This window comes from Hetaerina americana, unplaced genomic scaffold (genome assembly GCF_022747635.1).
Source record: "Hetaerina americana unplaced genomic scaffold, ioHetAmer1.1.p SCAF_9, whole genome shotgun sequence".
Taxonomy (NCBI): domain Eukaryota; kingdom Metazoa; phylum Arthropoda; class Insecta; order Odonata; family Calopterygidae; genus Hetaerina; species Hetaerina americana.
In genome coordinates, this window is record NW_027287538.1 from 52,410,671 (window position 1) to 52,482,759 (window position 72,089).

Consider the following 72,089-nt stretch of genomic DNA (forward strand, 5'->3'; position numbering starts at 1 on the left):
TACGTCAATGAGAAGACAAAATTAGAAATATGGCCACACAGAATGGACTGAACGGGGAACCGTTAGAAAGAGAAGTACACCCAGAGATATAAGGGGAACTGGGAGGAATACCTTAACAAGATGGAAGACACACTCCTGCCAAAAATCTTAGATGACTACAAGCCCATAGAAGTGGGACGACTATTGAATTGGTGAGTGGAAAATGCACAGTGACCTTGACCGATAAAAGATGCGATGATGTATTATTGTTTAGTTGGAGGAATAGTACCTAACACTTAGCGAACCGTTCTCTCCAGTTGCCCGTTTTTTTAAGTACGCAAACCAAGATCGCGATAACCGAAAATATCACAAGCATTTATTGCCGTCTTTTCCGGCGTATATCTTGAACGGCTACATAACTTTCTCCCAAATTTTGACGGCATATTTTAGAATAAACCAATAAAACCCTTTCGATCGCAATCATTGTAGTCAAAACGAACTCTAAAACGTTTAGCCGTCACGAAGATTTCATCGATATCAACACTAGATTCATAGACATTTATAATAAATGTAATTTTTTATCCTACTCAAATCTGAAAAGATGACTGATAACACACCAGCCAAGTATGGTAGGGTTACTAATGTGACGCAAATTTCCATTGTAAATCCGAGAAAAATATTATTATAATGATTCAGATTATTTCACTTACACAATTTTCTAAATTAGATATAAAGCTTCATTGCCATACTATGTTGCCCTCGGGAGTACTCTCCAAAAACCATAACTTCTTATGACCCATAGGAAAAATCAGACGCTGAGATTGGATACACTAGATCCATGGTAATTTTCTTTGAACTTCAGGGGAAACCGCGCCTTACACGCCAGGAAATACGGTAACTTAAACCATTGTATGCAATCTGTTCGGAAGCTAACATTCCTACCGTGGATATAAGAGTCATAATTATGGTTTACAATACATTCAAATATAATTACCGACTTTGTCTCCTGATGATCCACATACTCTATCGGTACACCACAGACCCATTTATATAATTTGCAAATAACTTTGTCCGGAGATTTTAGATGCGATGTTTTTTATGCGGATCGAAGTTTTCTCCTGTATTCCATTGGGGCTAAATGCATTAGGACTTCATTTTTGCGTTCAATATTATTACTAGGGATCAAAAACAAATTACGAGTACATAACCATGAGGGGAAACAGAAAAAGATGAATGCTGAGAGATAAAATCGAAGTCCCGGCACACACTCCTGTACGCCTGGTCAAGCGACAATCAACCGCTCCCCGATAGGTCCGCCCTCACCCTCTCTTTGACTCCACCGATATTCAACCCCTCTTCCTCCCTCGAACTGCCAACTCTTTCCGGCACCTTTCCCTCGCCACTTTCGCCCATGGGACTTGGCAACGTCGCCTCTCTCTCCGGCCTTGCTTCCGCACTTCTTTCACCCTGAGACGCGGTAAAGCTTCCTACTGCCGTCCCTTCCCAACACCCTCCCCGCGCCCACACCTGATATCCCTCTTCTTCAGAATCACTCCTCATAATCGCCCCACGCCCCCGTGGCGGCTCCGCCCGCTGTTGGGGCAGGTCCCGGCGCATCTTGCCGCCATTGTGAGGTCGTGGACTACTGGCGCGGGGGCGGGGCGGGTTGGCGGAGGGCGAAGGCGTGGCCTCATCCCACTTTTATGCCAACAACCGCGGTACGTGTCCATGTGTATGCACATAACTATATTTATTTCTATGAATTTCTTCAGTAATCACAAAATGTAAGGCAAAATTACTTTCTAGTAGCATTTATATTCGCCCAGGAAATATGACTTGATCGATGGCTCATACGATTTTTTTTACTGAATCAGAGAAAATACCATAACAAGCAGACCAAAGAAATCAACATGAAGGTTGATTTGATAGGCGAAGGTAGATAACCAAATAAACACATCGCCATGTGAAATTTACACATCATGTCAAATACTCGTAGGTCAGTTCCTTTCCCCCCGCTGCCTGTGGTTTTCTAGGAATATCTATCTGGTACACAAAAAGTCGTACAACTTGACGCATGTGATGGTGCTCAGAGGTGTTAACCGGAATCGACCCGGGACATTAGGACACTGCCCCAGCGATCTACATACTAGACTAACTCAGCACATTGGTATGTGTGTATATATATACACACACACACATACATATATATATATATATATATATATATATATATATATATGCACATACATATTAATATATATATAAATAGGTAAAAAGACACTAACATTTCAGAAAGTTTGAGCTTTCGGCCATGTCTGAGGCCTTCTTTAGATCAAACTCTTGAAGAAGGCCTCAGCAGAGACCGAAAGGTAAAACTCTCTGAGCGTAGGTATCATTTTGACATGTTTTTATTCATATTGTTTTGTTCTATTGTGCCATCCAAATGTTATATTACTCTCGCAAGTGCTCCAAATCATATATAATATATGGGTCGCGGTAGTCCGGGGATAGAGTGTAGGACTACTAACAGGAGGGCGCGGGTTCGATTCCTGGGCAAGCCTCTCTGGGTACCCTCAGCTCCACCCTGTGTGATTTTTCGGCTACCAGATCTTCATGGGAAACCATAGCCGGCAAAGGGAAAGGCACTGGCCCACCTACCCTGATGTGTGGCCTACCAACCCGACCTTCGGGTTGATACTGTGTTTATGGTTTTATATATATATACTTATCAAGGAATGGTAAAAAATACATTGCTATTCTACAATTCAAGTAAATTGTGGGATTGAAGAGGTTTTTCCACAATTTCCTGGAATATGGATGAATTTCACATAGTTACGCCTAAGATTTCCTAAATCTCGGGTCAGTCAATCACGCTCTGCTTCCCTTCGTTCGACACCAAATGACAGCGGTTTCCGAGGTATGGTAAGCCCACCAATTGATCAGGAACAAAGTGGAGTGAGGATTGAAAACCTTTCCCATCCAGTCCAATTGGAATATGTATCACTAAGAAATTTCGTTACAAATTTAAACTTGGCTGACTAAGCTGAGGTAAGTTATAAAAATGAGAATAATATAATATAGCTTAAATAATTAAAAGTGACTCTTCATTTCCAACTCCACCAATTGGTAATGGGTATAAAGTAGATTACGTCCTTTTGGAGATTCATTTCTCCAATGCATTGAGACTTCGACGACGACACAAGCAGAGAAGAAGCGGCTGGAAGCTTTTGACATAAGGTGCTGCAGAAAGTTTTCCAGGATAAGATGGACAGAGCGACTGACGAATCCGAAAGTGGGAAAAAGGCGGAGCTTTCGTGAAAGGCACTAAGAAGAGGAGAGGTAACGGATATTTTCGGCATACGCTGTGGCATAAAGTGTTGACGAACACGATACTGGAAGGGATGTAAGAAGGCAAAGACATTATAAAGCACCTAGGACATGTGAAGCAGATAGCGTGCTATGCCATTGAGTCGATTTTCGCCACCAATTCATGACAGAAGATAAATAGGTATGGACGACTGACACCTATCAATCCCGATGGATTGGTAATCGGAGACAACGCATTGGCGATCATCCCAAGCTTAGACACATACCACATATGTCAGCTAGAGGGACATAAATCGTAATAGGGGGGTCGTAAAGAAGTACACTGTGCGTATGACGAATGTGCATGAGTATACAGGTCTATATTATTAGTGCAGGATCCCTTTTGTGCGTTCCGATTTTACACTAGAAAAACTAGAGAACTTACCGTAAGAAATATATGGCTCGAAAGTGTCATTCAGGGGCTTTTAGGAAAACTAATCTTTGTTTCATACAACCGCTGTTGAATTTATAATCAACAATTTAACATTAAAATAACTGAAAATGAGGAAACTTAAATGGTAGGGTTTAATAGGGAAACTAATTCAAATCTGTCAGGATAAATATATGCATTTTTTTTAATTCTAAATTTTCCCAAGCATTAAAAATCTACTATCTAACTCTAATACCATCAACCTCGCTTTCGATCAATGAATTTTTCGACAATGCTCCAGAGAATATTCGTGAAAGCTTTTTGGTTGAGATAGCAAAAACAATGGATATGCACGGTGGCACCGCATGAGCAGGACATAATTTGTCTACAATAATTGAATAATTATTAAGGAAAACCTAAAATACAATTAGCATCAAATGTCGCGCGATTGCAATGGCACGGGTCAGCTAGGTTTGCTAATGCGAAAGTGGAGAGATCGTCATGGATTGCCCCATCGCACGCACACTCCCCCGGGGAGGAAAACACTAGATTCGCCCCATTCGTCCGCCGAAGACATGGACGTCGCAGAAGGAGCGCGATACGAGCACGGCAGAGTTCGAGCAGTCGATAAACAGAGAGGGGAGAGCTTCGGTCACACGGGTGGGGGAGGAGATACCAGGAAAGGGGGGCGAGAAGGGGAGGGAGAGATAGGTGTGCGAGTGAGGAATGCAATCGCTCAACGGGCGGAGGGAAGGTGAATGACGGGGAGGGGGTAAGGAATCGCGGGTTGGGGGAGAGGAGGAGGAACGTGTCTCCGGAAGGGAAAACCAGATTCCAGCCCTGCGTGCATTGGCTTCCACGCCTACAGCCGCCTCCCCGTCCCTGTCCCTCCCTACGCAGGGGGCAGTTGTTGAGGCGCTATTCCGCCCCCTCGTCTTTCCCAAATGGAGCGGCGTTCGTCCTCGCACCGAATAAGATATATGCTTGCTCGCAATTGTCAAGAACCCCGCGCCACACCTCTGGGTGTGGGGATCCGTTCGCACTGGAAATGAAATCGAAACCACCAGGGCGCGAAGTCGGATGGCACAGATTCCGATCGGGCGGGAAGAAATCCCCAAATCCGCCTCTATGCCTCCAGAGAATTTTCTGCCTTCGAGGCTCTCTTCTCGCCCAGGAGGGTTTCCACGAACTTAGGTGTTCCTGGAGCCAGTCCTATGAGGCGCGTCCTGTCTAAACGGCCACATCCGAGCAGCACCTTGGTTGCTATGAGTGCGGCAACTATGTCTAGAATTTTTGCTACGAATATAGATAGATATAGTATAGTGTATGGAGTGTAGCATTCAAGCATTCATATAAAAATATCCCATTAGCAGAAGACCTAGGAAGTTTGACACAATGTTAGGTTTTAAGTCGATTTCGGGGTAAAAATTTCAGGATCTCACGTAGAATAATTTAGACATCCTGAGGTGAACAAAAACATCTCTCGAGGGATATGCTACAGAGAAGTCGTAAATGACATGCAAACCCCATTGATTTGCACATTAAAGTAACAAAATATCGACTTGTAATTATGGAAAATGCCACAGAAATTTTAAGAGTGAAATACTGGCAATTTCCACTCTGCTGACTTTTTTGTTCGCATTTTTTACACGTATACTCGAAAAATGGACCTTACGTGGAATATTTATTTGTGTTCCCATCCGGTCACAAGGTAAAATTATCATTCGTTCATCCACTTTCAAGCAATATAATAATGATAATGCAAGAGGGAAGATAAAATATTATCAAGAACAAAAATAGAATTTCATGATCAATATGCCTTGTGAAATAATTTAATCGCCTTTTTTAAAACTGCGTATTAATGTTAATGTGAGTAATAGAAATAGTATTGCACATTACAATGAAAAGAAATTTCAGTTTCGGTAATTGATCCAGCCCAGTCAACTCGAAGGTTGGCTTGCTTTGTGAAGGTAGAGCTTGCCTAACACTAAGCCCGACGGCGTGTGAAATTCACATTTCAGGGTAGGGGGGCCAATTTTTTTCCCTGTGCCGGCTGTGGTTTCGCAGGGATATCTGGTGCACGTAAAATCACAGTTTGGGCGAAGCTGTGGATGCCCAGGTGCGTCATCCAGAATCGAACTCGGGCACTCCGGTCCAGAGTTCCGAGAGTTCTACCCACCGCCTTATCACGTCATTTTTGGTAATATACATAGGGGGGATAATGTCAATAATATCTTGTCATAGCCCGTGCAAAGAACGGGTAATATCAAGAGGTAGAGATACTGCAGGATGATTTACGCTTCTAGGTAGAGAGTGTGGTAAGATATGACTAGTTGGCTGTGGTCACAGGCTTCTTTATGAAGAACTTTGCGAGACACTACGGACACGTGATACTCAATGGAAATTAGTGTATGAATCCCGAAGAAATACTATATAAAAGCAAACCTAAATTGCATACCTAAAAATTATCCTCTATGTCCGCGAACTTTCTATCTCCAATCATGCCGTTTGCAATGCCTCTTCATTTCCTCCCTTAGATGAAGGTAAAGAAAGCTACTTCCACACAAAGACAGAGATAAAATTCCCCAAGACTTCAACGTCTCATTTGTTCTCATCACTCACTTTTCTCTCCACTCTCCGATATTCCACGAACAGGTACCCCTTGTTACCAGTCCACGCATAAAAAGTTTTCGCTTGTCTTTCAATTGTAATTTTTGCACTCCACTCGTATAAACCGGCATCTCAAAATCCTCCAATCTGCCATCAAAAACTCTTCCCAACGATCAAATTGGAAAAAAATACAACGCTACAATCCATATTAAGGTTTCAATAATTTTTCTTCACGACTTAATTTATGTAACCGTCATCAACACTTCAAAGAAAACTGTGAGAGATGCCGTAACAGGAACTTAAACGGAGTCATCAGCTAGCTGATGATCATCGCAATAAAAGAATTTTAAAGTGTACACGAACTCGGAAGCTTTGCGTAAGCGGACGCCTTGGTAGCTTAACTGGCTTAAGGACTCAGTCGGGATCCGGTTTTGAATCCAGATCAAGCCGAATAATTATCCACTAGGAAATTCTTGCATTGTCATCGACTCTCTCTTTTATTTGAGGATTGTAAATCACTCAAGGGAATCCTTCTACTGCAATTCTCATTCCCAAAATAATTCTCAAATAAGAGAAGTTTTCCATTTATACCCTCCTAATTCGACGTTGAGCCCAACACTTCTAACTCCTTTAGATTGCCTTCAATCTCGTTTGTTTACGATATATCTTTATACAACACCACTCACATTGATTCTTCAATGCGCTCATAAATTAATTATTTCATTCCTACTGCCTGCCTATCTCTTCCTTCGTATTCACGTTATTGAGCGCGGATTTTATTAGACAACCTTGTGGTACTCTCCCTGCCTATCACTCCCCACCCCAAATCTTAATCCGACACTCTGAGTCTGTGGTCTGAATCATACATAGATTTCTAATATATTTCCTATTATTTCAATGCGCATTACTTCTCCTGTGTATTAACACGCTTCTACTTGTGTCAAATTTGTTGAATCTACTCTGTCAAATATCTTCTCAAAAATCATGAAACTGGAAAAAAATCTAGGTGCTTTGTTCTGAAAATAAATTATGCTCAGAAATTTTTTATGATAAGAATCATAAGGCTTGCTGGGGCCGAAACTCGGTCCCGGGCCTCTCCATTTCCGCTCGGGACCATCCATCAACTTCTACGCATCGTCCTTCACCGATCCGCTCCGCTTCGTTCACCTGAACAAAGTCGCCCCAATGCATGACGCACGGCCACGGCGCTAGTCACCTTAGGTGTTAGTTGATTTGAGTTCCGAAGGCGCGTTCGGCACTACGCAAACAAGCGCATCAATACAATTGTGAAGTAGAAGTGCCTTAAAAATGGAATTACATTTAAACTTTAAACGGGTACCAGTGAGTCATATTACTTTATCGCAGGCAACGGGTAGGCATTGCACCACGGGAAGCGGACTGTGTTGAAGTGTTTCGGGGAGAGTTAGTTGGTCCAATAGTTCTAACCTTGGCACATAGATGAATGCCAAAATGCCCAAATGGTAGCCATGCCAATTCACTTACGATTTTCACACACGCTAATTGAAGCAATTAATATCTCGTGCGTCCTTCGCTAGATTCTGACTAGCAAGTGCTCTTTAGAGAGATCTAACAATGCCTAATAAATGGAATCTTTCAAGTTTGCTATGACAGGAAAAATCTTACTGAAAATATTTCGTAAAATTTTATCTCATAAGTTGACGACGATATGACCAACGCCGCACAAAAGAAAGAAAACTACCAAAACTAACGGAAGGAGACAGTGTAATGATCAAAGATAGTGAACAACGTTCGAAAAAAACTACAGTGGAGTGTCAATGGAAGGGTTGAACATTCATCTTGCCGTTTTATTAAAAATTTTCTGTTACGTCTCTGAAACTACTTGAATTTTTTAACCTTTAGTAATGTACACATGCTTTTATAATTTAGAAAATATATACACTCGTGATTTTTCAATTAATTAGCCAATAGCGAATATTTTCCAGGGCCAATTCATATCCCCACACCTCACATGGACACCAAATAACACAATTTGGAGCTACGAGCGTCGTGTACATATTTACAGGCGTATCCTTGGCGAGTAGGCCACAAGAGATACATGAAACACCGAATTTGCATCCACCTACATGCATCCCGGACATTTTTCCCCGTTCAGTCCCATCTTTTGGACGAATAAGATTTCTTAACTTCGGAAACACTCCTTCTCATAAAAATATAGGAATAGACTTGCCCAAAGTGATTTCCATACTTTAATCATGGAACCCCTGATAAACCTGTGGAATGTACCAAAGGCCTCTCAGCCCAAAAATAATTACAAAGACTAAGAATAATGCATAATATAGCCATATAAATATTCTTCTACATTTGTGTGCATTTAATTATTTTTAAATTCTTTTTCCCTTTTATCATTGATATGGACTCTTCGAATGTTATTTTCAAGCACCTGGGGAAATATTTATGGACGAAATGTTCAGAACCACATTAGTCAATCCTAATATTAGTTTTATAATTGAGAATAGAGATCACCGTGCACTAAACCCAATATTGTGAACTTCACACATTAACAAGGTAGGTAATAGGGGTAGTCAGTTCTCTTCCTCTGCCATCTGCGATTAATCAACAAGGTTTCTCAGGAAGATCTAATACCGGAAAAATCACGAAGTGTGGGCGAACCAGGAGGTGCTCAGAGAAAGTGTCCTGCACCCCCGTAAAGTTGGCAAAGCGATCTACTCTAAGCCGATCCGCAAATTTAAATTCTCTCAAAATTATTTTATCTTGCGTTGCAACTGAAGCCATTTCTGTAAATATTGGAAAATTACTGAAGAAGTTACATGTGTCCTCCATAGTGAAATTCATTACTTACCGCAAGATTAAAAGTTACAATTACGTTAACATTTTCAGAATAGTTTATTACATTCGAGAAGAAAACACTCCTTGCCAAAAATTGAGTCCCATCACGTCAAGTTTACCCTCGCTTAGGTAGCGAAGTAAGTCTGCATCGCAGATATACTGATGTCCGTCGAAGAACGCGAGCGGTTTGTGAAAACATCGCACCTGGAGAAACTAGGCTAAGACGCCGAGCGAAGATTTAGAGCCGGGCACTGTTTGCCACCGCCATTTGTAGCGAAAGGGCTGTGAAGCCGTGTTGTTTACAGCGCTCGAGTTTCGGACAATCTTGGGGCAGAGTTTGTTCCTAGGCAAAATCGGAGTAAAGCACACATGTAGGTTGAAGCGAAACTTTTGATAGATGCCCTTCTTACCATCCCAGCGAAGGTAAAGACGTCCTCGCGCGAAAACAATATTTAGCTAGCTGCAAGGGTGTGCACCAAGAAAGACTGATCACCCATACGGTGCTTGTCACATTAATCTTCACGACAATTCAGTGTAAGACGCTAATATCCGCTCTTCAGCTATACTTAACGAATTTTCCTCGTATCTTTTGATATAAAAGGACATGAAATGACTGTCAAATGTGCCAACTACATAAATGCTCGATTATCATGTACCTGTACACATCTCACTTAGACAGGAGAAACGTAAACGCTGAGCATGTAAAATATCGCAATAATTCAAATCTGAAATTGTTAACATTTCTTTTTATTTTAATTCACATTAACTTATATTTAAATTTTATGGGGATGGAATGCTTCTACTCCTACCTACTTACTCCCTCGTGGTGGCTCAAAACCTATAACCGGTACGGCATAGAAGTCGAATTCTTTTTGACGCATCCTCTGCTTGATGCATAATTTTAAATTTCATTGGTGAAGAATCGGTTCAATGGATCTCTAGCAATGCTTCTTAAGTTGTTTTGAATCAAAGCCTTAAAAACTCTGATCCCCCCTCCACATAACAGCCAAATTATTTTGGAAAAACATGATCTAGTTAACGGCTTCAAATACAAATCGTACATTGCTTTTAATTTCACCAACTTCAATAAATATTAAACTTACGCGCAGAGGTTATTTTAAAGTAAACCGATAACCGGGCAAGGAAGGCAACGGCATTTTAAAATTTTCCCTCTGTGGGGTGCACACCCCACCTCTCATGTCCCACGTCCAATGCTCCACTTCATAAGACACTGAAGCAAACCTAAAAGCAACGGACTCCTAAACCAGGATTCTGGAGTAAGGGGTTTTCATCATGGCTAGATTACGGATTTAAACCAAAAGATACTTCGGCCGGCTAAATTTCTAATTTAATTCTTACCCGCGCCTCCATGTAATTTAAAATTTTAACCATTACTAGATATTTTCGATCACATCCTCTCAAAAAGAATTGCCTGGCGGTAAATGATCTGGCCAATAATATTTTTCATCGCTACCAGAAGGACTGCTATGACAAAGTCATGCTTTCAATGACAGAACCGAAGGAGGCACATTTATTAAAGCCCAAACTCTTTAAGTTTCCAGCATCTCAAGCTCGGCAAGTTCGCAAATGATTGCGAATGTGAGGAGAACCTGAACGAGTAACGAACAAAAACGTAAGCGACTGGTAATTTGCACACTTTCCACAGTCGAGTGAAAGAATTCAGGAAATGGCGCATTCTGACTTTCGTCAGCGGAAGTGTCGCCACCGGTCGTCTCTCTCCCCACAGCAATACACTTCGGCGGATGGTGAATTTTTGCCTTCCAATGATGGGCGTAAGTTCTGCCATTGACGTCACTTTCCTTCTCGTAGAAAAGAGAGAATTGCACCGGCCATCCCAGTTATTCCGGCGAGCAACGACTGAGTATTGAATTGGAAAATATTTTTAAACATGCGCGAATTGAGATAAATTCGATATTGTGAACTTCTATCATATAACTAAGTAAGCGTGAAATGCAGATGTCTAGAAATTTATCGTATTCCCCCCGCATTGAATCTGGGTAGACGAGGTTTTACCTCCTTTCTGGTTCTTCAGCTTTGGACGTGAAGATCCCGACTGGAATTGAGGTGGAACAGCCGCCAATTAAAAAGAATTACCGTGGGAGAAACGCAAAACCTTGTATTTCAACATTCTACAACGTTTTAAAACGCCTGAAATAGCTGAATGCCAAGTCAAACAAATTTTTTCAAAATAAATTCAGATCTGAATGATGCTGAGATGATGTGAGAACTGATATAATGAATGTGAACGATAAGGTATGTTTCAAATGATTTTAGATGTACGAGGGCGATTCGAAAAGTAAGGTCCCCAATTTTTTTTTTCGTAAAAAATCAAATTTATTCTCAACTTCGCGTACATCGTTGGAAAAATTGAGCATTTAGCTATTTTTCTACATAGTCGCCTTGACGATCAATCACTTTTTGTATGCTTGCAAGCAGCTTTTTAATACCGGCGTCGTACCTTTGTCCCGCCGCGTCGCGAAGCCAACGGAGGATTTCACTTATGGGAGTAGGAAATATCCCGCTGGTGCCAATTCGGGAGAGTTAGGGGTTGGGGAATCGTCGTGATGCCATTTTTCGTCAGGTAGTCCGTCACCTTAGAGCTTCTGCTTTTGGCTATCCATCAAGACCGTTCAGCGCAGGTATTTCGCATCGCTAAATTTTAAGTGATAATGGTGTGCACTGCTATCTTGTCCAATACGATCTGCGATCATGCGCACACTTGACGGTCAGAATTCAGCGCTTATTGAACACGTAAAGAAAAAATTGTTCAACGATACTTTTTATACAAGCCTTGCATAGATGGGTTGGCGATATAGAGACAAAAAAAATCGCAGAAAATGGCAGGTCGGACAGAATGAAGGGAGACAGCAAGTATATAAAGTGGAAGAATGGTTCAACGTGACGTAGGGTTTTAGAGCATTCATCGTACTTTTGGGACGGTCATAGAAGATTAGCAGTCCACCAAACACATGCCTTCAAGTTCTTTTAATAATAATACTTTTAGGATTTGGTTGTATGGCTACGCGTCTTATAGGAGGGAGAAATTGACAACTTTCCACGAAGTGTTTTTCCAAAATACATCCGAGAAATATTAGCGGAAACTGTGGTGGATTGTCGGAACGAGTGACATTCACGACTGGAAGAACTAAGGGAGCATGTGTATGCAGAAATTGCTCGTCCAACAAAATCCACAAGAGCCCCTTCCCCCCGCAAATGAATGGCCGGAGCGCGAAGACATTCAGACGCCATCCACTCCCCCACTCTACCGCCCTCCGCCCCACAACCACGCTTCTACCGCTTCCTCCACTTGTTTCCGCTTCCTCTTACGCGATAGGGAATCCATGAATGAGTTAGCGACTTAGCTCCCCTTCGCATCGTGGGCCGTTAATGGGGGCACGGGGAGCATAAAGACGCCCCAAAGGACGTCCATTCATGAATGCACGGCCCTTGGTCCGAGGAGGTCGATAAGGTGGCTGGGAGATGACTGCGTGCCCGGGGAGGCCCAATGTCGGTCCTCTCCGCAACCGGGGACGACCTGTCTACTCTACATTTGGCGACACCGTGGCCTTTCCATTTTTGACTGAGCTACATAACTGCTGTCAGTTAGCTCAATGATCAAAATTAAACGGGAGGTATGAATTAAAAGTAAAATGGGTTGTACAGAAGTAGGTTACGAAAGAATAAATAAATCCTTGGCGGTTTCTTTCGGCATCCGAATAATGTATTATTCAACATCTATACGTGAATTTCGATATTACGGGCATTGGCAGATATGAATCAAAATGAAAAAATGGGAATCTTGAGGGCATTAGATAATGAAATGGATTTAATGTTAGTTAAAGTATCTAAAAAAATCAACGTATTGAATTACATCTACATATTGTCCAGGAAAAGCTATGGTAAGAATTACCGGGAATGGTTTGATCATGATCGAAATGGTTTCCGGGCCGTGTATAAAAATATGAATAACTGCAGTTAAACTCAACTGCATCAGACATTACTTCGTAGAAGATTTCAAATTTTATATTACAACAAAGAAACACAAAAACTTTTCCAGCGATGATTAAAGGTGCGACGTGTTTATTAATCGCCGCGCTGTGTTTCGCGTTGCCTAATGATTCCGCAACAGAGTGAACACTTCGTGCCAATAAACATCTGTTAAAATGTGCAATTATTGCATCTTTATTTTAATATAAATAACTCGTAACATCTAAAAACCAAAAATGAAACATAGAAGAGAAAGGTGTGTTAGCTTATCAAATCGGAAGGAAAGTTCAAGTTCAATGGTATTAATTCCAAGAGCTTGTTCTGCTTAGTTCCTTCCTTCATTCATTGCGTCCAACATGCCTATCATATTCCTACCCTTTCCTCGCTTGCCTACCATTCTCCCCTCCATCGCAGTCTTCAACTTGGTAATGCCAATCAATATGCTTTTTATCCATTTTTCTTGTCTCCTTATGATTTATCCCGTAAATCCCCTCTCCTCCGCCACCCTACCATGTACTTCCACATTTGTTTTCCTTTCTGTCCACTTCACCTTCTTCATCCGTCTTCACACCCACATTTTAAAAACCTCCAATCTATGCCTATCATCTTGCTTCAATAACAATGCTTCCGCACCATACAGAACCACGGTTCATGTCAAAGTTTTTACGAGCCTTTTCTTATCATCGTTACTCAACATCCATGTGATCAGCTTCTTCCTTCCTCCTTGCGAATGCTTCTTTGCCAAATCAATTCTTAGTGTGCATGCGTATGTGTATAAATATTAATATATATATATATATATATATATATATATATATATATATATATATATTTTCATATATATATATATTCATATATACATATATATTCATATAAACACACAATAGCTATATTATGGACTATATGACAAAAACAATGATCGAGAATCCCCGTTTTTAGATATGGTTCCTCTTCGGGGCCGGCAGGTAAACATAAATTCTACAAAGGTTTGTAGTTTTACTCTTCAGATTTGTTCAATCCACGCTCAAGGACAAAGGAGAATGGATGCTAATGAGTGATCCATCTCGAACAAAACGGTGCACATAAAGAATTTAATTTTCCAAACCCAGTTCACGAATCTATTTTTATTGCTGAGCATTTTGTGTGCCTTATCTCTGCTTCCTTTAGAAAATATTTTGAGTCTTCGTTCCTGTTTAATGAGACGAAAATGTCTCTTCGAGAAGACCATGTAAATTATAGGGTAACTTTATTCAATAACTTTAAGTTTTCTGAGGAAAAATGAGTTTACCCGACTCGCTGTATGGAGAGTGGCTACAATTAAATAGCTTAGTTTGGAGACTGAAAACAAGATTATTGCATGGAAGATTAGATGTGCATAAATCAATCGAATTCAGCTCTGACGTGGACGGAATAATTCTTAATGTATTACGCTGACAGCCGAGATCACAAAGAGAATATATGGGAGATTGACTGCAGAAGAGAAAGAGGAAAGGAATCCTTTTTCCCTCGCACGATGCGTGATTACAACCGTAGGGAGCATTAAGTGCAAAGATTCAAACTCTCCAAAAAATAAAGTGATACCGTATAACACAAGTTACCGGCTACCTTAATGACTGGGAGCCATTGCCTTGTGACAGGCTTGACAGGAATAGTGGTAGATTTACCTTAATCATCATTCTGTCTACTTATACTCCTAACCTTACTTCTTTCCATTGTTCTCACGAGCTTTTTTTAGAAGTTTACAAGATGGTACACTTGAATCCACCCTGCTTGTAATTCCCAATGCTGACCCAACTATTTAATGTTGTGATTATCCTCAAAGACCTCGTTAATTTACGCCTTCTGTGGATCAGTTGCTGTATTTCACTTTAGTTCTTAGTTTCACTCTTTCTTTAATAACCATTTAATATCTAACACTTCGTCCCATCAAGAAGTAAAAGAATTTTCAGCCATTTTATTCTATTCCGTTAAATGACTTTTCACCAAGCCCAATTCATCTATTAAGCCTATTGGGTGGACATTTTAGTTCAAAGTTGTCAGATTTCGATCTATTGACAATCGATTTAGACGCAGCAGATTTCATTTACTGACAAGGAACATTCCTGAAAGCTAGTAGCACACTTAACTATCAAAATGTGTTTTGATATTTTACATGTACAATTTTACCAATACCTTCAGAATATAGTGTTTTTTAAAGGGTACGACATCCTTTGCCATAAAAGTCACAAGGGACATGTGAGTAAACACAAGTTAATATATGAGTCACAAATTAAAATACATTCTAGGACGCTAAGTCTGCGTTCCACTGCAAATATTCCTTACCCTTCAATATGTACTCAAAATCATTCAACGGTCCATGTGTTAGTTTCTTTTGGTCGTGAATAGCGAGAATAATCATACATGATCCAAGGAGGGAAGCAATGCCCCGATGAATAATGTAGAAAATGGCCACGGGAAGAAAATCGGATGCAGGAATCAAAATAATTTCACCTGTGACAAATCAGAAACTGTATTCATCGCCCGTTGAGGATTCACACAGAGGGCACCCTCAATTCATATCTTAGTGAAGATGATTCCATTTGGAAGAGAACCTTATACATACGTATCACATTCCTAACACATTTCCACCGTCAAAACTGTCCCCGTTTCGAATTGACGATCTCAGGTATACGAGTATGCCCAGATTTCAAGCAGCAATTCATAAAACTGATCTCATGAACCAAAACTGTCCAGATATATTGCTGTTCCTGGCTACTTCGGCCTCCATCCATTCCCATGCCACCTTTACTATTTCCTTCGCGTACATATTGAAAAGAACAGATGATCATAGGCAGCCTTATCTTACTCCCCTGTCTAGTAAAGACAAAATGGTTATATAAAAGTTATTTTTCCATAGACTGATAAACTTATTCCCTAAAAGTTTCTCAATTTCATAATTAACCTTAGATATAATAGCATATGAAACAGTAATAATCTTAAAAAGCACTTAAGTACAATTGGCTCTGATGAGAAACCACATTGACCATTTTATCAACAATTGGTCGACATTAAACGATTTATAAGAAGCACTTATTCCGGGGAAACGTTTCTCAAAACTACGCGTCCATTTAAAGGTCATATGAACGAAATCATTAAATAATAAAAAAATCATATCTTAACTGCCACATTTTGGCAATCAACAAGTGTTAATACATCTATTCGTTGCCATAACCTCACTCACGCGGAAGGGTTTCTTAACTGACTTTTAGCTTTTATAAAACAGGGCGAAGGTCATTATATGCAGTTTCGCTGGATTCAGGATATAAACTTAATGAATTAGGAATACAATTAAGATCTAAAAAAATTAAAACGTAGCAGGGGTGAGGAATCTAGATGAAGGAGTTTTTTTGAGGAAAAAGGTAGGAATATCAGGGAGCAGGTATTAACATTCTCAATGGAGAAAAGGTTCATGCAGAGGAAAGGCCTTCAAAAATGGCTGACTAGATCCGTAGAAACAACAAAAGTAGCCAAAAAGTACGGAAAGGAAGCTACGGATTACAGAAGAGATTATAAAGATGGGAAAGAACATGTATAAAGAATGCGGAGAATCAAACTACAAACTAAGTAGAAAAATAGCAACCAATACAATCAAGGAGAGGGAGAGGAGAGACATTTCAATGACTAAGAAAAGTGAAAGCGCTAAATGAGACAATACGAGACTTTTTAGGAACAGACAAAGGAAAAATTATACCGATATAAGACAGAGAATCGAAAATAAAAATGAAAGGCATTCAGAAAATCTGGAAAGGATACGTAGAAAATATTTATAGCAAAAAGATTTGGCCATTTACTTTAGCTATAGAAAGGAAATGCTTATTACACGAGAAAAGCTAGAAAGAAAAGGAGTCCAGGAATGTGATAATGGAAATTACGAAGGGAAATAGAAGAGAATGAAGCAGTATGGCAAAGGATTAAAATATTAAGGTAACATAACACATAGGTTTAGTAAAAATGGAAGGAAGAGATTTATAGCACTAATGAGGACGGAGTGCTGCGGAAAACTTCATTAGGGCATCCCAAACTTCATTCCCATTCCAAAATAGAGCAAATAAGTGCGATGAGGGCATATGCTTAAATAGGTGTGCATCCAAAGTTGCACAATAGCCATCAATACTCCTGTATTTGAATGATAAACATAACGAATATTCCCTTAAATGCGAACAAATATTTTGAGCTCTTTTAAGTCATGAAGCATATACATGAAGTCACTCCTGAAACAATTTCCTTTATCTGAGGAGTAGTTTGAGAAAATTGGCTGTTGTTTTTGTGAAATTAGGAGAAATATTGCAATTAATGAAGGCGCATTTTCAAAGAGGAGGAAATCGATGACAAGCACTGTACGCAAAGAAGCTGCGAAATAATAATTGAGGAGTTTAATATGAATCATGGTTCAGATGGTTCAGAAACCTGGATATTGAGAATAGGAATAGGATGGCTTCCAGACTTTTGGGATGTGGGAATGGTAAAGAATGAAGAAAAAGACAAATGATTGAAGTGAATAACAGTGGTATAACTTAAGGAATAATTTTTTAAGGCAAAACAAAGAAATTATTTCAAAGTTAAAATTAGAGAATTAGTCAATATAGGAGGAAACTTAACCTCAGGAGGGGAGGAAGCACTTCGAAGTCCACGAGAATAAATAATTAGTTTTAAAGACCGTCCAAAACATACCCTACTAGATAAATTACTTATAAAATACTTGTGATGACGAAGCAAATAAAATTAAAAATGCATACTAGATTAAGCATAAATTCCTGTTACACTCTCGATTTACTTCCTATTGAATTAATCATTACTTATTAATGTTTAAGGTAGAATACTACAAACGCAAGGCGCTAAAAAATTGTCTCAATTTTTTGTTGCTTGGGGTTAAGCAAAATGGTATGTGTACCAAGTTTATTATTCAAGTGGGTACATTTCACTATTGCCATTATATTACCTGTCCCTTAAGTGATTCTCAAAAATTTTGTACTAATCAAATGAAAACTGCATTTGTTGCGGATTTGACAGGTTTAGCCATTAGAAGTAAACGAAGGCATGCTGGTATCAACGAAGAATCCGTAAGGAAAGCGTACGTAATTCTATCGAGAAAATGATGTACCTGCTGAAGATCTGCTTGCTTGATTTGTCGCAAAATGAACGTCGGAGGGAGGCGGGCGCCAGGCTAACGAGGAAGGCGAGAGGAGAGGAGGGAGCGACCGTCCGTCGTCCGGCCTGCGATGCCCCCCGGAAGCATTCTTTCCGGTGGAGACACAACAGCGTCGCGTCCAAACTCCACCGAGATTGCCGCTGTTTGCACTCTCTCGACCGACAACCCCCCCCCCCACCGACGGAGAGTTATCGCCGTCATATGTTTCGCAGTCCTTGGTCCGCACCAAATGGCTTCATTCCTTATTCACGCTCTTGAGAAAGTGAGGCTTGAATTATTGAGGTCATCCATTTTGCGAGTGTACTTTTCATTCTCCTCCACCTCTTCCCTCCCCGCATCCCACGGTGTTAAGACTTTTAAAAAATATTCCCCTATCCTCCCTCTCCCTCCCCCCCACAATTCCCCCGTCTCTCCTCTTCCCCCTTCTTCTGTGTCTTCGCCCTCCCAAAAAGAATACATGGCGAAATTCAGCCGGCCGGATGAGCGTTGAACAAAAATACCTCAATGTTTGTTCCTTGGGTTCGAAGGTTGATTTGCAGGGACCCGGGAGGGGTTGGTGTGTCCCCCCGAACGCTTTTGTCGGCTAATGACGCAGGTCTGATTTACCTCGAGTGGATGACATTAAGACGCTCGTGCGCCGCCAAACGATGTTCGGAAGTCACGTGTTACGACGGCGCGATATTTTTTCTTTAATATCGAGTCGGGCAGAAGATACGTCAGGGTGGTGGGGGACCATTGCCGAGGTGATAATTACTGGGTATGCCGTAAAACATCGTTTATGCTGAGCGAAATCGACCTACAATCGAGCCACATCATCAAGGTTAATGTTTCATTCATATCGACCTTATGTCAACACAGTAGCGATACAATTATACTGACAGGCATATCGCTATGGTGTCGATATATCGTCAGTCATAAATGTTCAGCAGGCACAAAGTTAGATGACCCTAGTAGCACGAATATTAGCCGATTCCTGTGTCGACGAAAATCGCAAAAGGAAAGTTCTTCAGAAATGTTGCTCCAAAGAGATCGCGTAAGGGTCAGGAAGGCCGGCATGGATTTTGTTTTGTTTGGTAATATAACCGAAACGGCAACTCGCTCGAAAACAAAGTCAACTGGTAATTATATTTCCCAGACAGTTCGATGCCACGACGTAACGACTAAAATACTAATATGATATCAGATGGTTATAGTAATAAGCCAAGAACACAGCCTGAATACGATTTTTAGATACAAATTTACATTCAACAAATTACCGATTCCAGCATCAGTCCTCAAAATAAAATGTACCGTAATAATAATGAGTTTTTTAGAACAGCATTTTCAAAATTTTTAACCTCCATATATCTGCATCTCATCTACATCTACATGATACCCCTAAAGCCGCTACTGGGGCGTGTGGCGGGGGGTGTTAGGTCACCACCCATAAAAGAGGATAAAACCATATGCGACACTAATAAATTCATGCAAACCTACATCCACAGAGGCGTATATATAGGTTATAAGTAAAGACCTTTCTAACTTATACACATGCTAATACATATTCTATTAACTAACATACATATGCCAATGAGCCTATAAATTTAGTAAAGTTCTATCCAATAAGGTGGTAAATTAGAATTGAAAAGTAAGAAGGGGAAATTCTCCTAGCACATGCATATACAACTCATGGTCTCCACCCATGAGCTGCATATCCATGCGGAAGGGATTTGACAGCAAAACAAACGAGATTAGTGTAAGTGCATGCATTTGAGTAAGACTAATTATTCCCCAGAAGCTGTGGGTGACAAGAGGGATTTTTGCTATCTATAACCCTGCTGTTGCTATCCTGTATTGTCCGTGGGAAGGAGTCCTTGAGTCTGCTAGTGCCGTTGTCTATTCCCTGAATTTTATATTCTTGATCCAACCGATTAATGCATGTTGGATTGTGAATAATTTGTTAGACCTCGGCACTGAAACATTCGGCTCTGAATTTATTTAGTAAGTTTAACCTAGAATTGGATCATCTCTGTTCTTATGATTCCCAAGCCAACTCCAGAAGCATTTCTGGGACGCTTTTCGTTTTATCGCAACAACTTTTAACAAAACGGGTTGCCCTGCGTTGAACCTTCTTGATTTCCCGAATAAGGCCTTTTTCAGTTGAATCCCATATACTACATGCATATTATAAATGAGGCCTTAAAAGAGCGTGGTAACAACGTTCTTTGATTTTGTAGTCACTCCTGCCAACAATTCGTCGAATTAACCCAATTTTTTATATGCTTGACCGTAGAGTTTACTCATGTGGGTGCCCCAAGTTAAGTCTTTAGTGATTGTAACACCTAGTTATTTAACCGTATCAATTACTTCATGGTCAACTCAAGCTAGTCTGCAACAAATCCCGCTGATCTTTTTAAAGAAATTTACCACCGAACATTTGTTATGGTTTAATGACAATCCCCATTTTTTACACCATTTCGATATGAAATCTAGATCCTTTGCTGGAATTAAACGATCCTTATCCCCAGATTTCACCCGATGAATCACCGTGTCATCCGCGAGCATCTTAATCTTACTTTTCACTTCTCGGTTCGAATTTTTAGCAAAAATCAAGAAAAGCATCGTTTCATAAGTCGCCACGTAATTTTCTTTTGACGCCACGTAATTTACTTGTCCAATAAATGTTTATTCAACGAGGAAGACATGTTCTCGCCTTCTTCCTTTACTCCTAACATTAACATTCTCCGCTTTCGAAGGGCTTTCCCATCGCCATTATTGTACCACCTGGGGTGGCGTTTTGTTTTAACGTATTTTATAGGGATGAAGCCTGTGATGTCTCTTTGCATAATATTGGCAGATGTTGTCCAAATTTCTTCCACGTTGGAATGGCTTAAGAGCGTTGTGAACTCGGGTAGTGATGATCTTAATTGATTGGCAAAATTTTCAGTCTGCTTTATGGTAATTATAAATTTTTCTTTAGGGTTTAATACTCTTTTTTATTTCTACGTCGGAGTTGAATAAACGGATTTATGGTCACTCAAGCCCTCGTCATAAGCTACACTCAAAATACGCTCTGGTGTTTTCGTAAGAAGTAGGTCTAATATGTTATTTCCAAGGGATGGTATGTGTACTGCTTGATGAAGGAAGTTTCTCTGCACTAATTTTAATAATGAATTACAGGAATCGCGGTCACGGGTCCGAGTTTTAATGCTATTGCTGATCCAATCTATTCCAGGGAGGTTACAGTCACCACCAATTCTCTTGGTACTGTCATAATTTTTACGTGTAAATTGACATAGTTGCTCATCGAGTGCATGAAGTGTTTTCAATTCTGGTGTGGAGGCCTATTGAGGGAGCATAAATTAACGTTGGGTTGATTAGACAGTAGTGAGGTGCACCAAACACTTTCTATGCTATTATTATTAAATACGCGTTTTCCAAAATACTTTTCGCTGCCACGAAAACTCATCCTCCAGGTCTATTACCTCTATCAGGTCGGTAAACTGTGAAATCTATTGGGAAAATTTCTCAGTCACTAATATCATCACACAGCCGACTCTCTATGCCTAAAACTATATCTAAGCAATAAGTTTGGATTATATGCTCGAGGTCTGCTGTCCTATTTTTGAGACTTCTGTAGTTGAATACAAGTATAGATAGATTGTTTTAATTCAGAAAGACATCCGTATTCATATCTGACTGTAATTTAGTATGCGTTTGAGGAGAAGTGCGTTTCAAAAGCCTTTCGGTATTAATGCCAATGTAGCACTTTTCCTTTGCATGGTTATTAATAATTTTATCTGCACTAGCCGCACCATCAGTGGATGTCCTCGATGTGCGTGTATATACCCTTTGATTCACCAGTGATGGAGAAGTGAATGGTTCAACATTGCGATTTCTAAACTTTAAATTGAATTCTCCATATTTTTGTCTACAAATTTAATTTATATTGGCATAAATAACTGTGAAGCAGTTTAACTCATGTTATACTGTCACCTTAATGTGGACTTCATATATGGTAAAATATTTACTGGTTTTACGCCAGTATTGCGTTTGCGGCAGCCGTTGCAAGTTGAAAGATGTTCGGTTCGGATATGCTTGCTTCTGATAATGAAAAACTCTCACCAAAATGTTTCTACATATTAGAGAAGAGGAAAACGTCACTTGAGACTAGGTTGGGAATATGGGGAGGAAGAGAATAACTGTTCACATTGATTTTCTCGCGATATTTAGTTGCAGCGGTGTTGATATTTATTTTAATTAGAACGATGACTGGAACTTCAAGTCCACCTTTCTTTCACACTGACCGTTTCCCCTTTTTAAGCATTTAAAACCTCTGTGTGTTATATGTAGGAACAAACTCTTATTAGACTTTTGTAGCATTGCATAGGCCTCGATTGAAGATTTGTTTGGGCAAAAGCCAGATTTAAGCGTAGCGTACTTATTGTCACATGTTAACTCTATCCTCGCCGGAGGCGAACTAAGAATGATGCAATTTACAAGTGCATACTGCGCCAGGAATACAAAAGTCAAATAAATCGAAAGTTGCACCACAAATTCATTTCACATTAAGCTACCGATATAATATTTAATGAGAAATACGTACATTTTATTATGCGAATAAAGGCTTATGAAATTTCTTTTCAGCTACCTTCGTAAACCGGAGGCTAAATGTGTCACATTAATCAGGTTTCCGGGAAATGCATCTCAAAGGAACAGGGAGTAAAATAAAAATTTCCTGATTTGATATACTAGCATTGCTTTGAGGATTCCAGGAGAGCTTAGCCTGCAAATCTTGGTGAATATATTTATCGCAGTTCAAAGATAACAGCCCTTACATGGCTAACGCCCCATAACGCTGTCAACTGCATTTCAGTGAATTCATGCTGTGAAGCTCACTAGCATCTTATGCCCCAGGTATACGTGCATTGCAGTAAAAACCGAGGCACTTCACATTTAATGGAGAATAAACTACGAATCATCGCGGCATTTTTGACATGGCAGCCTTAAATGGTAGATATTTGTTTCAAGCCAATTCGATTTCTTATCAAAGTAGCATTATTTGCTTCCAAGGGTTATGCTAAACAAATAACGTATTGGCGATTTTCAAAATTTTTAACAGCTATATCATTATGTCTCTTGCTTGAATATTCACGCCATAAATCTCTTTATAAAAAATCTTTTCGAGCCCCTGCTGCCGGTCGAGTCCCCTAATACAAGTACTAGTTCTAATGAGTCGAAAATCACTTCATAAGATAGCATAAGATAGCATAAGATATGCAATTGAAATGTAAATTTGTAATGTAAAACCCCTTTAATTTATAAATATTAATATCTGAAGTGATTTACGGTAGATAGATATCCAAGGTACATTAGCCTAGGTCCCAGGATTTGCCAAATGAATTTTAAAAATAGAAGAATACTGAGTTCCCTTTTCTGTTGACTCCATTAATTGGGATTCGAACAGCTGTGTCTTCCACAAATAGGTCAGATTGAAACTGCATTATCTCATGGTTCTATCTAAGGGAATCACTTCGACAAATAGTATGACCAGTGTTAACGTTTATATGCCATTTTATTCATCTATTCTTGCGCATTCTGATTCCAATATTCCGGTTTGGTGATAAGTACACCAAATTGCGTGCAATCCAGATTGCAATAATTGCAAATAATTCTCTCAGGAGTTCATTGTGCCAAGCATTAGATAAGATTTATTCATCATACGCATTAAGACTCCATGTATACATGGAATTATTTTACTCGCGGTCCAAATAAAAATAAACAAAGAGGGTAATGATTTAAGTACATATATCCATTAGTGTTATTTAACTAAAATTAGTGACACACGCGGAAGGAGAGGCATGAAAGAAGCAACATCCTAGTTAATGAAAGCAGAAGAGCTTCAATAGAGATTTGGAATGTGGAAAAATTCAAGGTGGAAAAATAAAAAAGAATATTTATCGTCGCTATAATTTTGAAGAATTACAGGTAATAAAAAAAACGTGTTTAGGACTTGAGATATTTTAAAAACCAAATTGCATGAAGATTAGGTGATATTAATACGCATACGCCTCAACATAGCGACCATCAGTGTCTCAACAGGTCTCAAAGCGATAAATCTCCTCTTTGCTGCGCACCATCTAATTCTGAAATCGAGCTGACCTCGAGAGGACCTCATGTGCCATCAAAATATTTCAAATGAAGGCTAAATAAGATAGCTCTCAAAACCTTCTGGCCACATTTTCCCGATACGATACTAATCTCAGAAATATTTTTTTTACTATTTCGTTTACATAAGAGTAACATTATTACATACATGTATACAGTTTGAGGTCAGTATTGAACCGAATAACTATACAACAGCACATTTATTTTCCTGTCTTTAGAAAACAACTAGGGAACCGAAACTTCAGTAAAAATCGCCTCAAATATTAGAATACCAATTATATTACTATTTGTGTAAATAAACGGAATTATGAGAAAATTTCACGGGAGAATCCTGGTACGAGTACATCCGGGGTCAGATACAGGATTTTCTATGAATACTTATTAAACCTTTGTGTTTGCCCGTGCAAGTAACCTTCCGTTTTTTTCTTTACCTCATTAAGTTTCAAAACTGCCTAGTGCGTCTCTGGATAATTTGTACCTATATCTATATTATATGTAAATTATTCTTCGTATACAACCTCCCCTCCAGTAAAAACAGCCGGCAGGATTTTGTGCAAGGAGAAATTAAATTTGAGTAATTATTTGGGAAAAAAATCTAAATACTCGGTATGTAGACTAAAATAAAAACATTAGCGCACCCTGGTAGGAGAAAGACTTCGGGGAAAATGACTATAAACCGCGCCAAAACCTATAAAAGGAGAACCGTCAGTATGACGTGATGTCCAGCAGTGTTGATAAATAAACACTCCACAATTATGTAACGAAAGCATAACTTCCACTAATACGCTTAACACTTTCTTATATGCCATTTATATGTGCATAAATTTCATTATTTTGTACAAAGATGGTTGCAGGAATGCCCTTGCGGTGACTTACGAATTCGTAAGAAGGGTAAACCCAGCGTATTTCATTAAGCTTGCCCGCCGAAGAGGGTTGGAAGAGACCAAAATTTGCCTACTTAAATCGTGTCTAAGAGTGGTACTCTAGTAATAACTCACCTGTATTGTATACTGCATTTCATATCGTTCTTATACAAAATTATGTAGATGACCCTTCGTACTTTCGTAACAGCTTGATACGATCCCATCTTCCGTTAACCCCAGGTTCATTGCCAATAAATATAAACAATCTACAATTTCGATCAGTAAAATAAAAGAAACTTCTGGCTTTAATATTTGTTGCCAAATTATAGGCAAACAATGTCCGGGGGAAAAATATTTTTCCATTCGAAATAGGCCAAAGGACACTTCACACCGGATTATTTTTCCTCTTTCCAAACCAGTTGAAAAAAATATATATGTATACACACACATACATATATATATATATACATATATATACATATATACATATATATACATATATATACATATATATACATATATATACATATATATACATTTATATACATATATATACATATATATACATATATATACATATATATACATATATATACATATATATACATATATATACATATATATACATATATATACATATATACATATATATACATACATACATACATACATACATTTACATATAAAAAACCCAGATGCGTTCTTTTTCCCAAGGAGGTCGAAAAATCCGGCTCAGAAAACAAGTTGTGTTTTTCTGGCCCGAAGGAAGGATAATAGCGAAAGGGTTATTATCCGCAGGGGGTGAAGGAGACAAAAATAAAAAGAGGCACTGACCGAGGGATGAAGAGAGAAGGGGGAATTGTTGGACTTGCGAAAAAAAATAGATAAGCATAAAAAATTATCTTCTGGAAGGAAATAGACCCGTTCTCATTTGCACCAAATTGAATATTAGGATTTCTGTCACACAAGGGGTTGAAAAGTTCGTGAGCACAGAAAAAAAGGATCGTAGGATGAAGGAAATGGGAGGTGTGTGTGGTAGTAGGGAGGAGATTCGGGTGGAGGGAGGGGGGAGCGGAGTTAAAGGGGGCGTGGTAACCCAGGGCGACCGCATAGGTCCGCGCGCCCTGAAATGAGAGAAAATCAAAGCGAAAATATTATTGATCGGAGGAGTTTTCGCGGCGTACGCTATAGCGGGGATTCCCTGCTCTTGCGAGCCAGCCAGCCCACACAGCGGTCGCAGCTCGCGAGAGCGGCAACATCTAGGCCTCCGAGGAAACCCTGCTGCGCGCCACCGCGAAAGGAGACTTCCCCATGGTCAAATTCGAAGAACCTAAAGGAGATCGATTATGCGGGGTGTAAGATATTACCCATGTATTGAATCAAGAAAACCAGGACGCTTGCCATAATCTGAGTTATGAAAACGGGGCCCTTACTATAACGCCTATTGTGGGAACAAATATTTCTCTTAAAACATACCAATGTAACAACAGTTATCAACCTGGTTTGATAGGTGAGGATAGTACTCAATAATTACTAAGCCCAGCGGCGGGTGAAATTTACGCATTAGAGTAGTTCCTTTCCTTCTGCCACCTATAGTTTCCCAGAAACATCTGGTGCCCGAAAAATCACACAGTTTGGTCAAAGCTGAAGTAGCCTAAAGGCAATCGGTGGGCCCGGGAATCGAACCCGGGCCTACGGGTCAGTAGTCTTATACTACCCACTGGGCTACCATGTGCACCCCGTACTAGCATAAAATAATTTTATTCACGATTTTTCTCAATGGCTAACAGAGGGACCACCGGAAAAATGAAGTACATTTGGAAACCACAATCGATAGCCGCGAGCATATTGTTGATAGAATATGAGCGCACAAATAAACTGGAAGATGTTACCACTCTCGAGCACAGCTAATCTAAATGAGCACGGTATTTTGAATGCAACAATTAAATTACAGGATTCTCTACGGTGTTCAAAATCATCTAAAATTATGATAAATTTTATCTTTTTATTTATTATTTTACTCTTCTGGTAATCCGACCGACACATTACTTTCCATGAAAACCAATAATAATCAAGGATGTAAAATCAGACTAACTAGCACAAACTAGGGATGACAAATTTTATTGACATTTTACTAATACAAATTACATGAACGCTTGACTTTGTAACTTCAGCTTTAACTCCACCGATTAGTTTCCCATAAATTGAGAATAAAGCGGGAACTTGAGAGCAGGAGTATACGTACAAGTAGAGCCGTCAATTTTTAAGATGCAATTTTTCTTACGGCCAATTGACCTTACCGTTAAGGTATCGTAACTGACTGGAGAACACGGGTTCGATTATAGGGAAAGCCTCTCTGGGCACCCTCAGCTCCACGCAAGCTGTGTGATTTTTCGGGTACCAGATCTTCCTGGGAAAACATAACCGGCACAGGGAAAGCAACTGATCTACCCCACCCTGATCCAGCTATGATATTGTTTCTAGAAAAATAGCCTACCTAGAACAATCAGGCCTTAGTCCCCTTTGAAGTACTCCCCTTGGGACCTTACACCCTTATTACAGCGTCTCTTCCACTTTCAAAAACAATTGGCTAAGTCCTTTTTCGGAATGATCATCAGCTGTCTCTGGTGCCATATACGAGGGTCATCCGGAAAGTAGTACCCGTTCGTGAAATAAAGACACAAAAGTAAATATTAACAAACATAAAAAATTTTATTTGAAAGAGGATACTTTAAACTACTTCTCAACATAATCTCCAAGCAAATTAAGGCATTTGTCATAACGTGTGACAAGTTTCTGTATTCCTGCTGCATAGTCCTTCGCCGCCAGCTCATTGAGATACGCGAGGGACCCATCTTGCACAAATTTTTGCATAATGCAGATGGTGTTTAACAATTTCATGAACAATTGTTCGAGAAACATTGGGAAAATGCTCACAGATGTCATCAATTGTGACGCGCCGATCGTTCCTCACGAATTCGTCAACTGAGCTCACCAGTTGGTCTGTAATGACAGACGGTCTCTCCGAACGCTCATCGTCGTGTGTGTTCCCCCTCCCCATGTTGAAGTTGCGACACCACCGCCGAACAGACGACTCGTCCATTACATTGTCTCCATACACCTCCTTTAATTGGCGATGAATATCACATGGGCGAACGTTTCTTGCATTGAGGAATTTAATCACTGCCCTCACTTCACAACTGGCGGCGTTCTCAATTTTTTTAAACATTGTAAACAATCACAGAAACAACACAGGCAATGCTAGCGTCACGCAACTTGGCTCAGAGAAGGCAGACAAGCCACTGAAGCTATCTGACCTCGTCCAGCGGCTATTCGCGTCGTCAGCACTTCATGCGGCACGAACGGGTACTACTTTCCGGATGACCCTCGTATATATAACAAGTACGTCCGGTTCTGCCCCAGCGTCACGCCTGTGACAATACTTTTATTCACTCTCGTGAACATTTTTACGATTGTAAAATGTGTGAATATAACTCCTTTTAATAATTTCATCCATTGAATTATGAATATTAAATGACTACAGACAGTCTTAGGAATGGGAGTGAATGATTAAGCCCATCGTCAAGTAAAGAATTATCCGCATTGAAGACTAGGGGGTACAGTTTCCCGCCTCATATGACCCACGACACTTCGTGTGGTTGGAAGACGAACGGTCAAGAACCGGGGCGGTTTGAAATCTTACCAACTCAGAGAGGGGAGCACTGGCTTTCACCAAAGGAGGTCACAACAGCCCCCTTAACAAGAAACTCTTTATCCGACAAGCGCCGATGAATAAAACCAGGGATAAGTTTCCACCCGATTCGACGGAATGGTTGACGACGGCGTCCAAACCCACCTTCCTTCGTCCGAGGCAAAACCAGATCGATATACTTGGCAGGGCAATTAAATTCGTTTATTTTTTTTTAAATCAATCCCCGTCGCATCGATCGGCGACGCGCTTAACAATCGCACGCTGAATGCACACACACTTGAGTGACCGCCGCCGCGGGAGTCGTTCGCTGTGTGCGGCCAGGGAGACTGGATGTCCAGCAGGTTGTCTTCGGGGGGGATTCCGGCCTCCGAATAATGGAGCCAGTGGGAGGAGCGGAGGGCGGAAGGGAGTGGAGGAAGTGTGGCGTTGAAAGGAACGCAAGAGACGCGCGCTGTAGGACAGGTGTTCATTAATTATGCCCAAGGGAGTCCCTTTAATCATCGAACAATAGCCAATCGATATGCTTCGAATTAAAGTGGGGAAACCCCCCTCTCACCCACACCAAAACTCCCACGCACCCGCCGGAAAATCCGGAGGAAATCCGTTGAGTATTTTTTGCGAAGCTCAAGGGAACAAAACACCCGTCAGCAGACTCTTAAAACAGGTTACTTATTTACGAACTGTGCGGAATGGTTATGATTGAGTGAAAATGTTTTTTTACCCCATTGTCCCAGTTCCTTTGCCCAATCGAGGCTTTGGACTCGTTTTAAGACAAATAACACCCAGATACAGGGCTCAACCGTTTGGTCATACTCAATAATCAGTGGAGTGTCCAATCAATATAGCAGCCGTACTTAGTTTATGACATCTCAAGTTTATTCAATTATTTATAAATGTAATTACATTAAAATGTTTGACCTTGGCCATAGCGTCAAATCATCCTCTCAATCACTCCCACTCCTCATCAATTGCAACCTTGACGTAGGGGAAGGTTTTGAGTTTTCTAAATACCATTAGAGCTCTGCTGGTTAATGTTAGTTTCTCCTAATAGAGCATGTCAGAGGTCCGAACCAGAAATTCGAAGGGTTGATGAGTTCCAAAAGAAAGGTAGTTCACGCAGTGACTGAACGTTATTAAGACGGCTGCAAAGACGTCAAACATGAAAAGTGTGGCCATTTAATTGACACTGAGAAAACTAATAGGAAATAAATGGAAAATAGGCCTAATTATTTTTCCATGAAAGAATTTTGACAGAAACGACTTGAAATCCAATGAATCCTAGCTCCTACGGGACTCAGGACATAGGTCGGATATCGTTCCCGTTATCGTAGGACTCATGACCTCCTTAGCCATCACGATATGAAATATTTGCAGAGCATAGTTGACGACTCGAAAGAGAAGACATAAAGATGATCATATGCCTTTCTAATTTCATTTATTTATTATTTTATTGTAAAAAAGTAAATTTTTCAATCGTAACTAATAATTTAATGCCTAAAGTATCGTAATACGTACTAATCATATTCCGGGGTCGTTCTTAAAAATGCACATATTCCTTAGGCGGCTGAGGGAGTATTAAGTAAACAAAGACGCTCCGAATGGGCAAAATACGTAGCTTTCATAGGATACCAGGTCACCAGAGGGACCATCTTGTAGTTCGTGAACTGATATCCATGGATTGGCCCTGAATATTTTGACAATTAAAATATTTAAATTATCTATGAACAAATAATAAATTTTTCGGTAGGATTACCCAGGTGGGTAGCCTTTACCTGACGACCCAAAAGTCAAGGGTTCGCGCTCCGCCTCTGACGTGGGCATTGCGTTTAACACTGGTGGTTCAGATCTATGACAGTCTGATTACAAACCAAAGACTTATCATGATAAAAATTGAACGCACGGACAACCAGAGATATCAGGAGAGCAAAAACCAGTTCTGGTTATCCTGACACGGTAGATGAACTCGCAAATCTGGAGAAGTAAGTTTCCAGATTAAAAAAGAGCAGGTCGTCATTTAATCCGATCCCAGATAATTCACTCTAAAGAAAATAACCATTAAGTACCAAAGTCTCTTACATATGTAGTCTTCCTGTGGCTTAGACGGCGGTGATTCCATATTGTAGAAGGATCCACAGTGAAGAGCCTACCTTCGAAGACCGTTCCATTTGCTAGCAAAGAGGAGTGGACGGCATTCTGGTCCCATCGGCTTGCGACTTGACGCCATATTAGCTCCCGCATTACCGAATTGTCGGGCACAAAAGCTGCGAAGCCTTCACGATACCTTATGCTCACGAGATAATCATTTTATGGAAGGGCACGTTACCACGCATGCTTTTGCGTGCTCTCTTCTAATGAGCTCACGGCAGCCCTTGGGCCGAGAGCGGTGAGCCGGATGTCGCCGTGGGACCCTAGTCACGGCGGCTAAAGGCAGTCCATTTGTACAATTGGTGCTCGGTCATCCAACGGACCCGTTCACATGGATGATTCTCGGTTCCGCGAGAAATTTAAATTTTTTTCGGTTCCGCTTTGCCGCTTGAGAAATAGAAGCACGGCGAGGAACCTATGATGAAGTGAATCCTTACAATATAATTTTTTTCTCAAGCTTCCCTTTAGAGATGCAACCCTGAATCCAATACGATCAATATAAATCTCCTATTCGGCTCCACACAAAAAAATGAATATCTAATTCATGCGGGGCGCTACGCCTAAGTACGAAGAGGATAGTAGGTAATTTTTCATTTCCACGTTAAGACGCACGGTCGGAGATTACCTACTCTGACCTTTATTGCCCCAAACCCGAGGCATCATGGCGTTATCATCCAGGAAAGATTATCTGAGCAACAAAAAGATCAAACATTAAGGACAGCCTTATATACGACTTTCACAGAATAGATAAATATAAGAATGGCGCTGATTAAAGTGGTGCAAACCCTATTTCTTTGAATATTCAGACATCAGTTATTCTTGATGATTACGTAAGGATTCTAGAAACGTTTGCGCTAAATTAGTTTGATTTCCGAGAAGAAACATCAAAGAATTATATCTTACGTACACATAGTTAGGAAATATGGGTGAACATCACCACCAAAAAATAGTGGATACCTCATTTACAAAGTTTAAATTGACGCCGCGACCTCGCCTGGACCCTTAGTTCCAGACTTTAAGGGATTTAACGATAACAAATTAAAATAAATAGAGAAACGTGGTAAAACGTTCAGCAGACATGGGGAGCATGGTGATTACAGGCATCCCACCAACTTCTGCATTTCTAAGCCTGGCTATCTCCGTTTATCGCCCTGTGACGCTTGCCTGAATAGGACAGAAGGGCGGCCATCTTCCATAACACCATTCCAGACAAGCCGCATACGTAGACGTAACATCCCCCGCATGCTTTAAGAAGGTGCCAAAATTTACCTTGAACTACAAATTCTCCTTTACAAGCACTCTTTTTTCCATAAAGGAGAGAAATATGATAACGTTAGATAAAATTAGAATAAAATATTCAGGAGATATCAACGAATGAATGCCAAAGAAAGTTTACGGAGATCACGCCATGCGAATGAGAGGGAAGCAGGAAGTCAATTTAATTTTCATGTGCATGGCGTTTGATGTGAACGTGTTTCAACCCTTTTGAAGCCAGGAAAGGCTATTTTATAAGTCACGCAGAGTCCAGGAGCCTGACCGTTCCATTTCTATCAAAAGATCTGATTGAAAACACATTATTACACATCCTTCTTAGGATCCTGCTGATTTTATTTACTTGAAAAGCTCACCGATGAGAAATGGAAACAAAAGAAGACGAAAGTGTAGCAAAAGACAAAGCTATGGACGACGATCACCCTGAAAATTAGCCCCTGACAATATCCGTCGTATGCTATTATTATTATTATTAAAAATGCACATGTGCTGATAGACAGTGTCAGGTGGCACACAAGTCCCAAATAATCGCAAAAGATAATAGATAAAATCAGACTTCAAAACACATATCTCTTAAACAAAACAAGCGAATCCCCATCCCATTTACATCCATTAATCAGCAAGAAATAAAGATACATTTAAAAAAATTAAGCTAATACATATAAAACAATAGACAACACATCAATGAAATTATCACATATATTTCTTACGTCTATTCTTATTAGATTTTAGAACTATTACGGAAGGTTCTATGACGAAATCTCGAGCAAAGACGTTTTTCCCAATTAAAAAGTTAACATAGCCCGCGAATGCGTAAAATTAATGAAAGTTAGTATCAACATGACGCCTATAATGATTTAATTTTATTCACTATCCATCTGACGTCAATGTGATTTTGATTATTTTTGGCGACCTCGCGCTACAATTTACTGGGATGGAAAAAGTTAGTGCTTTGGAAGGAAACCTGTTTTACGATATACGCAAGAGAGTAGGATATATTAGAGAGAGAACTAATAAACTGAAAGAGAGCAACTAAAATGATACAATTGTGACAGCTAAAATGTTGAGCCAAATATTTGAAAAGCCGTTATACTTTTGGTTTTAAATATCAGTTCAAAGAGCACAGGTTCTTGGAACAGTCAATGGAGTCATAATACGGTCCCAGATATCAACCTGAGGTGTCTTCCTACTCTGTAGTTGCTTAAATATTCTAACATGAGAATAACGATTCGAAGGCGACATTAACCACCTAACGAGAATTCCTTCAATGTCGCTTGAGCAGGGAGTACGTTTAAATACCAGAGGTATGCGGGAAAAGACACTAACCCTTCGGGGCGCGTGAAGTAGGGCCGAAATATAAGTATCAGGAGGAGGCAACGATCTAGATGAAAATGTTTCACACTGCAGAAGCGTCCCGAAAATCGACTTCTATGAGCAATACGTGGCATCTGTGAACGGTAAAAAACCCAACCTAGGCTCTATAGCCAACCAACGGCGAGAATCAAAGTGTTAATATAAATTTGTAGGGAGACCTCGCAATTCATACATTTTGGTCGTCGTAGGCATATTTTGATATTTTGTTTTCATTCTATATGATTTCCCGAGGAAGATCATGGAAGTGAGTGCGAATGGGAAGTAAAGAGGGAGGGTAAATTTTGGAGAACATAAAGTAGACAATGGTTTATGAGAAATTCAAGACTCACGAAAAATAAATAGAAGTCTGGCCAAGAGGAGAGTGGGACGGAAATCAGTGGAACACCGATCATCGGAAAAATACTCAGCATGACTTTGCCAACATATCCTAGACGAGTGTTTGAACTGGTGGTACCCGTGATATCAGTTCTTTGTGGTGCTACCCGAAGAAAAGATTAGGAAAAATTTTAAAGCAACAATATCCTGCAACAGTATCCTGCATAAAGCAACAATGGGCCTGCCATCTTAAATGGTACGTTTAATTTTTTTCAACGAATGATTCGGTAATTCATTTCCTCCCTGGGATATCTTTAGTAATTTAAATTATTAGTGGTAATTGATAATATAAGAACACGGAAGTGGTACTTGAGGTAAAAATAGCTGGGAAAGAGCTCTAGGCAGGCTCCAGGAGTTGATCAGATTTTCTTGATGACATTACACGCGATAACGAAAAATGTTATCTCCAAACCGCCTACGCTCACTGCTTACCAATTAGCATCATCCTCTTGTGACTTGTAATATTTGATTTTTTTCAAGAGCAGCTCCCCTCTCCCCCCGAAATTCAATCGCTATAGCTTCGATCCACCCCGTGAATCAGTGACCGAGTGCCTGAGGAAGTGGGGATAGGATGAACGTACGAGGGGGGGCCCAGGGGTGACCAAACATGTCACCACCCACCCGCTAGCGACCACCTTCCCTCCCCGCTGCGAGCAATCGAATCGCACGCGGGATTAATTCTTCGCGGAGCACGCTTTATGGCGGCCGAATGAGGTGGAAGCCTCTTTCCTGCTTCTCATTATAAAAAGGGACGCCTTCATCACAGCCGCCCAAATCATCGTCAGGCAATGAGGGAACGGGAGGGCGGCGAAGGGAGAGAAAAGGGAGGAAGAGGAGGGATGGAGGTGGGGCTGGCCGGGAGATTGGGGCCATATCACCTCGCCCGCCGCCCCATTCGCTCGCCTCGGCAGCGACGAGCCCTGCGTATTACGAATCCCCTTGTCCCGCACGCTTTCTCATTTCCCTTTCTGTGCGTTTCATCACATTCTCCCGACTCCGCCATCACATTTGCTTCCGTGCATCGTTAACGGCCGTGGCGTCGCGACGCCAGGAGGAGGATCCCATCACCGCCCGCCACCCTAGGAACCGGCACCCCCATCTTCCTCCCCCCGGCCCATCCCGAGAGGAGCACCTTGGCGAAATTCTTTTCGCAAGGACCCATGCGAGCACGTCCGTCCTCATCTCATGAGACGAGTTTCAGCAATTTAATGCCTCTCGGGTGGCATACAGTAAAGAGCCCAATTAACCGTGGAAACAACGATTTCACTTCCTGAATGGAGGCTTCTCCATCTCACGGCTCAATCTTTCCACAAATATTGAATCACGCAAGCAACTGTTTCATCTGGATATAAGATATTTAAAAAAATCAAATTCCTACTCAAAAGCTGGGTAGTTACCTTTTCCGTCACAATAATACATAACCGGGGAATCACAGGTATGAATACCGCCGTCAATACGATTTGCCTCAATGAACGCAAATCTCGGTAAAAGGAGAAATATAATTTTGATATATTACTTAAATAACTATAATTTCCTCATTCAATATGGAAATTTCAAATTCCTAATTTTCCATTTAAAATGTCTTATTTAAACAATATTGACAGCAGAATGGACATTGGCGACCTAATGTCTTCTTAACGTCAATTTTTGTCACTATACCTAGTGCTGTTGAAGCTTTTTCGTTCCAAGGACCCACGGTTTTTATGCGTCGCTTATGTGTTATGCATTGACTGCGTGGATAAAATGCTCGCCGCTTATACGAAAAACACGTATTTCGTCCAAGTCTGACGGTAAATAAATACTGTATAGTACATCATGAAAGAAATCGCCTATCCGGTGATGCGTGACTTCATATACCCTAAGCTAAGAATCCTCAAGTAATACAGTGAGCAAGTTCATTAAAAATCATTAATCATATCCGGTAAAAAAACAAAAGATATCATCGCTCTATTAATAATTGATATTGATATTAAATGTTATTATTCCACCATCTTCCGTGCATTATCATTTCTTTTCCAAAATAAATAATTAGTTATTGAGGTGAATATCGTGACTCATATTTGACGATAGGCCTCGAAGACGTGAGTTTCTGTGCCATTCCTCTAAGAAAACCTTTCTCCATTATTTCATCAATTAAGTTCAGATTAACAACTATAAGTCATCAATTTAAATTGGCAGAGGGAAAGACTAATGGTGTTCGCTAAAATGTACGCTTGCATAGTTATGGAGGAAATTAAGCAAAAGCAGGATATCACAGAATTGGGTATATCTATTACGAGAAACCTTCTTATCCATCTATTTGCATACACATGTGTACTTTTTAAGCCAATACCCTCTCAAAAGCTCTGAATTTTATACCCATTGTCTAACCTAAAATTCCAAAGAATTAATCTAGAGGACCAAAGAGACATATGATAGCAGTGAAATTACCTGAAGCACAATAACCATAACCATAAACACAGCAATCGACCCGAAGGTCGGTTTAGTTTGTGATGGTAGAGATCACCCAGTACTAAGCCCGACGGCGTGTGAAAATTCACACATCTGGGTAGGGGGGCCAGTTCCTTTCCCTGTGCCGGTTATGGTTTCCCAGAAGACCTGGTACCCGAAAAATAACAAAGCTTGGGTGGAGCTGCAGGTGCCCAGAGTGCCTTGCCCGGGAATCAAACCCGGGACCCTCCGGTCAGCAGTCCAACGCTCTACCCATTGGACTACCGCGGCCGACGAAGCACAACACTGCTATCATACAGGGCCCGTACAATAAGGATCGTGACTGGTTCGCTGTAGCCTCAACGGAGCGGTGGATAGGGGTCCGACCGGTCGACTCGGTAGTAAGGTCCTCCACCACTCAGGCGCACTTTAGTTCAGTCGCCTACGGGCATGCGTTGAGACAGGAGGTGGATTTTGTGACGAGCAATTGTTTGTGGTGTCGTCGCGCCAGCATGGAGCGCACCGTCGAGCAACGCTACGCTGTGAAGTTTTTCGTTAAACTCGGGAATGCCGCGTCGGACACCCTTCAACCCACGAAACAGGCTTAGGCCACACTAGAGTTTTTAAGTGGCACAAAATGTGTAACGAAGGCCGGGAGCTCGTCGAAGACGGGCACCGCGTCGGGCGCCCGACGACCGCTCGAACCGATGCTGAGGTGGCAAAAGTGGAAAAGGTTTTGGACTCTGACAGGCGTTCAACCATCGCGCTTATCAGTGAGGAGACCGGCCTTTCAATCGGAACCGTCCACACCATTGCAAAAGAGGATCTTGCAACGAGGAAAATGTGCGCGAAGCTGGTGCCGAAAGTCTTGAGCGAGGAACAAAAACTATCGCGGGTGGAAATTTAGCGAGTAATTTTGGACTGCGTCGAGGAAGATGAAGAATTTCTCGACAACGTTATTATCCAAAGGATAGCTCAAAAGGAGATACAGGATATCGGTTCGACTCCATTGAGGCAGTTCAAGCGGCGACAACAAAGACTCTCAACAGTATTCCGGAAACCGACTTCGAGCGGGCTCTTGACGAGTGGTAGACGCGCCGAACTACATGTGTATCAATGCATTTGGAAGATATTAAGTCGTTGTAAAGATAAATTCAACAAATGTTGATTTTTGAAACCAGTCCCAATATATATTGTCCGGACCCTGTATGTCCTAGGGTAAGATCGACATCTGGAAGGAAACTAAAATATGCTGCACCAAAATTTGCATTTTTAGCTTTCCCATTCTCATTATAATAATAATCAATAGAAAGGTAAAGTTTAATACAAAACTGAGGAGTTCTGTATTTATGCTTCTTGAGGTATAATATACAAAGGATGGTTATTATGAAATGTAGCGTCTGTTTCAAAAAGATTAGGCAGGGGAGGCAAGTTAGAAAATGGAACGTAGAAGCATTAAATGGTTTGAAAAGGAAGGAATACCAACAGGTGGTAGAGGAAATCATGGAGGATGGTAAAGAGCTAAGTACTATCGAAGAAAAATGGGAAATGATCAAGAAAGGGCTATCGGAAGCCGCAAAAGACACTATTGGAACCGTTAACGCTAAAAGGACTAGGCAATCATGAATCACGGATGATATGATTTCAAAGATGGATGAGCGGAGAAAATGGAATAATGTAAATACAGAGTTAGGCAAAATGAAGTACAAAGAATTGAACAATAAATTAAGGCGGGCAACAAATAAAGCGAAAGAAGCATGGTGGAAGACGCAGTGCGATGATATGGAAAGTTGCAGAGGAAGGGTGAAATTGGTGCGCTGTACAGCAAAGTTAAATCGTTATCGGGAAGTAAGAAAGGAAGAGCTATGCTAATAGTTAGAGATAAAGCGGGTAAGGTAATAGTTGACGCAGGAAAGATCCAAGAGAGATGGAAGGAGTATATAGAAGAACTGTATAGTAAAGAACTCAGACCAACAAAGTTAGACATTGAAATGGAACATGACCTAGAGGACGATAGCTTAGGTCCAGGAATACTCGACGTTGAGATAAAAAGGGCATTAAGGGAGATGAAAATAAGTAAGGCCGTGGGGGTGGATAACATTCCTGCGGAACTATTGAAATATTTCGGAAAATGTGGGAGGAAGAGGCTATATGGGTTGATTCGTAGTACCTATGAGGAAGGAATCTGATGGGAAGACTTTGTGAGATAAGGTTTAGTTCTTATTCCGAAAAAGGTAAAGGCTTCATCATGTGACGACTACAGGACAATAAGTATGATATCCCACGCAGCTAAAGTTGTTCTCAGGATCATAAACAAAAGGTTAGAGAGTAGGACGAATGATTACTTAGGGGATGACCAGTTTGGGTTTAGGAAGGGGAGAGGTACCCGTGATGCCATTGCAGTAATGAGATTATTAATCGGGAGAAATATAGAATACAACCAGGAGGTATTTGCCTGTTTCGTAGATTTCGAAAAAGCGTTTGGTAGAGTGAATTGGGGAAAACTAATGAGTACACTGCAGAAAGTAGGAATAGATTGGAGGGATAGGAGGCTAATCCCCAACCTGTACATGTCTCAGACTGCTCAGGTGCGAGTGGGGAACGGGGAGTCCGGCTGGGCAGTGTTAGGGAGAGGTGTAAGGCAGGGTTGCCCATTATCACTGTTGCTGTTCAACCTGTATGCAGAGGAAATGATTAAAGAGGCATGGGAAGAACTGGAGGTAGGAATGAAAGTGGGCGGCGAATTCGTAAAATCAGTTAGGTTTGCTGATGACCAAGCTATAGTTTGTCAGTCAGCCAAGGAGTTGCAAGCATTCCTGAGTGCATTGGAAATTCAGTGCGACAGGTATGGGATGAGAATTAATATTAATAAAACAAAGGTTATGCGATTTTCTAGACAGAAAAAGGCTACGCTAAACATTAAAATAGGAGGGCAAAAACTAGAGCAGGGAGAACAGTTTACGTATCTCGGTAGTGTTTTGGACCAACAGGGTCAAAGTAGTAGGGACGTAAGGAGAAGAATTGCGCTAGGCAAAGAGCCTTTCACAAGGAGGAGGGAGTTGATGAGAGGGACGTTGAGTAAGGATATTAAAAAAAGACTCGTAAAAACTTTGATATGGAGCGCAGCTCCATTTCAAAGTTTTTACGTATGTATGTACGGTGCGGAAACGTGGTCATTGAAGCATGAGGATGGACGTAGATTGGAGGCTTTTGAAATGTGGGCGTAGAGAAGAATGGAGAAGGTAAAATGGACAGAGAAGAAAACAAATGAGGAAGTACTTGGCATGGTGGACGAGGACAGGGGTTTGTTGGGTGAAATCCTATGGAGGCAGGAAAAGTGGATGAATGGGGTATTTATTTATTTATTTATTCAGTATTAGTCCGAAAACAGCACATTTTGGCCTATACATCGAACTATTAACAACGATAAAAATGGTAACATTTACAAACACCCAAGCCCTAGGTGGAGGCAAATTCACCCAGGCGGGAATCGAACCCGCGACCCTTGGAATGGCAGACGAGGACGTTACCCCGCCGCCACCGGGGTCGGCGATATTGCAGCGGTATTGACCGGCAGTGGGATTCTGAAGACTGTGATAGAGGGGAGAATGTTGGGCAAACGAGGAAAGGGAAGGAACAGGATAGCAATGTTGGACGGGATGAAGGGAGGAAGAAGGTACTCAGAGATGAAGAGGGACTTGATGTAGAGTGTGATGATGGAGTTTGTGTTTTGTTAGGAGTCGCAAAATATTTATTTAGGAGCTGTGTCCATCCAAAAACCTACCTTAACCGGTAGATTACCTAATAATAATACAAAGAATGCATTATTTCTTTCTAAAGAGTTGGATCAAATTTCCCACGGAATATCGACATATCTGTAATGTACGTGTATACGGTGGATATATTTTCCAAAAATGACTGTGGGTGCCATACTTATTCCTTGGCATTCATAAACGCACTGAACACAAGATCTGATCGTTCTTACATATTTAAAATGACGATTAACTTGCCGTATCTGTTCCAAAATAATTCTGAAACGTTGAGGAACTCAATAGCGTGTTTATTTTCCGGCATTCCCTTGTCCACTGCAGATTGGGCACCTCGGCATCTTAGGAAAGAATTGCTTCTTCCCTCCCCCTCTCCCCACCGGTTACTCAATTCCAACCCGTGGAATGCGGAGTATGCCCTAGATTCACGATCATCCACGCACGAGCTACACTATTTTGGTTGGAGGATTAAGCTGGCCATTAAAATGGGCCTGAGGATAACCAGTGGAAATATATTTCATTTGCACTTTCCTGAAATTAGTCTTCTTGTGGACTACGGAGTGACGTGGAAGTCTAATGTTGTAGCGCAAGGTGAATGACCGAAGAGCGCTGGTACGTCTCTGGGCACTCTCAGCTTATCCCAGCTGTGTGATTTTTTCCAATACCAAATCTTTCAGTGAAAACATAAGCGACACAGGGAAAGGAACTGCCCTCCCTACATTGATGTGTGAATTGCACACGTCATTGGGCTAAGTACCGGGTAAACTCTACTATCACCTACCAAACCGGTCCTCCGGTTGATAACCGTAGTTTTGGTGGACTAAGCGTTCTCCAGACTGGACCAAAGAGTCAAAATAATTTCACAAAATGAATAAGCATTATTTATCAATATGCATTTTACAACAATTAATATTGGCGAATGGGGCTGAGGTTCGATGCAATGAAATAACCAATACGATCATTAATAATTCATTTTATACTTAGACAGCAGCACTCCATTGTAAAATAGTCAATACAAAGACAAGACATTTTTGCAAACGAATTCGCAGTCATCATTTGAGATAATGGTGCTTGTTATTATGTCACCCGAAAAGATATACTTTCAGTGTAATTTTTGAAATTATAATAAGCATATAAAAAGCAGTCATGAATAAGGTTTCCGAAAGAAAATTTTCTGAAAAATGACATCCTGGCAATTGTCAGAAAGGAATATTATACATTTTCTGAAAGTGAGACTCGGGAGGATTGAATTAGTAACACATGCTACTTCACACCTGGACTAAGTAGATAAATTGTGTATAATAAGAACATATTTAAATAGTTTATTAGAGGACGTCCACTAATGAGCACGCACGCAGCAGAAAGCCTGCATAGTGACACCTTATTTCTTTGGTCGCCCTGACCATGGGACGGATGTGACCAATAAAAACGCAGGGTCTAGTTCTCATGCTGAGTCTTGGGAAGTGGCCAAGATACCGGTTTCTTAAACAAAGCGAGAGTAAATACAATAATTATTACCCCTTTTTATTACTATACACCAGCGTATTATATTTTGCTTGCCCCCACGTTGCTCCCCTTGCACTCTTTGCTGGTCGGGAGGAAGCGGTGAGGGGTGAAGGGAGGTTGGGGGGAAGTCCCCATCATCGACTCGGGACGCGTGGGAGGGCCCTCGGGGGGTGAGTGGGGCGAGGGGAGGGCGAAGAGGAGGAAAGAGTGGGACGCAGTTGGCTGCAAAGAGGACGCATTGGAAGAGGAGGAGAGAGAGAGGAAGATGTAATGGCAGAGATGAGAGGAAGAGTAGAGAGAGAGAAGGAGTGAATGAACGGTATACGGACATCACCAGGCTTAGATATTCATTTAGTTGCAAATGCGATGCTTTCTGTCTAAGGCTGGATTCATCGACCTCCCTAACAGGTAAAATACTTTTAGCAAGCAATTTCTAAATCTAATCGACGAAACAGATAAATAATTAGACGAATGATTATACATTTAGCATTCGAATCTCTCTCAGGGTTAGGATCTTGCGGATGCGAACAACTTTGAGTTGGCACCCCGGCCTTTCCCTCCTGCCCTTCTGGGACAAACATTGTCCTACGGCTAGCCACCACTTGAAATAATTTTCGTGTCTCTTGTCATTGGGGTATAGCAATCCGAGGATTGGTTTTCAGCATATCTCCCAGCTTTCGTCTCAATTTCCCCCAGAATTTCAGAGTTTTCGCTGCTGTGGTTCTCCATTTACCTAATCACCAAAAAACCAAACCTCTGAGGATAACAAAACGTGAAGAATAAAACCCAAATAAAGATTTTATGAATCGTTTCCTCTAGAAATATTGGGCACATTTGTCGTCAACAGTCCTTTTTTATGAGATGAACCTCTTTTTAATCCTTCTATTCCGCCTTTTACCTCTCTCTTTTTCTGGCTTCTTCCTCACCAATGTTACCGCATCTAATGCACCACAATCCTTCCACTCTTTCAAAACTACGCCCTGCATCTCTTGCAAAGTCACTCGCACATGCACACACAACCGGGACTCGAACCAGAATTTCCGGCTGACTGCTTCCGAGGCATAGAAGTACTCTTACACCGTCAATGCTTAAAGCCCTAAGTCTGGTTAGAGGGATCTGGGTTCGAATCTCAGTTAAGGAGAACGTATTTAACACACTCTAATTCCCCTATTTGTTTTACCCGCACCTATTTACGAGATTTCTATGGAAATGAAGTGGATAAATTCAAAGAACTGCGAGAGATGATGCAACAATTACTTCCACGGAGTCATCCAGTCATGAGCATTGAGATGCAAAAATTTCACGATGTGTGTTAAAAATTATTCGCACTAACTGGGAAAGAAATCACTTGCTCTCTTCTCCATTCTCTTATTGATGATCCTACAATCTGGTTGACTTTCCCTTTTTTGGAAAGGTATTAAAACTGGCCTGACGAAATCTTCCGGCCAAACATCCCTTGTCATAAATGAAATATTGCCTACGTATCTTATTTCATCCTAATTGTCTTAATACCCTAACTAACTCGCCATCCAGTAAACCTTGACCTAACCTATCCTCATTAACGTCATATTCTCTTCCTATGTTTGATATTGCTGACTTAATGTTGCCATATAGTTACACTATTTATATTTTTTATATCTCTCTTAAACCTTTCTGGCTTGATAACTAATTTAAATTAGTCTGAATCATCTTTGCGACAATCGCAGAGTGTAACAATTATTCGTCTTGCCCGGGATTCGAACCCGGATCCCTAGATGTCTGGCCGAGTGCCTGAAGCAGTTAAGATATCAAGGTGTCATCTTACACAGCGAGATATACAGGTAGGCTGTAAAGGAACAAGATATTGTGACGAAATACCGTACATACAATGCCACAGGCATTCGTGGTCGTGCGCGATGCGCCACAGTCCACGAGGTTAAAGCCAACGGCTCCGCTGGCGGCGGGGTAACGCTCTCGGCTACCAATCTATAGGGTGCGGGTTAGAGTCCCGCCCAAGCGGATTTTCTTCAGCCTAGAGCATGGATATATGTGACTGTCCTCATTGTTATGTATAAGGGTTAGGTGGAAGAAGGGACTGCAAAGTCTCAATGTCGCCCCAATAAAGTCGACAAATTAATACGCACTAGGAGGTGTATCACCTTTGACAAATTCTGAGTGTAAAAATATTCCCTTCACCGGGATTCGAACCCTGATGTTCGAGTGCCAATCCGGAAAGCTCTCAAAAACGTGTTCCAACGACTAATTTTAGACTATAATTGACTTTCAAAATTTACTTTAAATTATAATACTTTTTTAACCTGAACGACTATTAAGAGGCCGTCGGTGACCAGCAAAATTCTCCAAAAATTTTCGGAGAAAAACTTTAATTTTTATACATTAACTTACTCAAATGAAGCCTACACGGAATCATGTTTACCTCATATTTCTTCAACCGGCAGCTAATATTCTACTAAACTATACGATATTCTTTATTCTACTAAACTCATACGCCGTACTCGAATATAGTAGCACTAAAAATACTTTGTTCTCAGTGCTCGCAATTTTCAAACCCGAATAAATCTTACTCTTTTATCATTATTAGCATTCTCAGTCACTGGGAGCTGAAATCCATCACGTTATCAAGTCACAGAATAGGTTCGTTTACGGGTTGCATTTTGTTCTGTTCTTTGATCAATTTCTTCATAGATTCTTTCACTGATACCGTCCACACTTTTCTATCTCGCGATTCACGCGAAAAGTTTTAATATGGAAAAATTAGAGGAGGTAGTAATAGAATACAAATAAGGGTAAATTTCTTCATCATTAGTCTTCTGTTTGTAGCCTAGCGCGAGAAATATTTACTTGAACCTCCAATTCACTTTGGGAATGTTTCAATCAGTGACTCTTATTCCATCCTTTTACGCTCAAAAAATAATCGAAAGGTATTACTGACCAATGAATTAGTTCGACCAATGGAAATAAATGACTCACTCACTCTTGCTTCAGTTATTATAATAATTTAAGCTTGGTATAAGAGCCATAGGATATTCAAGAGAGTAACAACGAAGTTCATCATAGTTTAACAGACTTAGGTGAATTGCGTGAAGACTTGAAAATGAAGCCCCGGGCCGTTCCCTCTTTCTAGGCACTACCTAGAAATCTTGCCCAGAAAAAAGATTTTAACGCTATAGTGGCTTTTTAGGAGAAAGGTACAGTCTGTACTCGCGTAATGCCTAAAGTTTTGCAGCCATCAAGAAAATGCAATGAGCGTAAAATGTTTAGGAATAAATAGAATTTCGTAACAAATTCAAAATGAATTGTTTCATGAAGGTGGAAGGTATTTTAATTTTGCTATCATAACGTCTTCAGCTCCCTTACCTCTAAAAACTTAGAGGAGTATGAATATTTTTAATAATAGAAATTTTAAGTTTGCATTCCCTTCTATGCAATAGCATATTTCAAAAACTTCGCTAAACGTTATATTTGGCATACTTTCATTGTAAAAACTTCCGTTAAATAGTTTAACATTGAGGAATATCAATTAAAAACGAGATTTATTATGTGTAACTGTGCTGCTACTACCATTTTAGCTCTCAATAAAATGAAAATGATGCCTTCTATGCCTGTTATGTTCTCGTGGTTAATGGAAACTCCTGGAGCCAGGTGACCTACCTTTTTTACTGATTGACATTAAAATTCCGCATTTCTGTCGTTTTTTGCATCAATCAGTTTACACGTTTATGATTTTATAATTAAATAGCTGGACCTAATCAAAGAAATTATTTTTTTTTCCTCGATCTAAATATGCCGAGCTTGAAGAGCACCCTTGGGACCATCACACAATTCCGGGGCCTAACGTCCTTCTTTGTGCATAGATATTATAATGTTGCTAAAAAGATTTCTTTTATTTTTCATTTTAGTTCATTTTTGTATGTTGTGCTAATCGCAAAGCCCCCTTTGTTATGAAGTAGACACCAATGGGATAATTTCATATGGTTAACTCCTCGAAAGAGTGAGAAATTTTTGAGTCAGATTTTACGTGAAAGACACTGTTATCCAAATAAAACTTCAACTTTATAAGATTCTTCAAGTTGGCTCCACATTTCTGGGGCTAGATACTTTCAAAAATTTTCAAGGTGAGATAAGCACTAAACATTTATCCTTGCTAGTTACCGTTCTGATGGGTTCATTTTTTCAATGTTCAAAACAATCCTGTTGTCCTCAAGCCAAAGAGCTGGAAGCGCGTGCGATTCTACAAGAGCCAGCTATTCCTGTGATTTCCAGCGTCCTGACGGAGAGTGGGAGGGTGGAGAGGGAAATCGCTGCGTCGCCAACATCGACCCCTTTCGCCGCACCCACACCCCCCGCCAGCGGCCGTGCCGGTGGCCCGAGTCGCCCCACGCGCGAGGCCTTCGCCACCGAATGCTTCCATCCGAACAAAATAGGCACACGAGACCACGAAACAAATTACTGATAAATGAATCGACCCACCATCAGGAACCAATGCGATCAAAAAGAAAACTTCCCGCGTGAGGTCTTGCTCTCAAGGTCGTTCGTTCTTGGAATTCATTTCCAGAAGAAAGGACGGTCAAAAAAAATGTTTAAGGACCGTCCTGTAAAGGGTTAATTGTGTGCGCCATTAGCGATTTCAATCGGAAGAAACAGCCAGCCACCAGCAAGCGACCTGATTGTGTCCTTCGGTTGTTATTGGGGCGCCGAATTAACGGCGTGTTCTGAGGCTTACCACGTACGTACAATAGGGTTTCGACGGATTGATGTTAGGACACGATCGCGGTGATTTTTCTTCTCTTTGGGATTCTTTCTCCGGCGGGCAGGGGTGGGGGAAGTTGAATCGAAGGAGGAGAAAGAAATGAGGCGGAATGGAAGGAAAGGAGAGGGGATGGGTGGGGAGGGGGTGGCGAATGCAGGAGACACGGGAGTCGCCGAAATGGGAGCCATGACTGCAAAACGGAAATGCAGAGGAGGGGGGCGGAAGAGCAAGTGGGAGACGGGGAGGGGTCGGTGACTGACCACCGCGAAGTGGAATTTAATTCAAAATAGACTCCAAGTGGATTGAGAAATGTTCTAACATTTTGCGCCGAGTTTCTGTTTTCTTAGAATTACATGAATACGACTAATCGAATGAATGAAATACTCATGAACTTGTATTTCACATTTTTCAATTCAATACAATTTGGCCCGTTCGATAAGAATCGGGAAATGTATTGTTACAATGTTTTTTCTGGTACCTTTTAAACCCCCAATACAATTGTGTTAATTTTTACAGAATATGAGTTACATACCCCTCCTTTCCGTCGGTCTCCCCGTTCCAACTTTATCTTTTGTTGATAAATCTATCCAATATTTTCCTAATCGGTTTCTCGTGGAGATAATTCCCACTTTGTTGGACCTAATGCAAATATCCAAGGATAACTCCCAGTTTGCGTCTTTTCTCGACATAAATTGGGCAATAAAGGACTCTAAGTATTGCCGTGTACTTTTCCATCATGCACTTACATGTTCCCTCCTTTTTCCCTTTTTCTTGATGATCTTAACTCCCCGTATCCTGTTAAAATTTGCGCAATTTCTTTGCAAGTTTTATAGTTGATCTTCATTCTTTCCTTCACGCTAGATAGGAATTGTCTGGTTTTGTTTTTCACATTTCTAATGTTTCCCATTCCCTTTCTCATTTTTCCAAGAAATGTACTCTTATAACCTTCCTGTTCCAGCTCCATTTCTCAGTTGGAGACAAAGTTAAATCTCCTAGAGTAGCCTCTTCCATTTCACTCAGCCGTGACTTGATTATTCTTTCCTCTATTGAGAATATTATCGGCTGTATCCCGGTTATTATCTGTAGAGATTTATTACAGACCATGTTGTAGCTCCCGGATATTGCAATTAGGCAAGATCTTTGGGCCTCCTCTAGTTTCCTCCGGATTCTGCTGTAATTTAGCCTCTCTCCCCACACCTCACAGCCATTGCCAATATTAGGATAGTGACTCCATTGTATATAGTTCTTAAGCTATTTGAGGTAATGTCAAATCAGTTTCTGCAGTCTTCATAAGTTGTTTTTGGAAAGTTAGTCCGTCATTGAATTCCCATCAAATGCCCAGGTATCTAAATGTGGAGGCTCTTTTTACGTTTTGACCATAGATTTTTATATTTGGGTTTCGCAACAATTTTTTCCCGAACACGACCAATTTGGTTTTATTAACAGAAATTTTTAATTTTACTTTCGCACTCCATGACTCCACTATATGGCAAAATTCCTTTGCGATGTTTTCTATTTTTATCGTGGAATTTTCAGGCATTGTGATCTCAACGTCATCGGCGTGGGCCGTCCATCGGCAGTTTTCAGGAAGGGGTTGATTCAACAGATTTACTTAGTTATATTTTGGTAATTCTATCAAGAAATAATTTTTCATAAGTTCTACTATTGCTCCCGGAATATTATTACTTTTGAGTAGGTGCATGCAATGAGGCCACCACAAGGAATCAAATGTCTATGAATAAGGCTACCCTGTGCTGAAATTTGCTTGTACGCTTGTGTTGTGTATTATATTTTTAAATTTCTCCTTAACATGTTCTTTATTTTCTGTTGATTACTGTCAACATTAATTCCATCCATAATTTGATTATAGATAAAACAGATCAAATTGTTTTCCATAAATAAAAATTAAGTTGCAATATAAAAATATCCTTGTATTTTTTCCTAATGAAAAGATTAAGGATGATACAGAAAAAAAGGTGAGAACTACATATTTTATGGTTTCGCTTTGATTGGTTGTCGGTTGATCGTTACCTACATTTATCGCCATGAGGTACTATATAGTACTTTCCAGGTAGGTATCTATGCCAGAAGTCAATTCCAATAGTAATTCTTTACGCTAGTAACAACAAAGGTACGAGGATTAGAAAAGTTTTACCTTAAAAAAGATCTTATCTCTGCTAAATCAAAATAAGATCTATTTGCATTTTAATATATACATATCTATTTCTGCTACAACTCATCAAGGTTTTGAAATAGAGGCTGAGAGGATATATTTTTGGAAATAACATTTTGCCAATACTACCTTGATCAAAAATTTCCCGGAATTTATTCAGAAAATTAAAAATACAAGTTTATTCATCTAAATCTATATTGTCCCCTTCAAAGTAATCCCCATCGACTGCAACACACTTATGCCAGCGCTTGATCCAATCCTCGAAACATTTTTTATATTCGGTTTTCGGTATGTCCATCAGTGCTTCCTGCGATTTTTCCATTACTTCCTCTCGGCTGCTAAAACGCGTTCCCCGTAATGGTTTTTTAACTCGATTGAACAGAAAGAAGTCACAGGGAGCCAAATCAGGTGAATTCGGTGGCTGTTGGATGGTATTTGTTGCATTTTTCGTCAAAAAATTACGAATAATGATAGCACTGTGCGACGGTGCGTTATCATGGTGCAAAATCCACGAGTTTTCTGCCCACATTTCTGGTCTCTTTCGGCGAATTGCTTCACGCAAACGTCTCATAACGCCCAAATAATACTCTTTGTTTACTGTCTGGCCTTCTGGCAAAAATTCATGATGCACTACACCGTTGTAATCCATGAAAACCGTCAGCATTGCCTTCTTTTTTGACTGAAAACGACGTGGTTTTTTTGGTCTCGGCTCATTTGGTGAACGCCATTCACTTGCCTGATGTCTGGATTGCGTGTCGTACTCATAAACCCACGTCTCGTCTCCAGTAATGATCCTTTTGATGAATGTGGGATCGGATTCAGCCTCGCAAATCATGTCTTTTGCGACGTCAACACGGTCTCTTTTTTGCATGAAATTGAGGTCTTTTGGAACCAACTTTGCTGCTACACGACGGAAACCCAAATCATTAACCACAATGTCTTGGGCGGATCCATAGGCAATGTTCAAGTCCTCCGCTATTTCTCTGATGGTTAATTTGCGGTTATTGACCAACATTTCTTTTACTTTATCAATTTTTTCACCGACTTTCGATGTCGATGGTCTGCCACTGCGTTCATCATCTTCGATTGACTCACGACCACTTCTGAACCGCTCGTGCCACTGGTAAACGACCGTTTTTTTTAGAGAATCGTTGCCGAAACACTTTTCCAACATTTCCAACGTCCGTGCGCCACTAAATCCGTTTTTTACGCAAAATTTAATACAAGTTCGTTGTTGAAAATTTAAATCCATTTCTGAAATTGTAAAAAATCGCCAACACACACAGAGATAGATGTACTCTTGGCTACGTAACTTTTGCAAATGTCAAGTTATGACACTAAGATTTAAAGGGAATATCAACAACAGATGTACCAATTTAACAAAAAAAACAGAACTCAAATCGGAACGATGGGAGCGCCACACGGTGGTTATTCCGGGAACTTTTTGATCAAGGTAGTATTTTGTATGCATTTTCAGGAAAGAATTTTTAATTGAATGGAATTGGATATACCGTTGGCACCCTCCATTCACTAAACGAAAAGTGGGAGGTATTAAAAAAATACCTGGCAGTAATCTCGGTTGAGGCTAAAAATATTATGCTTTATTGATTAAGATAATGCTATTTTTGATAGAGAAATCAACTGTAGTGAAACTAGCAATACTAGTATGACTGCTCAATCATCCTCTTTCTGCTCAATGAAGAAAACTCTTAGTCTTCTGTAGAAGGAGAAGTTATACTGACTACATAACCCATTCACCGCCGAGTTTCAAACCAGTGAATCTTTGCGCAAACTCATTAAATAAACCTTAAGAATTATAACTCAAATGAGCTTATACACTGACGTATAATTAATATGATTTTTCGACTTTGACTCATACTCATGGATAAATTAATATATTTTAACTCGGAAAAAACATCTCAATTTAATTTTGGACAGCGCAAATGGAGAATTGTGACATGAAGCCAAATTCACTGTCATTCGATGATAACACGGGTTTTGATACAACTTCGGAGTAATTTCTGATTATCTATCATAAGCGTTTTAGGAGAACCGTTAGAAAAAAAATTGCTAGGAAGTGTTACCAAAAAATCTTTAAAAAAGCAGAAATGCGCTTGAATTAGTGAAACAAGCAAAAATAAGATTTCGGTACTGACTAATCAGAAACCGCGTGGTTATAGCCTCACTAGAATCGAAATCAAAAATAAAGCGATCTAAAGCATTATCATAGAACATTTTAAAGTAACTGATATATATTTAAGTACACTCAAAAGTAGACAGTTAAGAGTGCTGTTCTCCGTTAGGATTATATTGATTGAAAATTTTATATATGTGGGTATACATATTTCACATACTATAATGCGTTATAGTTAACAACAAAAATTCCTTAGATTCCTTCAGGCATTTCTTTCTCAGATTCAAATTTCCTGACTAATATTAAGTACATACACGCTTTTTGAACAATAGAATAGCATGTAAATGTATAAAAAGCGGAGTGAAAAGGCGTCGAACTGAGTTTCCTTCACCTTCGATTCCTATCCGATTCGACGACCGAGTTTGGAAACGGCGAAGTGATTTTTTCACCTACTGAATGCGGATCAAGGAATAATTGTGACGACCCATATAACGAGCCCCTCTGGCAACCCCTGCCCAACACCGTCCCGTCAGCTTCCGGAGAAATCACGCCGAAACGGGAGGGCGTCGCAAAGAGCGAATGAAAGATTCAGGGTGAGTTCGAGTACACCAAAAATCGGGCCGACTTAAATTTGGAGCGAAACTAAATACTGTTGCGCGGGCGATCGATTTCCACGCCGCCCCGCTCTGCCCTCAAAAGATCTACGAAATGCTGATGGGTGACCCTCAGCGACTCGGGATTAATGAAAAAGCCAATACTCGACGCCGATTGGCAGATTTCACCACCCCCCTTTCCTTCCCCACGCATTCCAGGGTCCTCCTCTCTCTTTATGACAAACAGAGCGAAAGAGGAATAAAGGGGAAGGGGGCGCAGAGCAAGCACGGGAAAGTGCCCCGAGTGGGGGGTCAAAGGCAGAGGAGATGGAGGGGAAAATGGGGCGAGCGGGGAAGGATAGTTTCCAGACAGATCTCGCATTTCATTCCTGTGACACCCCATTTATATGTTTCCCTTTTTACAATTGAACTACTCATTACTTATCCGTAAGTTAGTTATCCTACGAAATCCATCTTTTGGTCTGAAAAATATCTTAGTTTTGTGTAAAACAAGGTACTTTTTACAAAGGTTTACTTTACACAGAGAGGTATTGGAAATAAAACACCGAAGAAAATGAAGTGATTGTAATCGTGAAAAAAATATTTTTTTGACTAAGTACGAACATTTCTCATTACTAATTAAAGGATCATATACGCAAAAGTACTTCAAATACGGATTAGTGTGTTCAGTGCACATCATATTCGTATAATCAACCAATTTACTAGTTGTTTCGGGATAAATTTTCGAGAAAGTTTTGCGCAGCAACAATATTGCGTACACTGTTGATTAATGAGGACAACACTCGTAGAGTATCAAATTTTTCTTTGTTAATTAAAGGCTTATGCTTGTAGCAAATAAACGTGGCAGTTCACGAGGTCGAGCGCTAGGCTACTGGCTGGAAAGCTTGGGTTTGATTCCGCGTGACTCCTCTGGGCACCCTCAGCTTTACACAAGGTGTGTGATTTTTCGAGAACGAAATCTGCCTGGGAAATCAAAGCGGCACAGGGAAAGGAACTGCCCATCTTCAACACCCTGCTTTGAGAACCTCACTCGTCGTTTGACTTAGTATTGGGTAAGCTGTACTCTCACCTATCAAACCAACCTTCGGGTTGATAGCTGTAATTTTTATGCAAGTACCATTCATTTAAGTTTTGATTAATTAGTATGAGCTGTGCACCCCAACTTTGTGGAAATAAATATTTGAAAATGACATTTTGCCTTATTCCACGAATATACATCCAGAAAAAAATACGCCGAAAGACAATTTGTACAAAATCATCAGATTTTAAGGGCGAACTGTAAATTATGAAAAACAAATATTATGGGATATGGAGACCATACTCTTAAAAGGCCAAAAGTGAGAAAGTCACCGGCGTATAATTATTATCCTACAAAGCATGTGGAACAAGTGGTGTTTGGGAATTTCGTTAACGGAAAATCATTAGGGAGAGAGAAACTGAAAGATAAACACTGATGAGCGAGAAAATTGAATGAATCAAACAAATAATTCATATGAGCAAAATAAAAACAGAGAAAGTCAAAATTGTCCGTGCATATTGTGCATGTAGGTATATTTTGCATTGAAGCAATGAGAGCAACAGTTGAGCACATTCCTTCATTGAGGCAGGTTAAAGGTAAATGGATGGCAAGATCTTATTTAAGAATAGCATTCCGGGAGGAAGTGCTTATCTTAACGTGAATAATCGCCAAGAGAATATTATTATTTATATATTTTAATTTATTGGCAATGGCTTATATTAGTCCACGTGCTGGAGACTAGGTGAGTCCTTTCGTGATGAAATCCTCCCCATCAAAAAGCGTAGATAAGAATACCTGCGTCAAGGAGGATGGAACATTGCGCGTTGACGTGAGCCCACTCCGCAACGGAGTGCACCCAAACCCCTTGGCGAAGGAACCAATTCACAATGGGAACATCCTTCCTCTATTAGAGATTTAAAAGTATATTGAGACTCGGAATGAACACGCTGAGTGTACATTTTTAAAGAATTCCATTAATTAATAATATAGGTTGAAATTTATTTACTTATTTTTATTTGACTAATAATGGTTTGTATTTGTGGTTAACGGTATCGCCTTTGGATGAGAAAGAGAATACACTCGCGGGTGCAATATGAACTAATTAACGAAGTAACAAGATTATAAAAATATTTTCGGCATAAGAACCTGCCGAGGAGAATACAAGAGACAGAGAAGAAGAACGGCTAGATTCTTGGATGGGTGAGAAGAATCTCAAGCCCAGGATGAACTCAACGGAGTAGACAATGAACGACAGGAAGATAAATAAATGTGAAAAACCGCGTAACACACTAAAGCAACCGGATGGAGCGCAGTACCCCACTGTCGAAGTTTGCATCGAGATGCTAAAGACAAGTGATAATGAAAAGCGGACGGCTAAACCTAGGCACCAATGGAGTACCGGTTCGCTACATACGTTCGATGCAGGGCGGAGGAAATGCATTTGGTGGGCGTATTGATAAAATATCAGGCGGAGAGAAGAGGAAGCGTGGAGAGCGGAAAAATGGAAAAGGAGGAGGAAAGAGGAGGAGAATGAGAGAGAGCGGGAAACAAATGCGCAGGGAAGGAAATAATGAGAGAAGCATTGCTAGGGAAAGGCGGGAGGGGAAAGGGTTCGAGGAGAAGAGGAGTGGAGAGAGGGTTTGCGCGAAGAATGGAATAATGGAAGGGGGCGGGGGAGAGGAAGGGCGTTCGGGAGGAAGGGGGTGGGAGGGCGGGCGAGAAATAAAATTTTGACGGGAGGGGAAGGAAGATCCAAACAGTCGGTGGGTGAGTGGGAGGGGGGGACACTGGTGAGAGGGGGGAAGGGTTCGTGGTAGAATGGACCCAGCAGGGTAAAAGAGGGAAAGGGTAAAAGGTAGGGGGTGCGGGGGTTTTCGGGGGAAATGTAAGGAGGGGGGTGAGGGGCATAAAGGGTCCGAGGGAGGAAGGGAAGCTGTGGAAGAAATAGTTGAAGGGAATGGATGAAGGGAATTGAAGGGGAGTTGAGGGGAAAGGGGCTAGGGGGTGGAGAATGTTGAAGAGGAAAGGATAAAGGTGAGGTGGGGAGAGAAGAGGGATGGAAGGAGGATGGGGGAGGAGATAAGGGATGAAGCGGGGCGGGGGTAGGGGGAGCTCTCCACAATTTATCATTAGCGAACCCTACCCTGCACACAACCCCTCTCCCCCCATCCCGCTGCCCCACCTCCCAGACCGAACCCCCTAACGCCCACCCCCGCAGGAGAGGAAGAGAGGGAGAAGGGGGAGCGCATGCCCGGTAACCATGGCAACGGCTGAATAATTCAAGAGTGGGTGGGGAGGGTGAGGGGAGAAATGAGGGGGGTGGAAGGGGAGAGATTTGATGGTGACTAGGGTGTCGGCGGGATGAGGGGGAGGGAGGGGACAGGGTAACGGGAAAGGGGGAGGGGAGAGAGAGGTTTCCACGGGCTATATAAACCCCTTCCACACGCAAGCACATACACCCACACACACAAACACCATATCCCCTATTCCCGCCTCCCTCTCTCCCTTGTCCTGCTGTTCTGTCCTCCCTCCCAACTCCCCCTTTCCTCTCTCTATCTCCTCTCTCCCACTTCCCTCTCGCCCCCTCGAAACCCTGACCGCGCATGCGCAACCCCGAAAGCGGGGTCTCTCCGGAGCCTCCGGGCTGGCGGGTGGTGGGACGGGAAAATGAACGCACGACGAGGAAATTTTACATCCTCCGAGTATAAAAACTAATGGAACGCTCTCCCTCCCTCTCTCTCTGCCACCCTCCCTATTCCCCACCCTCCCCTTCCCTCCAACGTTCCCGTCCTCTCTCTTTCCCGCGCGCACACAGTTTGGTGCTGGTGGTGCCTAGGAGAGAGGAGCAGGGGGGGTAGAAAGGACGAGGGTGGGTGGGGGAGGATGTAGTCGGGCCGAAAAAAGGGTACTGGGGAAAAGGAGTAGGTAGGTGCGGCGGCGGGAGATAGAGAGAGGCGCAGGATTGGAGAGATGTGATAAAAAAAAGAAATTTCGGGGAACTTGGAGCGGGAGTGCGGGGCGAAGGGGAGGGGAGGAAGGGAGTTAGGCCGGGCTAAAGGGTGCAAATCCTATTTCACCCACGTGCCAACGCAAGGCAAAAGGCGTGACGGGATATCACGGAGCCCTTCCTCCTTCGACGCCCGTGCATATATTTGCATTGATCTGCAAGTACCTGCGGGCGTCATGAATACACACAGTCACACGCACACACATCGCCCGTTTTCGACCGAAATAAATTAAGAACGGAGACCAATTATCTATCCATCCAACTATGCATTTCTCCACCCCGCTTCCTCTCTCGCTCTTTACTCTCTCGCCATCGGGGATTATCCGTCGCAAAATAGGTCAGCGAGCGGAGGGAGGACAGCAGGAGGTTAGGGGGTGCAGCGGTCATAAAATTCCCATTCGGGGTGCATAAGAGTGGAGGATCAAAGTCTCGGATTGTTTACAAACAAGTGTATGGTCTCGTCGATGACGAATAAACCGATTGCAGGCGGGTGATGCACCATGGCGCTAGACCGCATAGAAAATATGATGTAGATAAGAGCGTGGTGGGAGGATTTTGTGGCGACTCGCAGCAAATCAGTGACGAACGATACACACATATGTGTGCGTGTGAGTATGATATATATATATATATATATATATATATATATATATATATATATATATATATATATATATATATATATATATATATATATCGATTATACGGAAACACTCACACGAGCAGTATAATAATGGGACGTGTACGTATATGTATATATATATATATATATATATATATATATATATATATAGATATATATATATGTATATATTCGTTCAAATATATGTATGTATTATAGATAATGATATAAGGAGAAAGAATAGGAACATACTACCTTGATCAAACATTTCCCGGAATTTATTCAGAAAATTAAAAATACAAGTTTATTCATCTAAATCTATATTGTCCCCTTCAAAGTAATCCCCATCGACTGCAACACACTTATGCCAGCGCTTGATCCAATCCTCGAAACATTTTTTATATTCGGTTTTCGGTATGTCCATCAGTGCTTCCTGCGATTTTTCCATTACTTCCTCTCGGCTGCTAAAACGCGTTCCCCGTAATGGTTTTTTAACTCGATTGAACAGAAAGAAGTCACAGGGAGCCAAATCAGGTGAATTCGGTGGCTGTTGGATGGTATTTGTTGCATTTTTCGTCAAAAAATTACGAATAATGATAGCACTGTGCGACGGTGCGTTCTCATGGTGCAAAATCCACGAGTTTTCTGCCCACATTTCTGGTCTCTTTCGGCGAATTGCTTCACGCAAACGTCTCATAACGCCCAAATAATACTCTTTGTTTACTGTCTGGCCTTCTGGCAAAAATTCATGATGCACTACACCGTTGTAATCCATGAAACGATGGGAGCGCCACACGGTGGTTATTCCGGGAACTTTTTGATCAAGGTAGTATATACAAGACTAGCACAGGAGAGGTGGGGAAGGCTGAATCGAGCAGATCACAAGCGCAAAAATATTTCCTTGACCATGGGCTGATCCCCGAACCACTTGAGCTATCGAGGAAACGTAAATTATATTGAAATCTGCAGGGTGCTTATGCAGCCAGCAGCATCGGCTCGGCAAGTCGAAAGATTAGTGGTGTAAGTCTCGGTCAGGGAATGTGTGCATACATACATTCAGATATGAATGCTATTTACAAATATCTTCGAAAATAACGCTCTTCAGCGATGACACAAATATTTTAAAATTTTGATTAAAATATTGGTACAGAAACTAAGAGAAAAGTCAGTCATATTTTAGTTTTGACGTTTCGACAACATGGCCGGCATAATCAGAATATTTGAAAGTTATAATCAAAGTTTATAAATAAATATATAAATATATAATTAAATATATATATATATATATATATATATTTATTATGTGTTTGTGTATGTGTGTGTGTGTGTGTGTGTGTACCATTCCATCTCTCAATCAACCTTCCCATCTCGACCTGCACCATTTGCAACAAAAATATTTCACCTCTGCATTTCCAATTAAGGCCGAGAAATCGGAAATTACGGTGCTGTTTCACATATTCTGAAAGTAACAAATCCATTTATTTAAAAACGTTAGTTATAAGATTTAATTAATAACATATTGAAATATTCCTGCTTTTCTACGGGTAACTCGGATAAAAAATGACGAAAGAATATACTGGCACATTTTTGACGGTGTAATGCATAAAAATTGAAAAGTTAACTTGAATTGATTCGATTCAACTGAAGATACGCCATTACTTTATATTTTATCAACTATATTTGAAATAATATTTCACTGTACCTTTTAACTTGTTAGGAGGTACATCAATGTTGATAGCAAAATGAATTACTCACCCGCGTTCTTTTATATGCACAATTTTTTACCCAATTTTCATGAACGTGCGCATCCTATAAACAGAAAGTGTGTCCAGATATGACAGTTTTTATTTTACTGTGTAATTTCTATGCACACATGGAATGAAAATAAAGATAAAGAAAACCGTTGAACTTTTTAATGATCCGCATTTTAACGTATTATGACGCTAATCCACGTCTAATAAATCCAACTGAGAATCTTTAGCTGCTAAATTACTGCAATTAAATAAATGTTTGTATCATTTTCGCAAAATGAATTGTTCTCAGTATTTCTGCCCAGGTTTTAACATTATTTCATACAAATTTATAAGATTCTGAAGTATTTCATTTAAACTACCAACTAAGATTAGTAGTTAAACAGATTTGCTTCAGTTAGAATTTATTTCTTATTTCACATCACCACATTTGTCATACCTTTTCATTTGTGACACTTGTAACTTCACGTAAGGTTCGAAATATTTTAAATCATATTAATAAAACTGTTGAAACATAATTCTGATTATTTAAAATATTTCTTCTCCCATTATTACGCGGCTGAGTGAAAAATTATTTATTTATCACCATCCTCAATGATGAACGCAGCTCCTCTTAATAATTCTGGGAATTCAACCTAAATGTGGCACATGATGGGTCTAAAATTGCAGTCATATCCTATATATATAGAAGAAACACTTGTAGCGATTATTTTCCCAATGTCCTCGGACCATGAAACTATTATACAGCAGATGCGATGTAATGGTTCGTTGAGGCGATTAGTCGTTTTCACGAGTCAGTCACTACCTGAGCTAATCCGGGCCAGCTATACATACACCCGGCCAACTTTTGAATCCTAGCAAATTTCATATTTGCATCGTTGAATGCATTTATTCTTTCCTTAAGATTTTAAAGTAGCATTATTAAATCTATGAATGGGATAAATTTCTTTATTCAACCTACTTTTCCATTAATATTTCCATTTAATCTCTTTTATGTGTCGTAATTTTTTATCAATCACTAATAAAAGTTATCCAACATTCATAACAAAATGATGTATTTATAATATTCCGAAGACAAGAATACAATTAATGGTCATAGACTAACTAAATGCCAGTTAGAACATTAGATATAAATATCCGAGGAGCCCACAATATTATTATTTGAATAACATATCTCCTAAAGTGATGGCAACAGTGTATCGACACTAAAATCAAATCTATGGTGACATCGCACCATGCATTCGATAATTGAACGTTGAATTTCATTTTACCCGCCCAGTTTTCCAAAAAAAACGTAATTTCGTGTTAATAGAGTGACTGTTTTTGAATTGAATATTTCATTTTTTTTCATTGCGAATAATATATCAATAAATCCACACTTTGCGCATCCGTAATAATGAACTTTAATTCATTAAGTTCGAATGATTTTTATTCGCTGGAAATGAACAATGACTCAAAACTGAGAGCACGTTAGGCGGCCGAGTAATGTAGATTCGTTCATTTATTCAAGAACCGAAAACAAAAAAAATAATTACTATGCAATATAATACAATGACTAAAAATCAGTATATTTTTCAAACGAAAAATGTACTATTGGAAATCTATGTGTATTGGTATTTAGCATTTTACAAGAAGAATACCCGCAGATTTTCATAACCTGTCACTTCCCTAAATAAGGGCCTTTCTAAAAGTCTTTTACTTAGGGGTTTTGATGAAGAAAGGGGAGGGGTGTAAGGTACCAAGGGAGTTCAGATTTTCTTACCCAAGGTTTATTATTGTATCTGTTCAGCTAATACTTAAATTATCGTGTTTTATTACGTATGTTATAATTCAGAAGTTTAGAAAATGGTTCCACGTAGGTTTATCCACATTCCCTACATTTATTGGCTAACATATAGAGGATGGATATAGCAAGTCGAAGCCAATTGTAGGTATTTCATAGAAAATCAGGAAATGGTACGGGGAACTTTAGTAGAAAAAATTTATACAGGGTGTGGAAGCATAACTTTTTTTAAATTGGTTTTGCTTTATGAAAAACGAAGTTATGTTGCCGCACCCTGTAATATTCAATCGGTGTCAACTTTACTTTTAAAGCAATGCAAAATAAGGTGAATACGAGCTTCGGTCGAGAAAAATCATACATATCTTCGAACGAATTCACTTGTCAATTTTTTAACTTATGGTTTTATATTTATATACGACGAAATTAGCTCGCAATAAATATTTACTGCGGTTACGTAAAAGTCGGATGTATTAAGGTTTCGTTGGTTTATCTATACGTCGACACCGAAACTGCATTGCATGCCATCGAAACGACTTTAACACTGCCTCATTATCTCAACCCCGACTTTTGTTTTGCGTGGAAGGCGCATATTTCACATACTAGGCTTTTCAGCATCATTCTGTCGGTACGCAGGCTCCGGCAGCCCACTCTCAAAATGTAGGGACGGCTACTTCGGATTACTGACGTGCTATAAATGCAATCTATATTTTGATACTTTTGATGATGATCAGAATAATTTGATAGAATTCAACGACCAACCAAATCGAAAGAGAATTTATATATACATTTATGTCCCATTTGAAAAAATAAGTCTCACCACCGGTTGGGTACTTCCTCTTCCCCACTAATTCTGGTCCAGCGCACTTAAAGGGCTCTCCGCTTAACATTTCTTTATCCAATCTCTCTGTTGAGCAAATAATTCATATAACATCAACACTTCAAATAAATTACACTTTAATGTTATCGACGATAATATTTTTAAATATATGAATGCCGGATTAGTTCGTCTGCCTGATGTTAATTTATAATAATATTAATTAGGATATAATAAGATTTAATATCCATCCATTTGAGAACAACGAACTGTAAACGCATAAAGTAGAAACTCTGCACTTATTAAAACAGTCGCCGTCTCATTTTTCCGATATCACCGCGAAAAATTTCCTAGGAAATCGTGGAGAAGACTTCGCGGATACTGTTGATGATGTAATATGACTGTCTCCTCGAGAGTGCCACATGCCTCTAGTTCATACACTTCGCTCGGAGCGCAGACGAAGAACACAAACATGAGCAATGACTAACGAGATAAACGCAGTACCTGGGCACATATCGAACACTAGATAATTTTTTTTGTCTGTTTGTGGGTATTTCGTCGAATTGCTGAAACAAGCATGTGAGAAGGTTTCGACCGGGGCAACTTCAAAATGCAACCAACATTCTTCGGGAGACGCATATACCTGAGAGGCAGATAGAAAATAGGATAGCATATCTGTATATTGTTCATCCATGTATTAACTTTCAATAATTTATGGGTGAAACAAAACCGAAAATTCAGCACATTCATCAGGTACTCTATGGAAGAATGTTTGCACCTTTGTTGATATATTTCACTTCGAGATATGAAATTTTTCAACCTCTGTCGCTGATACAATGTTTGAACAAGTACATGTTACATAGTATGCTGGTATATAGTATGTCAGAGCACATTGCGTCCTGGAAGCTAATGAGAATCCAATGTCCGTGGTGCGCATTCCTACAAAAAGAGCTACAACGTACACTGTGGCTTCACGTATTACCTTGAGTATGAAAAACCTAGTAGTTTTATTCTTTACCTCGCTGAGAATGGGCCATCAAACGGAAATCTTCGCATCAATGGACCTCACCTTCCCGTTAATGCTGATTTGTGAAAGGATATATCGATCGATTGTCGTAAATTTCAACGTTCATGTAGGTTTGCCCATTAACGAGCTACCTATATATCATATTAGTAAGGAAGACAGCGACCCAAAATATTTAGTTAACATGTCTCAAAGAGTAAAAAACAGGGCAGCAAGTAGACCCCGAAGGTTTTTATCTCACCAAAAACTTAGGTATGCAGTAAGCAAATAAACTCTTTCGAGTGCCCCCAAAGGATTAGCAAATCAGTAGAGCTCGGGACTGGGTAGAAACGAGGTACCCATCACAAATGAGAGCAGGTAAGGTGGCGAAGAAATCAAAAAGGTACGTACAGGTGATTAAGGTGTCAACGTATTTTTGTCACTCGCCTTGACATGTCGAATTTAGACGGCTGATCGTCTCATTAGACAGAGGGTTAAAACTGCCGGCAAGAATCGCCTTACAAAAAATGAGCGGTATTTGCCAGAACAAAACTGTCCAGGGAACACACCCAATCGGAAACCTAAGCAGGATCTCATGCATTGGAAGCCAGCAATAAATGTACAAACTAACCCAACTCTCAGATGTCAATAAATGACAAATTCAAAATGGAAATATATGTCATCATAATTTATTCTGGATCAAAAGACCTTTCCTATCGAAATATATTGCTATTTTTATCCTTATCATTCCGATGCTAGCAGCTCCCTCTATATTTAATAAATTTACACGGAATTTTATCTTGTGCAATATTCCATATACTTGCGAATTTTTTTAAATATTTATTTTATATGACTTTTCCAGCTCAATTGATGTTGTACGAAATAGTGCTAAAACAGTAAATTGAAGCGCCAGCTGGAAAAGTACGCCAACAGATCAAATATCAATATGTGAGCTAGAATGCCGAAGCAAAAATTTCATTTTCGTTTTATTAACACCGATGAAACTCATCAAAGAGAGTTAATGAATGTACATAGGGGGCGACCCTCTCGCACGGTACAGTCTCCGGATCAACCCGAGAGAAGGTTGTCCTCCGAGATCCATGGTTGACTCAAAAGGATAGTAATATGGTGACAGTGTTCTTTGAAAATAGCGTACATTGATCCTCCTTGGTGACAACTTTCGTTATTTGATTCAAAACGACACATATTGAGGTAAACCCGACTTTGATATCACAATTGCATCACTGAATAGTGGCATGTTTCACAAATGAATTTGTAGCTATAAAATGACAGGTACTTGGAACAACAAGCTATTTCAACTTTTTTCTATATTTAACTCACTGCCGGGGAAGTGCTCCAGGAATCTAGACCGATGTGATCCAGGAACGTAACCGGTCCTCCATGGATCAATGAGCTTTCGAACGGTATGATTACAATATAGATATTTGATATTAGTATTCACACGTGAAGAGAGATGAACATATACAAATAAAATCGTCTGTGACCAGTGCTCTAGTGGCTTGAAAATATGAAAAATGGAGAAAATAACCGAAACTTGTAGCGTGAAAATTTCGCTCACATTCAAGTCATTTTGTCTATGATATGTTGCACTTTGCAGATCACTGAGGACCGAAATAAAAGATGCTATGGAATAACACTGAAGAGAAAAATCACGAGACTCTACATCCAGGAAAATTAGTCACAAACAAAGTTCCGGACTTATTATAAGTGAGAAGACATTGCAAAAGGTCAAGGACTGAGGAAAACCAGAAAAGTGTAAACGAGGAATGCATGGAGAAGCTGGGCGAATAAGTACACCATATCCAGGACAAAGTACCGCGGGGCATCATTTCAATCGACGCAGAGCAAATAGCATGCCTTACGGGATATCAATAGTAAACTTCTTTCTGAATATGAAGACAAAGCTAAGAAATAATAGATTATTTGTAGAATATTAATGGCCATAAAAATACATCCTAGCATACTGAAAGTAGTGGACAGCCTCGGCAAATGATGAGAGAGGAGAATACGTCCACGGGCTGAACTTGACACTGATTTTAAGGACTTATGGGCAAACATGGCAACAGGGAACGACGATATAACCTCGGATATAATAAAAAAATCGAAAAAAGAAATTCTCACACAGTTATACAACCCAATATGTGTTATAATAATGAGAGGGTTAACATCATTCGACTTTAAGACGAATATAATATTCTCTTCCCTTAAGAAAGAAAAATAAGATAAATGTGAACACCTCAAAACAATTTGCCTGACAACCTATTCATCGAAGATTCTGGAAAGAATGATCTGCCGAAGGATGGAGGAGATTAATGAGGCGTGAGAACCAATTTGAATTTAAAAGGAGTAGAGGCACGAGAGGAATTACTCTCGTTCTCAGATTCATAGTAAAGATAAGGATGCAAAAAATCAGCATACATTTTTTGCATACGTAAGTTGGCATTGGAGGAAGCTTTGGAAAACGTGGAATGGAATAGGATTGCTACGAAACCTACGGGAAATTGGAATGAACTACAACTGCAGGGGATTGAAACGTGCGCTCTCTATACAGAACACAGGCAGGAGTGATTTTATTAGGCGACAGCAGGAAAGAAACTAAAATAAAGAAAGGCGGAATACAGATTTGCTAATTATCACCATTGATATTAAATGTATACAAGGCAATTAACAAGGCCAAGATAAAGATCATAGTTGGAGTAAGAATACACGGAGAAAGGATAAGTATTCTGCGATTTGCGGACGGCGTAGCTATACATACTTGCTGACAAACGAGCAACCTGATCAGAGTACTAACCACTATAGGAAAAGAAATCAAAAGTAAAAGCTAATGATGAGCAATATATAATCTATGTGTGTAGATGAAGTAAGATTTATATCTTCGACAAAATTAGGGAAAGGTACGCTGGAGCAAGTGGAAGAGTTTTGCTATTTAGACAGCAAGGTCACTAGCAATGAAAGAATCAAGAGTCGTATCAGAAGTTAGTTCAATAAAGAGTAATTATACATTTTTATTCTCATGATACAGAGCGTAAAATTTTTATTTGATGCAATATTCTTAGCTTAATGTTCAGTGCTGTAAAGCTACATTGATTTCCTTCGGTACTGCGTTATACGGAGCCGTTGCATTTTGTGACAGGTTCAGTTCGGCTACTAAAACATGATACTGATACAGGTAACACGCGAAACTGCATTGAAATTTTGATTTTGCCTCAACAAATCATTGGCCTACGTAATGTAGGATGTTTATGAACTCTTTTCTACCATGTATCACTGCAAGCAGGAGGTTTAAAATGTTCAAAGGATGGTGAACTTACAGTCCAGACAGTGATCTTACGGAAGTCAACATTAACAGCGCTGCGGCCATCGTGAGAGAAGATCTTCAAGTAACGTTCGGTATACGATCATAAATTTAAAAATTCATTGGGTATCACCAACAAGTTGGTAGAAGAAAAATTGCACCTGAGATGTGTTACGACGCGGTAGATTCCGCCAAAACTGTGGCTTAATGGCTATTATCCCGCAAAACCAATGTTAAGTGTGTTTGTGATCCTCCCTCGAGTCCAGATTTAGTCCAATTGGGCTTTTTACTGTTCATCAATGTTTCTTCACAAATTTTTCGTGGAAAGTATGTTTCATCATCAGAAACAGCCGCCGGTGAACTGAACATGTTTCAAATTGGAACAAAGGCCGATGGTGTAATACTGGAGTCCAAGCCATGAAACGTGCAACACACACACAATAAAAATATTGTTGGTCACTCTTCATTGAAAATTCTCGTAGTTGGCTGAATTGGAATGACAAAGAAGGCTTTCCATTAGAAGAGACAGCTACTAACGGCAAATAATTCCCAGATGGGCAAAAGGAGTCCGTTAACTCAAATTGGAGTTTGAAGTGTATGCTTTCCTACGAATTTGAGAAGAGGATACGGGTTAAGAAAGCTAGGCTAGGAGCAATGGAAATATGGCACTTCATAAGAATGGCGGAAGTCAAATGGAAAGACAAAATAACAAAAAAGAAAGTACTTCGAAGAGTGGACGGAAGAAGAAGCTTACAGGGAAGAGGCTCGAAGGGCATGACGTAGACTATAGGTCTATAGTTAGTATTATGAGCAAGTAGTTTCAGTTGTCGATGCAAGCAGCTATGAGGGAATGAAGATATTTTCAGGAAACAAAAAAACGTTAATGATGAGAGTGAAACTAAGAGACAGATGGAAGCCATATGAGTGGAGAACTTTGCACATTCCGGATGAAAACCTATGTCAATTCTTCAAACCTTTAGCTCTTATTGAAATGAACACACCACAAAGATGAAGCTGTCGCATTCTACGTGATCACAAGTTCACAATAAAGGAAACAAGCCTGGAAAAGTAATTTTAGGGAGTATTTGAACTAATTTGATTTGAAGTTTTTGTTAGAATACCATTGATTACCATTGATGCAGTATTGCTCAAGTTACTAATCTTGTTAAAGCAACAACATTATTCACATTAGATGAATATATTAATGAGCATCAATTGCGAATTTATTATTCGATTACTGCGTCCAAACGCCTAATGAGCACACGAAAATTTCAAGGAGGACATACTACGTCGTCTTACACAGCTTTCAATAAACAACTTAAAACTAATTTAGGAAACAGAAGCATAAAAAAACAAAGTCTATAACTGGTTAATGTCTTACTTACTCCCTACAATACTGAGAAACGCCGTTAAATGCAAGTGGTTGCACGTCGGAACCTCTCCGAGGACTGTTCGTGTGCGGACCACGACTAGAAAAGCGAGGAGCACAAGACTCTGCGGAGAAAAGACATGGCCTGTATCTGAGACTGTTTACCCAAGACGATGATGACGTTATTTTTTGCACCTATTCGATTTCGAATGGTTTCATTCGGCGGGCACGTACGGTCGAGGGGTTTCAGAGCACAATTGGTGACCACAGAAATCTAGGGACAATAATTCATGAAAATTTCAGGTTGTCTAGGACAGAGTTTGTAATTTTCCCAAGTTGTTTTTCGCAATTCACAATAAAGATGATCACTAATTATCAATACGAGGAATGGTTTACAGCTTCTATCCCGATTCAATCAGCCTATTTATTTATTTTCACAGAACTCTTTTACCGGAATTTTCTTCTACGAGCTCCTAGTAGATCATATTTCGGTCTTCCCCAGTATTCTATCCCCTTACGGTTTCTTGAAGTGTTGGCTTCAGTATACCCATTGTCCCTTGGAAGGTGTCAATTAGTTTCCTTCTTATTCTTGCAAGTATCATCCATAGGGTTCTCTGTTCATCCACTCTCAGAAATACTTACTGCTTCATTTGTTACTCTTTCTATCCATTTTATTTTTATTACTTTTCTCCATCAGTACGTTTCCATCGCCTCCAATTCTATTTACTTTGCTGCTCCTATCATTCAAAGTTTTTTACGAATTGTTTCCATATATCTATACTAATACTTTTTTATGTATTAGGTAATCTACCGGTTTAGGTAGGTTTTTGGATGGACACAGCTCCTAAATAAATATTTTGTGACTCCTAGCAAAACATCTACATCAGGTCCCTCTTAATCTCTGCGTATCTTCTTCCTCCCTTCATCCCATCCAACATCCCTATCCTGTTCCTTCCCTTTCCTCGTTTGCCCAACATTCTCCCCGCTATCACAGTCTTCAACGTCCTACTGCCGGTCCTACGTCCCCTTCATCCACTCTTCCTACCTCCATAGGATTTCTCCCAACAACAAACAACTCCCACTGTCCTTGCCCACCATACCAAGTACTTCCTCATTTGTTTTCTTCTCTGTCCATTTCACCTTCTCCATTCTTCTCCACACCCACATTTCAAAAACCTCCAATCTACGTCTATCCTCCTGCTTCAATGACCACGTTTCCGCACCGTACATACCTACGTAAAAACTTTGAAATGGAGCTGCGCTCCATATCAAAGTTTTTACGAGTCTTTTTTTGATATCCTTACTCAACGTCCCTCTCATCAACTCCCTCCTCCTTGTGAAAGCCTCTTTGCCTAGCGCAATTCTTCTCCTTACGTCCCTACTACTTTGACCGTGTTGGTCCAAAACACTACCGAGATACGTAAACTGTTCTACCTGCTCTAGTTTTTGCCCTCCTATTTTAATGTTTAGCATAGCCTTTTTCTTTCTAGAAAATCGCATAACCTATGTTTTATTAATATTAATTCTCATCCCATACCTATCGCACTGAGTTTCCAATTCACTCAGCAATGCTTCCAAACCCTTGGCTGACTGACAAACTAAGGCTTGTTCATCAGCAAACCTAACTGATTTTACGAATTCCCCGCCCACTTTCATTCCTACCTCCAGTTCTTCCCATAGCTCTTTAATCATTTCCTCTGCACACAGGTTAAACAGCAACGGTGATAACAGGCAACCCTGCCTTACACCTCTAATACTAAAACTATTTGATCAAAATTAAACATTTCCTGGTATAAAGTATAACCCAGAATCTACCAAGAACTCAAAGAGACTTAATACTCAGTTTAAGAAGTAAATGTTTTTTCTGAAGGTTATAGTTGAATCAGTGAAGAACAGTAAGCGCAGCCATCGCTTCTTTCGGGTTCTGTTTGACCTCACATCTTTAGTATTGAATATCTACGGCGGGTTATTCAAACGCATAGAATGGAGCGTAGAAGAGGCATAAGGGCCCTCCAGGGTAATACCGTAGTCATAGATTATTTTCTGGTAAAAAACAAACGCGTTGTCACCGTATTTGCTCAGATATTCTGGGGCATTTCCATGCTTTCCAGAAACTTTCCCAATCCAGGGCATTCCCAGGGTTTTCCAGGAGCGCGGCCGCCTCGGAAACGGTTCCCCAACTCGGGTATCGCACAGGGCTGCGTAACTCGGTGCGGCCCGCTCGGTCACACACGCTCCCGTCCGTCACGCCTACCTCTCCTTTCTCGTTCTACCCCCCCTTCCCCCCCCCGCTCAGTGCTCCGTTTCGCGTCCTTTAGGAGGCCGAGTCGAAGGGCGGGCGGAGGGACGCCGGGGGGGAGGGAGGGGGAAGAATTCACTCTGCGAACCCGACCACCCTCTTCCCTTCCTCCCTCCGTCTCCCGCCCCACGCCCTGCCGCCCACGCAAAATGGGGCGGGGTATGCACCCCGCTCCCCTCTCACTCCCGCCAAACCCGCCCTTAACTTACGCCCACGCCGATGTGCCGCCCTTCCTATCCCATCCCCCACACCCCGGACACCCTCTCCGCCGTCCCCCGCGCGCAACCGAGAGAACACAGAGTGAGCCTACGCGCTTCTCCCCCGTCCCACCCCCGCCCCACCCCCCTCCACGCATCCTCCTCGTGTAGGAGATTTGATAACGCGCCTTAGCTTACGCTTCGACGTTTGCTCCGGGGGGATGTGCGAGTATTTTCCCTTAATTAACTCTTTATTGGAATTTTCCGCGAGGGCCCGTTCCACCTTGCATGTGTGTGTGTGTGTGTACCTCCGCGGCCCTGACTGAGTGCCGCCGGTGTCCTCTCCGATTTTCCGGGGCAGGGAGGTAGGGTGGGAGGGGGGGGGGGGGCGGGGAGTCTATCTCGTGAATCGATCGGAAGTGTTCGGGATGGGAGGGTGAAATCAAAGTATGTATGCATGCAGGTATGTATATGACGTGATGCGTGTGTGTGTGTGTTTGTGTGTTTGCGTGAAATGGGGGAATCACAGGCGTCTCGTGGTTGAATTGGAATGTTTGAACTTTTCCTTGCCGATTTTCCAGATTTTCAGGGACTCGAACAGAATATGCGACTGTTCGAAAATAATTTCCTTGTTTACTGAACCAATAAAATACAGCTAACTTGATCTGGAAAATTCGCACTTCCTGTGGACGAAACATGGTATGATACTTAATAATTGCTAAAAAAAGCAGGATGGAGATTCCTTCCTGAAGTTCATACTTTGCACCGAATTAATATGAAGCGCAGCGCAGCCCTAAAGCTGGGGCTCGTTTTTTTCAGCTATAAGTGAGTTTACACATCACCTGAAAACCATCTTAAACATAACACTACCACTACCACAATTATCAATCCGAACAAGATTTCAGAGGTTAGTTTGAGTCGTGAGGGTTAGGTAACAAATACCTAGTACTAAGCCCAATGGCCCAATGCGTGAAATTTACCCATCCAGGTGGGCGAGCTAATTATATTCCCTGTGATGCCTTTTGTTTCCCAGGGAGATCTGATTATCGGAAAATACCGCAACTTGGTTGAAACTGAGGATTCCCGAAGGCGTCCTCCGAAATCAAACCCGGGTCCTCCGGTCAGAATCCCAGCGCTCTACCCACTGCACATTCTCGTCCCAAAACGTAATAACCATTATTATTTTAAAAATTACATATTGTGTCCATACTCGATGGAACAAGCGCGGCGCAATTGATACATACCAGCGAACTTCTATTGTGCACATTACGCAGATTGTAAACTAATATTTTTTTGGAGAAACGGCACTCCGGTTTCTTAGGCAAGAGGATGAACAAAAATTGGACTTTTGAACAAAGGGAAAAAATTTTAGAAATAAGCATGACAGAGAGAAAGCTTTGGATATGGTGAACCTGGAAGGGAGGAAGTGGCGAGGTAAAATTCGGTGAAGGCACAGAATAAGGGAGGTGGAGATGTCGAGTGTGAGTTGGACGCCGTACGTGGAGATAGAGGAATGCTTGGACAAACGATGAAAATAGATTTTTTGGATGGGTTTAAGGCTGATGGACGACATCAAGAGCTGAAGAAGAACATACGAAAGATATGAGGAAGAAATCAGAAGTCTACGAGGATGAGGCTCGTAACAGTGGTTAAAAACCGGCCAATAACCTACTACCTCTGAGGCTAATGAGCTACGTGCGATGGTGATAAAACACACATGCTTGAATATTAACCACGACATAGAAATTCATTCAAGGAAAAAATCAAGAGTTTGGAAAGATTTCACAGCTGCAGTACTATAAGCAAGACATAGAATGAAGTATTTGCCCATAATTGACATGGCGGTAAACAAATACTTATAATTTAAAGTAAACTCGACCAATAGTTTTTGAAACTGAGGGTACACCCCATTCTTCACAGGAGTAGCAGTGTTTGAAAGGGTGGGTATTCAACATTTTACAGGGATACATGTAAACGCCAACCTGTAAGATAATCGCCAGGTAGGTTCTCCTTCTTTAACCAGATCTTCTTCTTGTAAAACTAAAAAAAATGTCTAATATGTTACCACCATTGATTTTCCAGAATTCCGACCAAATGCTTAATTTCACTGTTTTTTTAATTATCAAGTACCTTGCACATGTATGCCCATACACTTGAACGAAATAGGGGAAGTATTCGCATATTAAAATATCGTATATTGCACTATACTACTAAAACCACCAAGTGAATCTTGAGCATAACGAATATTCTATATCTAACGCTAACACACACACATTAGCACTTTTGGATTGCATTTAATAACGCTTAAGTTCATTACATGAAACTAATAAATCATACCAAAACTGAAACATCTGCTTAAAGAGATACATTTTGATGTGGTTTTTCAGCCTCTGATAAACCATAAGTTTAAATAACCTAGCAACATTTCTATTAAATTGAGAGGAAATAAATACGGTACTCACAATTCTCCCATGAGTCTTCCTTTTGGATGAATGAAGAGTCTTATATTTCCATATACTTCTACGAAATATCAGCGATACCTTTGCCTAAAAAGGAATATGCCAAAATAAGAAATAATAAGGTAAAAGCGAAATTATTTATTATGAAAAACTCTGTAGATTTCAACGCATTGGCTATAGTTAAATCTCACAGAAAATCTTACAGAACATTAAAGTTTCCAAGGTATTTCAGTTTCTCTACGATTTAACAGAATCAGAAACTTACGAAAAGAATTTTATGCATAAACGTCAGTCAAACAAGCAAAGAAAAGTTTATTTATCTAACATACGGTTATTTGATGGTCTGACTCTGAACGATTGGGTACAAACATTCCGAAGCCAAACCTGGCTCATGCTCCAACTAGCTTTACGTTCCATTAATATTATTATTGCTAAATTATATTGTCACAATTCCTGGGTGAAATGATGAAACAAAAAAGTACAGCGAATCTCTTCATCCATTCCAATTACAAAACGTCATTGCTAAGGTGAAACGAAGACGTTTTCCCTTGTGGAAATTAATGCAAACATGCACCCATGTTCTGAAGGTAAATGAAGCAGTTCCGACGTCCTATTTCTGTAATTAACTAGTCAGTCATTACAGATAGGTAAGATTTCAGGGTGTGGAGAAGGGGGTGACGGGCGGGGGGTGTGGGAGAGAAATCCCTCGTCGACCTCAGCATTTGCTAATCGAATGGGATTGAATGGCTCCTTGGTTTAAGGCCCCTCTCTATCAATTTCTGCTTTGAACCGGAGCTTTTATATCTCTGGCACTTGTACAGTCTTCCAGAAATATT